We start from the raw sequence: 72,089 nt of genomic DNA, 5'->3' as shown, positions 1-72,089 counted from the left end.
ATGTATAGGCCTAAATTGCATAAACTACAGTATTGCAACTAAGCAGACAGCGCTGCTTTTCACACACACACACACACACACACACACACACACACACACACACACACACACACACACACACACACACACACACCTTGCGTTTTGAAGACTGATACATCAGATATGGATGAACAAACTTTGCAGCCCAGTGTCCCAGCTTTGCAGTCTATCCACGGGTATGTCTCTCGTTTCCTCCGCCACATCTCCTCCGTCCATACCTCTGGGAACGGTGAGCTTGAGCTAGCCAGGGGAACGTTGCTAGCGCAGCTAACGTGCACGTTAGCTAGCATTATCCACGTCTTTAGGCGGCTCTTGTGATGATGTACTGTAGTACTAGTAGCAGCTTCACTTGTAGCTTCGGTGCTGCTAGACTCTTTCTTCTTGTGAATTATATTCTTTTTAGAAAAGAAGTCAAGTAAAAAATGTTTGCCTGCCATTTTGAGCTTTTTCGTTAGCGTTCTTGAGGGAAAGAGCTGCCGCAAAATCGGCGGGCGGTAAGCTGGCCGTGGGTGTGTCACTGACACACCCCCAGCTCGCCGCGGGGTCACGAGCCTGATGACTAATCATAATTCTTTAAGGAAATCGTTTTTATTTTTTATTATAATTACTGTGAAATGTATTATGTTTTTGTCATTATTACAACAAATACACACTTGCAACTGATAAGACTGGCAATGATTTTATATTTATTAGACTATTACAAAAAAGATCATGCTCCAAATAAGTGGGGGTACGGCGTACCCCCGCGTCCAACGCCCACTACACCACTGGTGACACCAACAACCAACCACATGAATGTCCCGCCCCGGACATACAAAGCAAAGCATTCATGCTCCATCCATGCTGGCTAAATATACTGTCTGTCTGCTAGCTGTCCATTCAAACGAAGTACACTGGATATAAACTCCCCAAACAAGCGAAAACCTACCAGTTTCCCCCACTGTCTCTGCCACCTCCCCCCATGCCTGGCTCCTCCGGTTTGTATCCCTGTATGTTCCCTACCGCCACGATCATTTCCTCCTCCTGTTGTTGACATATGGGAAATAACTGCGGTCTGGCTCTCCCAACATACACCCGGTTTGATTGGCTACTGCTTGTACTGTCAGATTTACATACGAGGGATTTGATTGGCTGACGCCTCCGTCGAGAGAGAAGCTACGCTTTGCTCCCACAATGCAGTTCGGCGAATCGACGTCACCCCATTCAAAGTGAATGGGCAGAAGCGTTGAAGCGGCAACGCACGCCGCCGTGTGTAGGGGCCGTAACAACCAACCAATCACAATCTCCTTAACTTGCCGCTCCATGTAAGCTGCCAGGTCTGCCTGCCTCTGCCTCGCTATGCTGCGGCTCTGTCACATTGCTGGTGCGTTCACGTGCTGCTCGCCTGCCCCTCCACCACCCCAGCGCCCACCTGTAGACTCGGGGGATAGTTATTTTTATTATTATTATTATTTTGTTACCTTTCTTTAACCAGGATAGGCAGATAGAGTCCTGGCCCAAGAATGATAACAGCACAGTTTCAGACAGTTTTACAGTTACTGACAATTAAAAAACACACAATCACGATACAAGCGGTCGAGATGGGTTTTCTCCGCAGGGTGGCTGGCGTCTCCCTTAGGGATAAGGGGAGAAGTTCGGTCATCAGGGAGGGACTCGGAGTTGAGCCGCTCCTCCTTCGCGTCGAAAGGAGCCAGTTGAGGTGGTTCGGGCACCTAGTTAGGATGCCACCTGGGCGCCTCCCTAGGGAGGTGTTCCAGGCACGTTCAGCTGGGAAGAGACCGAGGGGTAGACCTAGGACCAGGTGGAGGGATTATATCTCTTCGCTGGCCTGGGAGCGCCTTGGGATCCCCCAGTCAGAGCTGGTTGATGAGGGAAAAGAAAGTTTGGGGCTCTCTGCTGGAACTGCTACCCCGAGACCCGACCACGGATAAGCGGGAGAAGATGGATGGATGGATTTCTGAGTGGTAGCAAACCTGACATATTTCTGACTCTAAGCTAAAACACAGGAACCATGCTTGTCAGTTTTGATTCCCCTCTGTCTAATGTGCGCTGAACAGGACACATCATCTCACGCTTTGATATTGCTAGCACCAGCTGTCCCTACATTGGTGACGATGTCCGCTATCTCCAACTCCTCGTCTTTAACAATGTTGATATGCCTGCAGTCAATGGTGATCCACATCGGTTCACTTAGCGGTTGTCAATTCGATGACACACTTGCCCTAGTTGTAGTTTAACGGTGATGTTTGACGAATACGTATGGATCCTGAGTGGCAGGGCTAGCATCTTTGCTAATATCAGCTAAGACGTGCTTTACATCGAAGATTGTACTTTGGACTTGTTGTGGAGGAAAGACATCAGATTCAGAATCAAGTTTCTTGCCACGTACGTTTACACACACAAGGAATTTGCTTTGGTATCTGGTGGTGCGAACATAAACAATCTAATAAACAAGTTGCACAGTAGGTAATACAAAATAAAAAAGACATATATAAGGATGATACAAAATAAGCATTTTTAATAAACAATTTAGCAATAAAGAAGGAAAAGAGAAGTATTTACACCAGATTTAAATATTACTATACAAATAACCTTAAAGGGGACCTATCATGCAAAATGCACTTTTTGATGTCTATGTGTCCCCGGTGTGTCGGGGAACTCACGCAGCGTCAGAAAATAAAACCCTCTCTCTTTTCCTCCGTACCCAAATCTTTTAAAAACAGGGGAACAACGGGCGGATACAGATTTGCTGCCGATATGACGTAATTTCGGATGGTGGACCCACAGAAAGTTGCTATCGGAAACAAAGCGTGTTTTGGACGTAATCTCGTTTTTGTTTACATTAGCTAGCGTCGCTAACACTCAGAGCTAACCTGCACTGGAGAGAGCATGTGTTTAAAAAGCAGGAAATAAAAAAGGAACTCAACTTGTGATAAACGTGAGAGAGAAAGCATTTGAGCTCCATACTGTTTCAGAAATAATCCTTGATGTGGTTTAGAACAGGATGGCGTTTTATCACAGCAGAATTTAACTTTATCTCCGGTAGAATTCTGATCAGGCATTAGCTCCGCCTCCTTTATTATTATTTTCAGGGCTGGAATAGAGGGATATGAGGGATTTCTAAAATGCATGATCTGTTTGTATTTTGAGCAAAACACATCATAGACACGTTTTATATATTTGTATATATCTGAGACCCGTAATATATGCCTAAAAATAGCACGATAGGTGACCTTTAAAAGCTAAAAAACACTTAGAACAATGAGTATATGGCAAACTACGGTGTGTTATATTTTAAAGTGAAGGGCTGTGCAGACATGTGTGCAAATATGTGCAAAAAGCAGACGGAGAGTTGAGCATGAACATGGCTCCCAGTGTTAAGAAAGGAATAAAAAAGGACAAGATGTTCTTCACATGATGTGATGCACAATTACAGTGGGTATTTCCTCAATCATGGTCTTTTCAAATCTGTGCGAGAATGACTGGAGAGAGCACGAGTCAAGCTTGGTAATGTCATTAACTTTGGTTGGTTTCTTTAATGCGTTTCCAGATGAGTCGTGAGCGGTGGTGGCGTGGCAACTGGAAGGAAGGTTCAAGTCCCGGAAAGACCGGGGCTGAAGTCGATTAGTCCATTTAGCTTTAGTGAAATGACCCGGACGTCCTGCAGTGGCAGCCATGATAAGAGCCGTTCGAATTCTCTGGAAGATAGGAAAGGAGGTTTCAAGCTTCCTTTATAACCTCCTTTAGCGTAGGAACCATACAAATAACCTTAAAGGGGACCTATCATGCAAAATGCACTTTTTATACATCAACATGTGTCCCCGGTGCGTCGGGGAACTCACGCAGCGTCAGAAAATAAAACCCTCTCTCTTTTCCTCCGTACCCAAATCTCTGAAAACGGGGAACAACGAGCGGATACAGATTTGCTGCCGATATGACGTCATTCCGGATGGTGGACCCACAGAGAGTTGCTATCGGCAACAATGCCTGACGTGTTTTCGTTAATCTCGTCTTTGATTACATTAGTCGATAGGGACTTGGCTTGGCAACTGGAAGGTCACCAGTTCAAGTCCCGGAAAGACCAAGTGCTACCGAGGTGTCCCTGAGCAAGGCACCGTTCCCCACACGGCTCCCCGGGCGCCGTTCAAAATGGCTCCTAACACTAGGATGGGTCGAATGCAGAGGTTTCGTTACATAGTACCTGTAATGACAATACGTTGAATCTTCTTCTTCTAATCTTCTTAACACCGAACAGCCCTAGTTGTATTACATCTATTACCTTTAAATGAGTACAGTAACATTCCCCTGAATCAAAAGCAAGGAAGAGAATATTCTGCCGATATAAAATCAAACGTCCCTTTTGTGAAAAGCCACAATTGTTTCATTTCGCTGCTGACACATCTGTCACCAACTCAATCCATGGCAGCAGGATTGCTATCACGGCATTTAATACACGATCCTCAAAGAGAAGTAAGCCGACAAAACATTTACCTTCAACAAAGACGCTTCTCGTTATTGCAGCGCTGAAGATGGAAAGCGCCGCAGGGAATTCCTTTAACTGCTGTTTGTTGTGACGTTTCTATTCCCATGTATTAATGATCCGCACAGACTATAGACGCTGGTCTGACAAAAAGTTCCCGGCTCTCTTTGAAGCCGACAGGTTGGATGTGAGCACATGATACACACTGAAGCACTGTTCAGAGATCAGCGGCTGCTCGCACGTTCAAACCTGACCTAGTTATGAAAGGAAATGTTTGTTAAATCAAGATGTATCTCAGCCAGAAATGCTTACATATTATTGTAATGTTTTGCAAGACAAAACTGTTCATAGCTATTTTTTGCAGCTTTGCAGGTTCTTGTTTCTGTCAATAGGTATTTCTGCTAATTAGAGCATTTATAACGTTGTTAGCAAATGGTATGCAGAAGCGAGCTGTTCTCTCATTGGTCAGAAATATTGCTAGGGAAGAAATCACTTCAAAAACAAAAATAATGTTTCGTTAAATAAATGTGTTTCGTTCTTCAGGGAAGTCACTTACCTTAACTTTAATGGTTAAAGGTGCACTCCAACATTTTCCTGTTTAATCAATTAATTCACAAGTCTCAGATATTACACTTAATAATGAGATATTGCTTTTAAATGTGAAATATTTTATCTACTGGAACTCAGGTATTGGGTTTTCCTCTAATCTCGTATCATAATCAGAAAAATGTATTCACCTCGGGGAAAATAGGGTTTCATGAGAGCTGCTGAAAAATAAAAATAGAACCTAATATGTATATCAATAAAAATAAGTACACAGTATAAACATAACAAATAGAATAAGCAAATACAAATGTCATTTTAGCTTATGTTTTATTATCGTATGTTATATTATTTAGAATTTACAATAAACCATATCACGCAATAAACACAACATGCTATCTATCTATCTATCTATCTATCTATCTATCTATCTATCTATCTATCTATCTATCTATCTATCTATCTATCCAAGAATCCTGTTACCTCCATACGTGACCATTCAACACCTCTCAAATATGACCCACCTGCAAAAAGGTTTTTTATTAGCAATAACCATATTCTTTCCCTGACCGTACCCACATGCATTTAAAGTAATGTGAGGTTTAGTAGAATCATCATAAAGTCCTTCAGATAATCTCACGGGGTGTTTCTCACTCGTGAGGATGCTGGCTTGGTAGTCGCGTACTTCCAAGTCACTTCCTTCAGAAACGAAGCAAGTATACTTCCAAGCCACGGCTTCGGAAAACGAAGAAGAATGGAACAGACTAACACGTGTGCCACTCTCCGTAACGGTTTCAACATAAACTGTACCGAAAATAAATACCTCACGATGTCTATCTAATTATGAACTTGCTTTACTTTCAGGAACACATTTTTGGTGATAACAAATGTAACCAAGTAACATATTTACTGACACATGTTGTACTCCAGTGGTTCCCAACCTGGGGGGGGGCGCCAAAGGACGCAGGGGGGGCGCCAGAGACAAAAAAAAAGTCTAAATATGATATTTGGCCTCAAATCATCTGAGGCCAAATATCATATTTAGACTTTTTTTTTTTTACATTTTTTTTTTTTTTTTACCTCAAGTTAGTAGCTATTATAGGCATAACAAGACAGACATGCATGATTATTTTTTTAATATAAATGTTTCTTCTGCGCGTAAAGTGTCCAAACCAGGCTTTTCTGGATAAGCGCAGTTTAAAACATAGTCATTGTCCATGCCGGTTTCAGTTGGATTATTTGTCACAGTTGCTCCGATCAGATCGGTCTCCTCCATTTTGTAGATTATTTATGACTTTTGAATCCACATGAACACATCGGCAAAATCCGGCTTACTTTGAGCGTGTTTTAAACAGTTTAATCCCTTTGCGAATTGTTTCCACTTCTGCGCCGTCCTTTAATTTCTTCATACAGCGGGAATCCAGATGAATTAATCCTGAGTCCAATAGCCATCAAAGTCACTCCGATAGTGCTCCTTAATTACGCTTTCATCCTCCTTTAACAACATACTTCACATTCATCCAGTTTGTGACAGTAGTTGTAGCATTTTGAGACTTTTAAACTTGAATTACCGCTGTTGCGCCCCCCCTTGTGTGTGGGGGGGCGCAACTTCCAACAGGAGTCATTTGGGGGGGCTCTTGGGAAAAACGGTTGGGAACCCCTGTCTACGCCACTACATACTTACATTTCAATGTGAGCTGCGTCGGTTCAGCCATTCTCCGCAAGCGTTTATGAAATTGGTCCGTGCGCAAAGCATTGTGGGGATTTTAAGGACGCGAAGTCTACCCATGTGCAGCCTCGAAATTTCCCCCAAACCAAGGACGCGGCCTCGGTGGAATTCCAAGTATGCTGGAGATTGGAACAGTCCTTCGGCGGCACTCGATGACGTAGCATCCTTGAAATATAGGCTTGGAAGCCAGAATCCTCGAGATTGAGAAACGGCCCCTGTGTTCACCTTTCCAGTTGCATTTGGAGAAGCTACACATCTTCTTTTTGCATACCCTAATATCCTAGAATTTTCCATGTCAATTGGTAACAATCGTATCCCTCTACTCACTCAGGTATGAATACTGGGCTTGTGATTTGCATTCTTTATTCACCCCTTTATTATGCACCACCTTCCTTCCTCACTCCGACAGCTACAGTAAAGCACAGTGTTGAAAATGTGAGGAATTAGCCGGCTCTCTAGGATCTTTGTGCAGAGGATTTTCTAGTATTTCTTGTTTTTATTGCGCCTGCCTCCCTCAGTCCCACGATGATCCCTCCCTCTTTTTCCATCTCCTCTCTTTAATTTCTTGCGATGCCTACAGAAAGGTTTTCTATATTCGACACACTCAAGGGTTTTCAAAAGGTCTTCATAAGAACGGTGAAATGCAGCTTCTGTTTTTCTATTTTAGTGGGAGTATAAATGATTCAAGGGTTGCAGCTGTTTGCTCTGAGATCTTTGCATAAGAAGTGCAACAGGAAGTGGCTCTTTAAAAAGACATACTCTGCCGTGCTGACTGTATGCAATGCAAGACAGGAGATGTATTTTTGATCAATTTAGTCTTTAAGGATATTTGAAACACCAGTCTTACGTTTTCTTCAACAGCTTTTTTGATTTAGCTTACACTGGATTTTACCAAGAGCGGTAAAAATTCAGATTCTGGACAGAAAAAAAAAAGTATTAATCGTTAAACTCTAAGTATATTTGAGTATATAGAGCAGGGGTGTCCAAACTACGGCCCGGGGGCCAAATGCGGCCTGCGGACCATTTTGTATCGGCCCTCAGCAAATTCAAAAAGTACAATGTAATACGGCCCACAAATGAAACCTGTGCTTGTCTTATATTCTACTTCTTAAATGTACAAATATATTACACGGTAGTATTCATGTGTTAAGGCTCGGACACACCAAGCTGACACCAAACAACTGACACAGACGGACCCCCGACTGTGGCGTCGCCTCGCGTCTCCTGCGTCTTGGCCATGTGTCGCACTGGAACACACCACAAAGACTTCAGCCGACGGCCAAGAAGCACGTACGAACTGCGCATGCGTGAGTGGCAATAACTCTCCTGACCAGCAGGCGGCGGTAGTGTGTATTCATCATTCAAAAGAGGCAACAACCGGAAGACAGACTGCGTGATAACCGAGAGAAGAAGAACAGACTGCGTGATATAAACAAACAACAAATAGCGTGTACGTTCCATGTTCACTCTACAGCGAGAAGCTCACGGGGCTTTCCCGAACCTGCGTCGAGAGCTGGAGTAAAATGAAATCTCAGATTTGCCTTCTTAATAGTTTTTCTTGGGTCCCTCACTTCCGTTTCGCTTCTCATGCACTGATTCGCTAAGCTGAACAGCCAATCAGAGTGATTTCTTTTGTCGACAGCCTTTGGCCGACTGCCCACCGATTCGACATGTTGAATCGGAGGGTTTTCGGCCGAAGAGGTGTCGGCACGGCTGAAAAGACACGACGGTGCGGGACACACCAATCTGAGTAGGGCGTGTCGACGCCCATCGACGGCCTGACGCCTATTGCTGGCCAAAATCGGCTTGGTGTGTCCGGGCCTTTAGTAAGACCACTTTTAAAATAAATGCAGTCAATTAAAGCTGGAAACATCATTTTGGAAACAAATCTTAGTTGATAAGAAAAAAATCCCAATGACTTAAAGTATTAACATAACAAGCTTGAAATAAACCCTTCATATTTGTCCTTATTATAATCAATCTGAGGCTTCTGTTTTAAGGGATGAGCTGCCAACACACAAGGATAAATTACCTACATTTGATTGATTTTTCAAACTTATAACTTAACTTATGAGGCAATTTACCGCTAGGGACTAGGGTTGCCAGAAACTGACCATGATCAAAATCGATTATTCGGAAGCCCTGGCGAATAATAATCGATTAATTAGTTAATTAAAAGATTCATAATTAATTAAAGATTCAAGTAAAAGAAGCAGCAAAAATAAAAGTCTTCAGCCTAGATTTAAAAGTAGTAAGAGTTGCAGCGGACCTGCAGGTTTCTGGGAGTTTGTTCCAGATATTTTGAAATTAAAAGAAACCTTCCTTCTAGCTCTTTTTCACATGTTGCTGTGACATTTCCCAGCTCTCTGAGAGATGTGAAAACAGAAGAGGAGGGTGGACTTCAGCAGGGCTCCGAACGTTAGGTTAGTTCAACGCTGTCTGGCCTCGCTGGGCTTCACTGAGCCTAACACTGCTGATCCTGGATCAAAAGTATCACAAAGCTGAGACTCCGCGGGCTCAGTTGAAGACGATGTGGCCGTGAGTTTGATCAGATAACATTGCACCTCCTGGTTTAGCCGTGGAGATCTGGGGGAACTAAAAATAGGTCAGATTGGGCTCTAAATCTGAATCAGAAATCCTATATTCGGCATTACAGCGGTAAAGGTACAACGCAGATTAAGGTAGAAAGAGTAGATATAAAGCCCCTGATCGACCTCTACAGAATACAGACTATTGAAATATTGAGCAATAAACCTGCAATGTTCAATACAAGCACCTGTTACAATCGTACGGTGCAATAATAATTATTATGTAAAAACATTTTTATAAAGTCTAATGTCATTTATGTCACTTATTTTTTCTTAAATTGCTGCTACTTTTCAGCCATACGTATTTTGTATTGCATGCCTTTTTTTACTTGATAGGCCACTCCTTGTTGTAACACTGTAAATTAAACGTTGCAATAATCATTTTAATGTCAAACATAAACCATTTTTAGAAGGTCTCTTACAATTTCTATCTTTCCTGAAATTGCTGCTACTTTTATGCCATGTTGTGTACGGTACTTATTTGTGTTTATTTTGATTGTATTACTAATGTGTGCTTTTCTTTCATATCATTGCATGCCTTTTTTACCTGCTAGGCCACTCCTTGCTGTAACGATGTACATTTCCTCGCTGTGGGACTAAAATAAATTCTGCATCTGATTCTGAAAAAGGCAAAAACATGTGAGAGGCCCTATTATGCTTTTGGGGGATTTGCAGGCTGCACTATCCCACCTGCATTGCTATTTTCAGTCTCCATATAGTCGAACCAAACACATTATATTGTCTGAATAAAAAAGAACACAAGTGTCAGTTGCACTTCACTCCTGAGCATTACACAGAGCCAATACATGCCTTCTGCAGAATAATCTGTTTACCCCTGACTGTTTGCAAACCCAGTATGTTCCTCTTATTTCTGCCGTCATACATTTACATTCTAAGCACAACTTTTTGTTACTGGAAATGTGTTTAGAAAACGTATTATCCTTGTGTTGCAGGTGGCTGCCAAACAAAAGCAACACTAGCCGGGCGCTTCTGAGCGATAGCGATGTCCATTACAGTAAACTCTGAGAGGAAAATGTTATATGCATTTTACAGGACCATCAATCTTGTCATGAATACGTTAGTGTGAAATCCCGTTTCAAGCCAATGAAATGTTTGTATGACAAGTTTGCATTTCCCAGTTGTCTGCCAAGAATTTTCTTTATAAAGTAAGTTAAAGATTTTAGGTTTTCAAACTTTTCTTTAAAGTGTCCTTGGGGCTCTGTATGCAAAGGCACAATCTCTCCCTCATATCTGATTCATGGCGTGAGAGTGGGTCGTATAATGCACTGCATGGCATGCCCGCAAACTCTTATTTTTATTCCACTGTGTACTGGTATAAAATCCAGCTGGGGGAGAAAATCAAAAGAAAATACAAAAAAACAAGGCTTCAAAGCTGTGAGAAGTGTGGAATTCAGCCAGACACAAATACCCATTGAGATATGGTATGAAAGACTGGTGCAGTGATGACATATTTGTGTACGCACTGAGGTTAACATCTGCCTGGTTCCCTCGAAAAAAGCCAAGGGGATTTTTTCATTTGATTCTTGATTATTGCAGAAAATTAGATTTGTGTGAAAGAAATGTTGATGCTTACATTTTGTTCAGCAGGGTCGTCTCCAGATATTAACACCAGTTTTATGATTTATTAAAAATCTAATGTTGGGCTATAAAGGAACTACAGCACGGTCACATGACTTCACGTCACCACCGCTAAGCTAAAGGCGGCTAATGTTGGGCTATAAAGGAACTACAGCACGGTCACATGACTTCACGTCACCACCGCTAAGCTAAAGGAGGCTAATGTTGGGCTATAAAGGAACTACAGCACGGTTACATGACTTCACGTCACCACCGCTAAGCTAAAGGCGGCTAATGTTGGGCTATAAAGGAACTACAGCACGGTCACATGACTTCACGTCACCACCGCTAAGCTAAAGGCGGCTAATGTTGGGCTATAAAGGAACTACAGCACGGTCACATGACTTCACGTCACCACCGCTAAGCTAAAGGAGGCTAATGTTGGGCTATAAAGGAACTACAGCACGGTCACATGACTTCACGTCACCACCGCTAAGCTAAAGGAGGCTAATGTTGGGCTATAAAGGAACTACAGCACGGTCACATGACTTCACGTCACCACCGCTAAGCTAAAGGAGGCTAATGTTGGGCTATAAAGGAACTACAGCACGGTCACATAACTTCACGTCACCACCGTTAAGCTAAAGGCGGCTAATGTTGGGCTATAAAGGAACTACAGCACGGTCACATGACTTCACGTCACCACCGCTAAGCTAAAGGAGGCTAATGTTGGGCAATAAAGGAACTACAGCACGGTCACATGACTTCACGTCACCACCGCTAAGCTTAAGGCGGCTAATGTTGGGCTATAAAGGAACTACAGCACGGTCACATGACTTCACGTCACCATCGCTAAGCTAAAGGTGGCTAATATTGGGAATGATGACGTTTAGTTTCAGACACTTTTTTGAGACAATTTTGACAATCACCACCATCGGGGTATTTACTGTAATTTTATGTCGTAGAACAAAACACTAACATCTCTTCAGCTTGTGCTATCCACAGACTTTATATCAAGCTAAAAACCAAAAACACGTTCGTAAAAGCATTTACTGAAGGGAACAGGAAGCGCTAAAATGCTGACTCATTTCAGGGGTTTAGGAAGTATTCCTTCAGCTCTTTGATTCATGTTTCATTAAATGACATAATTCAGCTATCTGATTATTTGCTTACTTTGCGATTGTGTAGGTCTTCACTTCTTAATGTAGCAAATAATGTGTGGGTTGTTAATCCAATATGACTGACTGTTTTCATGTGAATCTGTTTCCTGCGTAAAGGCTTTGTTTCTCGGCCCCACATTACTGCAGTGAACTCTTTCTTTGCAGTCTATGAGGTGTGCTGCTGTGCTACTCCATCAAAACCAGCGGGAGCACTTTCTAAACATTTAGAATAGAGAAATAAAAGATCCCTGGACACACCAGTGACAGCCATCTCTTATGGGATGAATTGAAGTCAATAACTAAAAGGAGGACTCATAAATATACAGGATGTGATGAATCGGATACTAACCAAATCCCTTGTTTGCAGCAATGAAAATATGGTTCAGAGCAGGTTATTTTAAATTATGCCCATGATGCCTCTGACTGTCAGATCATAATATAATTTTATGTCTTCAGCCGTGAAGACTTACTCTGCTGGGACTATAAATTACTCGCCTATGTCTACTCGCATTTGCTATTCCCTAGCATCCAATAACGGATCTTTCCTGTACCTGCTCACTAATAAATCTTTATGACTTGTTAACCATAGCAGAGGGAGCCGGCTTGATACACAGCGCTCCTCTCCTCTGCTGATCTGCTGCTAAGTGCATTGTACTTCACCAAAAGTCCCTTTGTCTGGATATGTGTGAGAAAAGCTTTTGTTAAAACTACCAGGAATGAGTCCTAAAATCCTTAAAGGGATAGTGGAAATCCGAGAATTTTGGGTTTAACTTGTATATTTTTATTAAAAATAAGCATAATAAACAATTTTCTTTTATTTCATGCGCCTAGTTTCATTTTATTTTCAATTGCACTGCTCCCGACCACGCCCTCTCAATGAAACGAAATACTTCGGGAATCTTCGGGTGATGACGAAAACAAAGGAAGACGGGCACAAACAATGGCGGACATTCAATAGAATTGTCATGTGAATAGCCGACCTTTATTATGGTGAATAGATGTGTTTTGTATGGCTGTAGTGCGACAGCAAATGCAGAGAATGGCGTTTCGACGCATGCGTTTCCAAGAAACCCAGCCATTCGTCGTCAGTGGGTGAAATGTGTTCAGATAACACGGGCAAACTTCACGGAGCCGAAGCTGACGAGTACTTCTGCAGTCGTGTGCTCCCGTCATTTTACTGACGATTGTTTCGAGATTCCTCCGTCTCTAGCTCAAATTGAAAGTGGAATACATGAGAAGTGAGTATTTTATTATGTTTTCTGGCTGATTTAATGCATCATTAGCCTGTGCCATTGTGTACAACGCCATTTATTGCCTGTCGATTAGGCGACCGGAGGCCTCGTCATCCGATAATCCGGTACACAGTGTCGAATGTGTACACTACAGTCATCATATAGACATGATAGACTAACAGTACTGTGAGTACAGCCTACACTTGACAGGCAGCCTGGCTAGCCTAGGATTAGGACCCTACTACGTCAAAAGACCGATTGGCTCTAGTTGTATATCATGCTAGTATACAATTCATTTCAATGTATTCATGTAATTAATGCCCATAAGGCTGTTACATATACAATAATAAATGTGACAAGATAATTTATGTGAACCTGACCCTGGTATGTTATGAAATGTACCCTACATGCAGTCATCCTCGGGCATAGCCATAGGCCTACAGTGCATGCATGCCAACTTTTGCAATATATAATATAGCGCCTAGCGTGAGCTATGCTTAGGGACCTACCAGTCAAGATTATTTGTGCGTAGGGGTGCATCATCTGGCGCCTGGTCCTGGTCATCCTCGCCATTGCCCATGCCGTGAACTAACTCCATCACCTCGGGCTCGAACAAATAAGGACGTAATGGTCCATCGTCTGGCTCAATATTCTCACCATCGTCGCTTACTGAACCGGATTCAGATTCAGTTCCTAAAACTACATTTTCGCAGGAAAGCCGAGAGGATGTTTCTGACTCGCTATCATCACTGGATACCTCGTACAATCCTTCTTCTTTGTCTGGTATATTTGCCCTTCCACGTTCATTCTGCATAGACCCCATTGTTTGTTATCGTTTCGTCTTCCTGAGTTTTCCTCACTTCCGGTTTGGCTGAATCGATAATTTCGTTTCTAAAAAAGTTCGGGGAAGCTGCAATAAAGTGCTTCTAATATGCGTAAGGCAATTATTATATTGTTTTAATCAGGTGTGATTGTTTTGGTACGTAATTATGCTTGTATATAAGTTAAAACGAAACTATTTGGGGTTCAATTTCCACTATCCCTTTAAATGAGCCAGAAAGTCTGGAAGCCAATGGTATAATGTGCTTTTGTTTGTTAGCCTGAATTAAGGTCTGTGGTAACACAAGCTGAATAGATATTAACGTTTTGTTCTAAGACATAAAATACGTCAGTAAATACCCCACTGGTGAATTTAAAACGGCCGTTGCTAACAAGTGCCTTAATGAGACGACTAAACGTCATTAAGCCCAACATTAGGCGCCTTGAGCTTAGCGTTGGTGACGTGAAGTCATGTGACCGTGCTGTAGTTCCTTTATAGCCCAACATTAGCCACCTTTAGCTTAGCGGTGGTGACGTGAAGTCATGTGACCGTGCTGTAGTTCCTTTATAGCCCAACATTAGCCACCTTTAGCTTAGCGGTGGTGACGTGAAGTCATGTGACCGTGGTGTAGTTCCTTTATAGCCCAACATTAGCCACCTTTAGCTCAGCGGTGGTGACGTGAAGTCATGTGACCGTGCTGTAGTTCCTTTATAGCCCAACATTAGCCACCTTTAGCTTAGCGGTGGTGACGTGAAGTCATGTGACCGTGCTGTAGTTCCTTTATAGCCCAACATTAGCCACCTTTAGCTTAGCGTTGGTGGCGTGAAGTCATGTGACCGTGCTGTAGTTCCTTTATAGACCAACATTAGCCGCCTTTAGGCTTAGCGGTGGTGACGTGAAGTCATGTGACCGTGCTGTAGTTCCTTTATAGCCCAACATTAGCCACCTTTAGCTTAGCGGTGGTGACGTGAAGTCATGTGACCGTGCTGTAGTTCCTTTATAGCCCAACATTAGCCACCTTTAGCTTAGCGTTGGTGGCGTGAAGTCATGTGACCGTGCTGTAGTTCCTTTATAGCCCAACATTAGCCACCTTTAGCTTAGCGGTGTTGACGTGAAGTCATGTGACCGTGCTGCAGTTCCTTTGTAGCCCAACATTAGCCACCTTTAGCTTAGCGGTGTTGACGTGAAGTCATGTGACCGTGCTGCAGTTCCTTTATAGCCCAACATTAGCCACCTTTAGCTTAGCGGTGGTGACGTGAAGTCATGTGACCGTGCTGTAGTTCCTTTATAGCCCAACATTAGCCTCCTTTAGCTTAGCGTTGGTGACGTGAAGTCATGTGACCGTGCTGTAGTTCCTTTATAGCCCAACATTAGCCTCCTTTAGCTTAGCGTTGGTGACGTGAAGTCATGTGACCGTGCTGTAGTTCCTTTATAGCCCAACATTAGCCACCTTTAGCTTAGCGGTGTTGACGTGAAGTCATGTGACCGTGCTGCAGTTCCTTTGTAGCCCAACATTAGCCACCTTTAGCTTAGCGGTGTTGACGTGAAGTCATGTGACCGTGCTGCAGTTCCTTTATAGCCCAACATTAGCCACCTTTAGCTTAGCGGTGGTGACGTGAAGTCATGTGACCGTGCTGTAGTTCCTCTATAGCCCAACATTAGCCACCTTTAGCTTAGCGGTGGTGACGTGAAGTCATGTGACCGTGCTGTAGTTCCTTTATAGCCCAACATTAGCCTCCTTTAGCTTAGCGTTGGTGACGTGAAGTCATGTGACCGTGCTGTAGTTCCTTTATAGCCCAACATTAGCCTCCTTTAGCTTAGCGTTGGTGACGTGAAGTCATGTGACCGTGCTGTAGTTCCTTTAGTCTCAAGTTAGCTTCTTACTTCTGGAGTTTGCATTTATGCTTCAACTCTTATAAAATGTGTGTTATTATATGGAGATTATCCTGATGAACCAAATGTGTAGGTATCATAACCGTTTGTTTGCCAGAGATTATTTTCAGCAATATTCCAAAATCCAATGGAAAAATCCCATTGTCTTTTTGTTGAGGGAACCAGGGAGATGCTAACCTTTTCGTCGTTCTACAGAAATACTTCATCCCTGCACCACTCTATTGAAGAAGTTGTACTTGTTGACAAAAGGCCTTTGTTTGTGAGGCTGTCTTTTCTCCTTTTGTTGGCTTAAGGCCAAGGTTAGATTTATTTTAAATACATTTCTACCTCCCAACCTGTTTGTAGTTCAGTGTTCCCAGTCCTTCCCTTCACTAGCCTAAAGCCATGTCAGTCAGGGTTTCTGGATCATCAGTACCTTCACCCTGCAGACCCTGTTTGTCAGAGTTACTTTCTTTATACTCAGCAACAGGATATTCTAACAGCGGTGGTTTGCTCACTCCTTGCTGGGCTTCACTCAAATGACCTCACTGACCTCTTGGGAAGTATTGATCAGTTCTCAGTCTTTGCTTCCCTGAATCAGATATCTCTTCCTAACCGGCTGTGTTTTTGAGGAGGCGATGCAACCAGAGGCAATGTCAAGTGCTGGTCTGAAGGCGGAGAGGGGTGAGGGTATGCCTGAATTATTAACATGGTGGACCCCTCTGAATTTCAAATATCTCATTTATAGTTGTAGAATTGCTCGGGTGGACATTTAGGGGTGAGTGGTGGCAGTAACAGCATAATTAACAGAATTATCCATGTGTAGTATTCATTGATAATGCTTGCGTAACCTTGGAACATATTTAGGTTAAAAAATGATTTTATTTATAGGAAGACCTGCCTTTCATGAAGCATTTTCAGGCAGTAGCCTCACAATGAAACACATGAGCACATACCACAGTTTAAAAAAAAGCAGGAATAAAATCTGATCTGACAGAAAATGCTCCGTTTTAGTTTAATACACACAGTTAAGCTCACACCAGGCTTGGATTTTTGTCCTTTTAGGGCAGGGGTGGGGAACCTTTTTCCTCTCAAGGGCCATTTCAATTTTTACAACATCCTTCGAGGGCCGTACAAATTATTGAACTCAACGTCTGCTTAAAAAACTAAAATCACAGCCCATTCATTTCGCCTTTCTTTCATGCTGTGCAAAGAAAAAGCAACCTCTTAATCCAGATATTTGACCATGACCCGCGCCTGCATGCACCGTGACCACCAAAACAGAACTATATGGACACAAGATGTGTGCAAATGTATTTAGTTTCATATCCATGTGGACATGATTTAAGTGTGGGGGGGGGGGGGGGGGATCTAACCTCACCTAGCGGGGTTTGGGGGCATGCACCACCAGGAAGATTTGTTTTGAATGTTGAAGTTAAAAGCATCAATCTGGTGCACGTTGAGAGTAAAATTAATAGATCTATGGATACATCTCTCAACACTCACATGAAACAGAACTGTAAGCAGATTTTTTTCTTTATGGATATTTTACAAATCACTCCCCTTTTAAACTGTATTCTTGTTTAATAATAACTTTTTTTTACTGTCATATAGTATTTTATACCTGTTTACTTTATTCTCTTGTTTTTTGATAACTATAATGATCATATAAAGATGTGCCTTTACCTCACTGGTGGGAGAAAAAGCTTCTTGTATTCGTTAGCATAGCTAGCTAACCAGATGCTAATGATAACAACACAGTTATTGACTGTATGATCAGTGTGACGGATGAGCAGATCGCCACTGGGCTCTCAACTAAAGACACAGCCACGCAGAAACTGCGGCATGTGTATGGACTTATCGGTACTGCCATTTCTGAAGTCCCGGCCCGGAGCCGCGTTCTGGTGCTCTCCGTTAGAACTACACTCCTGTCAGACGAGACACATACCACGTGATGACACGTTAGGCTCGTGTTGTGTTCAAGGACCCTGACCTTGGCCAGGAAAAACAGGCACTCGCTTGTTTAATTATTCTGCGGTCTAGATTTCTTTTCTTTTTTGCGTGTGTTTATAAATTACCTCGAGGGCCGTACCAAATGGTCTCGCGGGCCGTATACGTCCCGGAGGCCGGAGGTTCCCCACCCCTGTTTTAGGGGCAAGGCCATAATTTGGTGTCACACATTTTTTCAGGGCACAAAGGCCATTGAGGGAAAAATTAGGATTTGGAATTTACAAATAAATAACTTCACTTTCTAATGAAAAAAAACAAATCACTTTTTTAATATCAATAATCGTATCATCATAGGCCTATGCCTCCTTAGTATTACCGTATCTAAAATGAAATACTTTACTTTGAATAATTAGTGTTTGGTATGTTTTCCAACTACTACTTCTCCCATTCACAAATCCGAAATGAAATCTAAAAATAAAAAATTCTATTAATATGTAACAAATATATTCCATTTCAGAGCCGAAGAAACCGCCTTCAAGGGTCAAACTCTGCACATACATCATTCAGCAGTGCACTGTGAAGCTGTGAAACTGTATGAACAAGCAATACTTTGAAATGCAAAAGTGTGTGTGTGTGTGTGTGTGTGTGTGTGTGTGTGTGTGTGTGTGTGTGTGTGTGTGTGTGTGTGTGTGTGTGTGTGTGTGTGTGTGTGTGTGTGTGTGTGTGTGTGTGTGTGTGTGTGTGTGTGTGTGTGTGTGTGTGTGTGTGTGTGTGTGTGTGTGTGTGTGTGTGTGTGTGTGTGTGTGTGCGTGTGTGTGTGTGTCTCTTTAATCAACTCCTCACAGCTCGTCATATCTGTTCAGAAATTAGACAAAAGTTAAAGATGCACAAACCACAGACTGTCTGTGTCATGACGAATACAGTCGCTGCTTTAATTCTGTCTTGAGGACGTTGTTGTGAGTGTGGACGGAGCAGCCATTCACAAAACACGCATTTTAAAAGGTTTTTCGCATGCCGTCTTGTCTGCACACTTGTCAAAGCATTAAAGCATGGTTTTTACTAACCGTTATCAGTATGTAGTTACTTCGGCATCATTATGAAATCACGATAAAATAGGTTAATTTGGTCGTAGTTGGTTTCCACCACAGTATTTACATGGAGATACGCCCCGCCCCCTCTCCAGCGCGTCCCGTTTGAATGACAGGAGTAAACACAGCTGACAGCCGTGGTGAAACTCCAGCGGTTAGAGCAATGCGAGTATAGAGAGGCGAAGTCCCTCCCTTTCCGGGAGCCTCCATGGGACCCCGGAAGCGTAAAATTATACATTGAAGTCAATGGAGAGAGAAAGGTTATCTTTTGATCCCGTTTGAATTGTGCCACGAATGACACATATGATGTTTGTCAATTTAAAAGAATATTTTGCAAGTCAAAAAAATTTAAATGTGTCGTAAAACTGTGAAGTTACACATTTTTTTGTGTGAAACCGCTGAGTGAACTACAGGTCTCTCGTCTCGCACAATACGCGTCACCATCACAAAGACGGCCGTCACGTTAGCACGTTTCACCTGTTTCTTTCAGAATGAGAATAAAAGTATAAAACGAGGTGACTACAAGTCTGGGCACGTTGAGAGCTGTACATACACGAAAGGGGAGTTAGTCGGTTCTGTAAGAGCAGCGGGACCGGCTTTACAAGATGTTGGTGAGTAATATGAGTGCAATGTGTAACGTTAATGTCAGCTAGCTAACATTAGCTAACAAGGTACACTAACGTGTTTTGTTTCAGTAACTAGTGTTCTCCTTTAGAACTTCGTGGTCTCTGTGTATGCTGTGGATAACATTAGTGTTCACAAGAACAAGGTACACTCCCGTGTTTTGTTTTAGTTGCTCTTCAGATTGAAGCGGCCAGTTTTATATCGACTATACTGTATGTGTGATCTCCTTTTACATCTCGTTGTGTCATTTGAGTTTATTTGCTGTGTGTAGATTCAAGGATTTTGGTGACATGAACATGACCATCGCGGAGGCAGTCCAGTTACCATCCTTCTGTCTCCGTGAGGAGGGTGGGTCATATATCACCCATACTGGCACCAGTCCAAGGGCAGCTGCACATCACAGACCGGAGTCTCTGCTACTTTGTTGTGTGGACCACGAAGGAGGCGATCATCATCCCCATCCCCAAAGACCCTGCATGGCATGGAAATCTCCTCTACACCCAGCATATGCTCCCTGTGTTGGCCAGTAGAGAGGAGGACATTTAAATAAACATACTCTTAACACCCTGGGACTCTGCGTTGTGTTCCGTATGTGCGATGGGTGTTATGCAGAGGGGAGGAAAACAGGACACAGCAGATTGGGATTGTGGTGGAGACGCTGAGCAGTTATTTCATTGTTGCATGTAATTATTATTATACTGCGTGCTTCTTAGTTATTCCATCTTTTGCTGGAACATGGATCTGTATGTAACTCTATATTTACTTGTTATCTACCACACTTCCTTCTACATCATACACCATCATTATACATGATGGTGTATATAGGATATATATATTTGTATACATTACATATCTGTAAATTGTATAATTTAATTTTTCATATTTGGGATTGTTGGAAACATCTTTTTGATCTCTGTCTATAAACACAATGTAGGAGCCGCATTTAAGTTTATTTGGTTTGATTTATTTGGAACCTTGATTAATGCATTTTTCTGTTTCAGTGAGAGGGCAGCAGGGCTCAGGTGAAGGGGCGGGGCTAAGGCTTTAAGTTGGAGGTGCGGTGTGTGACGGCAGAGCAGCAGGCAGCAGCAATACCGTCATTGACACGCAGACGCAACCTTATGCTGAGTAGAAGACAGATTATTAGGATCTGATGTTTAAGTTTATGTTCAACATTGTTTTCGTATTTTGTTTTATGTTTTACCTGGAAATAAACCTTCAAAAGCAACAGAAACGTCCGGTGGGTTTTGTACTGCGAGTCTGACACGGCTTCCGAGGCCCCAGCTCTACATGTGGCCAAACATTAACTGTTGAGGTGAAGGTTACAAGAAAAACCTTTCGGGATTTTGGCCACTACAATTAGTCAATGACCAGCTGTGATTGGAAACACGAGGACTATTGGAGGATCAAAGGGATCGTAGGAATCTAAGACAAAGGAAACGCTGACCCGTGGCGGACCAAACGCGTGTCGGAGCAAACAAAGAAACACTTCAGAGGAGGTATGCGCTTTCAGATCAAACATCACTGAAGGATTATTAGTTTGGAAGAAATACCTGAAATGTTTAGAAACAGATTTCACCGCTGATATTTGTGTTTATGGACAGTGAATCTTTATTTGTCAACTTTTCTGTGACGAAGAAAAAGAGAGCAGCGGTGAAATACAGCCTCTTATAAATGAACGTATGAAGTAACCTGAGTTAAGTGTTGAAAATACAAGGATAGCGGAGCCACAAGAACTGTTTCTAAACATTTTGAAGACTTTTTGGAAGTTTATATTGGATTAAAATGGCGAGTTCTGATGAGGTGGATTTGCCACCTGTTAAAGACATGGATGAGGCTGCGGCGCAGCTGCGCTCATCAAGATCAGGAAAAGCTTCGCATTTAACACGGAGAATGAACATTGTGAGCAACCTAATGACCGATAAGGAATATCTGGATGAAGTCAAAGGGAACATGTTGAAGTTTAGCGAACTTTCGGTTGATTTTAAAGCCTTGCATGTCTCATATGCGCAAATGTTGGATGAGAGCGCAAGAAAAGAAGACGATGAGAAATGGTATCAGCCGAGTACGCACATAAACTCATTCCTTGCCAAAGTTACGAAATGGATAACTGACATACTCTGCTGATTCACTCGACTTGACTCAAGTGGAAGGTCTGCCAGCTGAAGAAGTTGCATATGCAAATGAAGGCGGCGGTCTGAGCGAGGTGGATACACTCTCGGTGAGGTCCATAACATCCAGCCACTCTTCCTCCTCCTCACTACGCATCAATGCTGAGGCAGAGAGAGCAGCCTTATTGGCCAAAGCTTCTATGTTAGAATTAAAACATGCCATTGAAAAACAGGAACAAATATTACAAAAAAGAAGAGAAACACTTGAATTACACACAGAAATAGCAGCCAACGCAGCCACAATTAATTATCTTAAAGACAATGAATTAGCCAGGCTTGGCCCTGTACAGGCTGAAGCAGCAGCTGCCACACTGATGGATACAAAGCCAGACATTTCAGCTCATCCTTATGACAGAGGTGCTCCAGTTGTTAGGAGCAAGACAGGCGCCCCACTTCACTTTCCCTTTTTGAATGTCCGTGAAGATAACGCACACAGTTTGCCTGATGTTCATCATGAAGACCGCATTAATGATCAGCATCAGCCACAACCAACCTCAGTGCACCATATCCCACCTGTCATACCCCAAAGCACAGCCAGCTCTGCCACAAGGGCAAAGCCCCCCTATGCCCAGCACAGCAAAGGATGACCACATGTTTCAAATACTGGAGAATCAAAGCAGCTTGACGAGGATTCTTGTGAAACAACAACTTCTCTCGACGCTGCCACAAGGAAATATTCCACCCTTTGATGGACACATCATGGAGTACAAGTCCTTTATTCACTCCTTTGAACATTGTATTGAAAACAAAACAGACAACAACAGAGACAGGTTGCAGTTCCTTATACAGTTCACCAGAGGCCAAGCTCAACGGCTAGTCAAAAGCTGTGAATACATGTCTCCAGACAGAGGCTATCAGAAAGCAAAAGGTTTACTGAAGGAAAACGTTGGGAACGAATACAAACTCTCTTGTGCCTACCTGGAAAGAGCTCTATCCTGGCCCCTAGTTCAATCTGAGGATTCAAGGTCGCTGCAGGAGTACGCCATGTTTCTAAGGAGTTGCTGCAACGCTACGGAGGACATGGAGTACTTGGAGGAACTAGACACAGTGTCCAACATGAGAAGCAGTGTGCTTAAGCTACCATACAAGCTCAGGGAGAGATGGCGCAGCAAAGCTCACACACTGCAAGAGGAGCGCAGTCGTAGAGTAAGGATTTTAGACCTTGTCTATTTCATTGAAGCAAGCTCGCATAGCAGCAGACCCAGTTTTTGGTGACCTTCAAGACCACTCAGCTGCCAAAGGAAAGGTGGCTGTAAAGACTAGATGTCCTGTTAAGTCGCAGATCTCAAAGGCGTATGACAGCAGTTTTGCCACAGGTGTCACTATCTCCCCAAAAGAGCCTGAACCCTCCTGTCCCTTCTGTAGGTGCAAGCACGCATTGGAACTGTGTAAAGAATTCTTAGAAGAAACACATAGGAACAAGCTGCACTTTGTAAAGATCAAGGGCATATGCTTTGGCTGTCTCTCTATAGGCCACATTAGTAGAGACTGTAAACAACGCCTCATCTGTAGAGTTTGCAAGCAAGCCCACCCAAGTGCCCTGCACATCTATGTTAAAGATAGTCCGACTAAACAGACTGAAAGGCCCTCTGATGCAGCAGGCAGAACATCAGCAGAGTTATGTGGCCACATAGGGGCCGGAGAACAACAGAATGTGCTGTCCATTGTCCCAGTGCAAGTTAAGGCAGCAAAAGGCAGTCAAGTCTTTCAAGTCTATGCCCTCCTGGACCCTGGTTCCACCGCTACCTTCTGCTCCGAAGCGCTGATGTCTAAACTGAATCTGAAAGGCAGAAAAACACATATTCTGTTAAGCACAATGAATCAGAAAAAACTGGTGCCATCTCACGTCATACCTGGAATTGAAGTTTCAGCGTTGGACAGCGATAACTTCTTACCTCTTCCTGACGTTTTCACCCAGAGAGAAATGCCAGTCACCTCCAGTAGCATTCCCAACCAGAATGACTTAACGCAGTGGGCGTACCTGAACAAAGTCAAACTTCCCAGTATCTGTGCTAAAGTGGAATTATTAGTTGGCACGAATGCTCCAAAGCTGTTAGAGCCATGGGAGGTTATTAATAGCCAAGGTGAGGGCCCCTACGCAATAAAAACTCTATTGGGGTGGGTTGTAAATGGGCCACTCAGAAATGGCGGTGAGGGCAGTACGGCGAGAGCGACTGTGAATAGGATATCTGCCACAAGTTTGGAAGAGCTTCTAATCACAGTACAACCAGGACTTCAACGAAGTGTCATCTGAGGAAAAGCCAGAGATGTCAGTTGAGGACAAAATGTTTTTGAAAGTAGCCAGTGAGGCTACCCTGCAAAACGGACACTACAGTCTAAAGTTGCCTTTCAGGAAAGCCAATGCCAGCATGCCTAACAACCGCCAAATTGCAGAACAGCGCCTGCAGGGCTTAAAAAGGAAGATGAAGAGTGACCGGCACTACAAGCAGGAATACGTTGCATTCCTCAACGACATCTTGGAGAACAACTATGCAGAGGAGGTCCCACAGGAAGAACTACACATGGACTTAAACCCCTCAGTCTTCTGGACGGATAGCCAAACAGTGCTCAAGTACATTGGTAATGACTACACTAGGTTTAAGACCTATGTTGCCAACAGAGTGTCACTGATTCGTGACAATAGCGAACGGTCTCAATGGAGATATGTAAGCAGCAAGGAAAATCCTGCTGATGACGCCTCGAGAGGATTGAGTGCAGTCAAATTCATGCAGCAACAAAGGTGGATACATGCCCCAGAGTTCCTATGGAAGCCAGAGGAAAGTTGGCCTGTGGAAAAATCATTGACCTCCGAGCCATTGTTGCAAAATGACCCAAAGGTCCGGAAAAACGCTGCTGTATTCACAACAGTGGCAATCATTGAAACTCCCACAGACCGTCTTATTTCATACTTCTCTGACTGGAAGAGGCTGCTTAAAGCAGTGGCATGGTACCTCAAGGTGAAGAATGCTCTGATGTTGACCGTCAAAAAGCGTAAAGAGCTTTCCTCAGGTCCCATCACCACCCGCTCGAGCAGCCAAAAGGTGAGCACTGAGCTAAGCGCTTTCAGGTCCACACTTGGTGGACAGCTCCTCACAGTGGAAGACCTCTCACAGGCAGAGAGGTCAGTCATCACCTATGTTCAAAAGCAATCCTTCCCAGTGGAAATGGCAGCGCTGGAAACCGCTCCATTTAGAGTGCAGAAGAGCAGTAAGATCTGTAGGCTCTACCCTACACTGGATGAAGGCATCATGAGAGTAGGCGGCGGCCTACACAGATCTGCAATGCCTGATGAGACCAAGCACCCTTATATTCTGCCCAAAGATGCTCACACTTCAGATCTCCTACTACGACACATCCACGAACGCTCTGGACACAGCGGGAGAAACGACATGCTTTCAGAGCTCCGTAAAAAGTACTGGGTTTTAAAGGGAAACTCAGCAGCAAGGAAAATAGTCTCAAAGTGTGTTGTGTGTAGGCGTGTGAGAGGCAAGACAGGTGAGCAGAAAATGGCCGATTTGCCACAAGAAAGAATCCTACCTGACCTCCCTCCTTTCACCAACGTCGGATTGGACTATTTTGGACCGCTTAAAGTGAAGCGAGGAAGGAGTATGGTTAAACGGTATGGAGCCCTGTTTACCTGCATGAGTAGCAGAGCTGTACATCTGGAGGTGGCTTACTCGTTAGACACAGACTCATGTATTCATGCTCTGAGAAGATTTGTTTGCAGGAGAGGTCAGGTTAAGCATATCAGATCGGACAACGGTACAAACCTGGTGGGTGCCCACACTGAGCTCAGAAAGGCCATGAGTTCACTAAACGAAGGGAAAATCCAAGGCGCTTTGCGCCCAGAAGGAATCCAGTGGAGTTTCAATCCACCGGCGGCCTCACATTACGGTGGAGTCTGGGAAAGACTCATAAGATCTGTCCGTTAGGTGCTGACCTCCACTCTCCATCAGCAAACCCTCGACGATGAAGGCCTACAAACCATCTTCTGCGAGTTAGAGTCCATCCTCAATAACCGTCCTCTCTCCACCGTGTCCTCCGATCCGCACGACCTGGAACCACTGACTCCCAATCCCATCCTCCTGCTAAAAACGCAACCTATCCTACCTCCGGGAACGTTTCAGAGATCTGACCTCTATGCCAGGCGCCGCTGGAAGCAGGTCCAGTACATGGCGGATCTGTTCTGGCATAGATGGACACAGGAATACCTTCTGCTGCTCCAAGAGAGACAGAAATGGAACACAGTGAGGAAAAACTTTAGCGTTGGAGATGTCGTCCTGGTAGTTGACCCAAACTGCTCCACGGGGGCCATTAGGCAGAGTACTGGAGACCAAGCCTGATGCAAGAGGTCTGACCCGTACAGTGACGCTCCAGACGAAAACCTCCATTATCGATAGGCCCATAGCTAAGCTGTGCCGCCTCCTGGAGACGGAAGAACAATAGGTCTTCCTTAAACATCAATAATGTAATAATGTAATAATGTAATGTATATACTTTATTTTTCTAAAGTCATTATTTGTTGGTCGTTTTACGGCTCCCTTTTTGCTAATTTGAGTAATTGATTCTGAGAGAACAATTAGGGGCCGGTGTGTAGGAGCCGCATTTAAGTTTATTTTGTTTGATTTATTTGGAACCTTGATTAATGCATTTTTCTGTTTCAGTGAGAGGGCAGCAGGGCTCAGGTGAAGGGGGCGGGGCTAAGGCTTTAAGTTGGAGGTGCGGTGTGTGACGGCAGAGCAGCAGGCAGCAGCAATACCGTCATTGACACGCAGACGCAACCTTATGCTGAGTAGAAGACAGATTATTAGGATCTGATGTTTAAGTTTATGTTCAACATTGTTTTCGTATTTTGTTTTATGTTTTACCTGGAAATAAACCTTCAAAAGCAACAGAAACGTCCGGTGGGTTTTGTACTGCGAGTCTGACACGGCTTCCGAGGCCCAAGCTCTACATGTGGCCAAACATTAACTGTTGAGGTGAAGGTTACAAGAAAAACCTTTCGGGATTTTGGCCACTACACACAAACTGAGTAAGATTGACAATAAAGTTGACTTTGAAAAATATATATATTCTTTATGAAAATAGTTGCCTGTTGGCGAAATGAATCCAAATTAAATATTGGACTGAACTACAACTACGCCTTTAAATCTCTACGGACTGTTTTTCAGTGGGATGGTAAGTTCCTATCTTTAAACATGTATTTTTTTCTCAGAACAGATTTGATTGAAGTTAATTTAACTTTGCCGACCATGTAAGGTCATTATTAAAAAGGTACAATCAATTTGTTTAGGGTTGACTAAAATAATGAAAAACATTCATTTGGATAATTTACTGACAGAATAAGAAACTCAATAATGCTCTACTCACCTGTTCCTTTTTATAAAGTGAAACCGTTGAAACGATAGATTTTTAGTAAACTTAAAAACAAAAGCTATCAAGGAATATACCGAATACTTGTTTTAGAACTTTATTACATATTTTTATATAAATAGTTTGAGTGATCCATAATTGACAGAAGCTTGTGTTTACACTGACCTGTCACTCATATATTAATGTCTTTGTAACTTCAGTAAACCACTACCTCACTCATTTCTTTCATTCATCACGGTTCAGTAAACTAAGTGATACATGCACCAGTTGAATCATTATAATAACGTAGGATTGCAACTCTTTGAAACTGTAGGTGGCTCTTAAAAAAGCCCTTGTGTTTGGGTGTGCTGGTCTCAGGTCAGTTTAAGCCCTCTCTCGCGGATGCAGCGGACCAGCTGGATGTCCTTAGGCATGATGTTGACCCTCTTTGCTTGGTTCATCTTACTGGGGGCAGCTACATGGATGTCGGTGCAGTCCACAATCATTGTGCAGTTGAAGGCAGAATGGATGAAGGCAGAATGAATGTATTATTGACTCCGAATGAAGCACAACTTCATGTCATACAATACATACAAAAAATATGAGCATTGATTAGCAAGCAGGACCTGCAGGAACAGAGCACGGTGATGGATGGAGCTGGGAAGAGAGAAGAATAAAGAAAACAGATCAACTTCATTATCGGATATTAAAAATTCAATTTCAAAACAAGTTGCCGCTCCTACAGTTTTCTAGTGTGTAAAGATGATTTCACTTGACCTATGCACAATATCACACTCAATACATGTGTGTCTCTGGGGGGTGCATTGTGCCTTTGATGTATATAAATAATATACCATAACCAAATACTATTACGTACAGTGGAAATCAGGTTGCCAGAGCAGGTCAGGGTGCATGTTCCTCAGGGTCTCAGCAGTTACAGGTGAGGGAAAGGAAACAAAAGAGAAAAAGGTCAGTAACAACACTTTAAAGAATTATCTCTTTTAATAATGTTCTCTCAGTAATCACTCAACTACTGTCTTTCCAACAAACAGATTGACTCACTATCATCACGATGAAACACGTCCAGAAGAATGGACCACAGATGGAAATTAGCTATTAGCTATAATCTGGCATATTGCATCTCTTCTCTTTGCTGAGATTAATGTTTTTGTATGCATGGTCCTTCTATAAATAAATACATGTCATGCAAAGCTGCCTGCCTGCCTTCGACTCTCCCTGAACTGCCTGATCTTTTAATGTCCAATGTTAACCATTTGAGCAGATAGCATTAAGTAGAAAAGATCGCAGATGCTAATGTGCCGTTAGCCTACCTCCCGCCCCCTTAGCACCTGGCGATAGGCTCCTCTTCAAATGTTTCACAAAATACTTAACATCATGACTACTCTTACTGTTTAACATTTGGGTTCACTTCATGTTAAGGCTAATACAAATGACAAGGCTAAGTAATGTGATGCTAACTAACGTGCTCGCTACTAGCTATGTAGCTAGCTTGACTGTGTTCCATGCACAACATGTGTATTACCTGAGATCTCTGATCCAGCGACTCCTGGTCCTTTCATCAGACGGGAAGCGATAGAACGAGCTATGATCTATAAGTATGATCACTTATGTGATTACAACCTGGTACAAAGCACACAGGCATCTTGTAAAAGTGAATTTATTTTTAGCAATCTCTTGTTTATTGGAGGGAATAAATCAGTTATGATATCTTCTTCTTCTTCTTCTTCTTCTTCTTCTTCTTCTTCTTCTTCTTCTTCTTCGCTTTAATTACGAGTCGCAACCACTTGGAGCATTATCGCCTGTGACATCACTTACGCGAGCCAGAATGGGATTTGGGATTTGTAGTCGCGTATTTTTCATAGTCTTATATTTCAACAGTTTTACGACAAAATGTGACTTTTTTGACATGGAACTTATTGTTTAAGATTGACAAACATCATATGTGTAGTTCGTAGCACAATTCAAACGGGATCAAAAGATACGTTTTCTCTCTCCATTGAATTCAATGTAAATTTTTCGCTTCCGGGGTCCCATGGGCCGGAAGTAGATGGGCGTGACTTCGCCTCTCTATTCGCATCGCGTCCGTTGTGAACGCAGCATAATGCAGTTCAGAAACCTGTTCTGACGCTTTCAAAGCAACTTTTAACAGCGCGAGGGGCCCAAAGGCCATGGTGGCCGTGAAAATCCCACCCTGGCTCACACACACTATTTTATGAACATATAGTTTCATCTCTTGAATTAAAAACAGAACAATCCAACTCATATTTGTACCATCTACTCCTGTCTCTGTGCTAACTGCAGACCATGCGGCAGATATCTTGTTTATTCCACAATAGAGCAGGGAGAGCTTATGTCTTCAATTTTGGTCTCTCTGGTTGTTGGTTCCCTCGGAGGTCAGCAGTGTCAAGACAGGTGGTCAACGGTCAAATCCACAAGTCAAAGCTCACTAAAGTACCAGAATAATGAGGAAGCTGCAAGCAGATTTACTTTGAGAAATAACCCTGGCAGTTCACTGTACATAGAGAGCTGCAGGAATGAGTCAGCTTTTTGGCCATTGCTGTCCCTTGTCTGTAAGTAATCGGTTTTCTGATTGTGTTTTTGGTTAAAAGCCTGAAATAAGGTCTGTGGTTAACACAAGCTGACAAACTGATTATGTCTACGACATTAAATACGTCAGTAAATACCCCACTGATGGATTTTTAAATGGCGGTTGCTAACAATTGTCTAAATGAGACGACTAAACAGCATCACGCTCAACATTAGCCGCCTTTAGCTTAGCGGTGGTGGAGTCATGTGACCGTGCTGTAGTTCCTTTATAGCCCAACTTTAGCCGCCTTTAGCTTAGCGGTGGTGAAGTCATGTGACCGTGCTGTAGTTCCTTTATAGCCCAACTTTAGCCGCCTTTAGCTTAGCGGTGGTGAAGTCATGTGACCGTGCTGTAGTTCCTTTATAGCCCAACATTAGCCGCCTTTAGCTTAGCGGTGGTGACGTGAAGTCATGTGACCGTGCTGTAGTTCCTTTATAGCCCAACATTAGCCACCTTTAGCTTAGCGGTGGTGACGTGAAGTCATGTGACCGTGCTGTAGTTCCTTTATATCCCAACATTAGCCTCCTTTAGCTTAGCGGTGGTGACGTGAAGTCATGTGACCGTGCTGTAGTTCCTTTATAGCCCAACATTAGCCACCTTTAGCTTAGCGGTGGTGACGTGAAGTCATGTGACCGTGCTGTAGTTCCTTTATAGCCCAACATTAGCCGCCTTTAGCTTAGCGGTGGTGATGTGAAGTCATGTGACCGTGCTGTAGTTCCTTTATAGCCTAACATTAGCCACCTTTAGCTTAGCGGTGGTGACGTGAAGTCATGTGACCGTGCTGTAGTTCCTTTATAGCCCAACATTAGCCACCTTTAGCTCAGCGGTGGAGACGTGAAGTCATGTGACTGTGCTGTAGTTCCTTTATAGACCAACATTAGCCGCCTTTAGGCTTAGCGGTGGTGACGTGAAGTCATGTGACCGTGCTGTAGTTCCTTTATAGCCCAACATTAGCCACCTTTAGCTTAGCGGTGGTGACGTGAAGTCATGTGACCGTGCTGTAGTTCCTTTATAGCCCAACATTAGCCACCTTTAGCTCAGCGGTGGAGACGTGAAGTCATGTGACTGTGCTGTAGTTCCTTTATAGCCCAACATTAGCCACCTTTAGCTTAGCGGTGGTGACGTGAAGTCATGTGACCGTGCTGTAGTTCCTTTATAGCCCAACATTAGCCGCCTTTAGCTTAGCGGTGGTGATGTGAAGTCATGTGACCGTGCTGTAGTTCCTTTATAGCCTAACATTAGCCACCTTTAGCTTAGCGGTGGTGACGTGAAGTCATGTGACCGTGCTGTAGTTCCTTTATAGCCCAACATTAGCCACCTTTAGCTCAGCGGTGGAGACGTGAAGTCATGTGACTGTGCTGTAGTTCCTTTATAGCCCAACATTAGCCGCCTTTAGCTTAGCGGTGGTGACGTGAAGTCATGTGACCGTCCTGTAGTTCCTTTATAGCCTAATGTTAGATTTTTACTTCAAAAATCATAAAGTGCTGTTTATCTATACTGTATGCAGAGATGACCCAGCTGAGCCAAACGTGCAGGTATCATAAACTTTCTTTGTAAAATATCTTGTTTTTTGCAATATTCTGAAATCCAATGGAAAAACCCGAATGGCTTTTTCTCGCGGGAACCAATGGAAATGCTAACTTCTGGATCCGCCTACAAAAAACACGTCAACACTGCACTGTTTCAACAAAGAAAGTGTCCGTGTGCTTTCCTGTGTATGAGGCATTGTTGCTTACTTTGGTTTTTCACCTTCAAATAAAGTGTCTTGCATTCTGTATTCTGGCCGAGCTGTTTGTTCGTTTACGACACGTTTGATTGTCTCGCTTCCCCATCTGCCGCCATGTTCCCAGATTTCAGAAATTGAAGGAGAAAATGAGTTTGGCTTAAGTCAAAATTAAATAACTAATTGTACGATTAGTCTAAACTGAGATCAGGGTAAGAAACCGGTGTTTGAATCTCATTGGTTTCAGCCTCTGTGTGTTGATATTTTCTGCATCCAGTGGTTTCAATAATGTCGACAGCGGACCTATTTTTTTCTCAGCCAGAGCACCACAGTCCACAGTTGTGTTATTTAATTTCACGCTTTGAGAGGCTCCTTCATTCCCGCTGTGTTGCACTGTGAACAATCGCAACCGTCAACAACACATTCAATCCATCCAGGGGTTTGTATTATCTGTTATAAGTGTACTTTTATTATAACATGTTGGAGTGCTAACTCACCGGCGTCTACTCAATATTGTACCCGGCACAACAATTGGAAACAGGATGGAGGAAGTGCCAGGTTTATCAGAACAAATGTACAACGTGTTTATTATACAACATTTCTATAAATTGCTGATTTGATTGGGGATATTGTTTGCTTTCCTTATGAAGCTTCTACTTGTTGTGAAAAGGGCCGTATAAGAAGGTGCTTTATTGATCCCAAATTGGGAAATGTTATGCTTTTGTGGTTTTACCTTTCGTGTATTTTGTTATACGTGTGTGCGCATGTAAATGGTCTGCAAGTTCTACAATCCCAAAGCGAAAACCTCACGATAGTAGACCCTTCCAGATCTACTAAATCATTACTGCTCTTAGGATATTATGCCATGTGTTAAATATGAGGAGGCAAGAATTTTAAAAGTGCACTCTAATCCACTTTAAATCCTCATCATGTGTGTTTTGAGTGTAATCAAAAGTCAAATTGATCCCCGTTAAGCCGTCCTGCTCTTAAGAGAATAAACGGCACGGCTGCTCCGTACCCAAGTTAGCATTACGGGGCTAATCACAGTTTAGGTATTAATTCCACTCGCTAAGTTTATCCTGTATAAATAGTTTGTCATGTTGCTAAAATAAACTGTTACACAGAACATATTTATTTATTTGTTCTAGTGTATTCCTTAAGAAAAGACCCTTTCTTCTCCATGAGGCCTTGTGTGTGAGTTTGTGTCTTTAAGGACCATTTTCATATTAAAAAGAAAGTAATTTGAGCTATTATACATCTTAAAACATTGATTAGTGCAGCTTTAAAAGAACTGCATATGCAAAACAGAGCCCAATCTGCTCTGATTGGTCAGCAGACCGGCTCTGTTTTGATTGGTTGATCACTTAGGGATGTACCGCCCCTTAGCCAATCACCTACAAACAAGTAATTCATCAAAAGTATTAAACCTTTCAATTTGTAACATTTTTGCATCGTTACAAATGATGTGTTTCTATTACTTTACTAGTTTTCTCCTTAGGGTATATATTTGAAAGCGATGCTTGAAGCAAACTGAAAGTACGTCAAGCAGTGAAATTAAGTAATTTCTGAGTGGGTAAAGATTACGAGGTTGAAAAAAGAGGGATTTATTTCAAAGAAGAAACTCTTGGTCTTCTGTTGTGATGCAACATTCCCTGTGCATGTACTGTGAGATCAATGTGGAATAACATGTTACTCCTCCACAAACTGGCCATGAGGGAAAAGCGGATTCTGACAGAAAAAACTAAAGAAAACATGGAAACCCATTTATTAATAGACATAGGCTGGAGACAGGCAGTCAGTATGCATGTTCAAATGCTGTCAGACACTCAAGCTACACCCAGAGAGACAACATGCAACCTGAGAGTGTCGGATTCCGTTTGAACAGGAACGTCCTCACAGAGTACCTGCCTCTGCACAGTCAGTCATTTTAATTAGCCGTCCGTGGCTGCTAGCATCACGCGAACCAGGCTTCCAGAGGCTAGTTGTTAGCGCTCACAGCAGCCTTGGTGGGGCTTGTAGTGTGGGAGCTTTCCAGGCAGATAGCAAGAGAGTCACGGCTGGTAAAGTGAACATAATTAACCTCCAGGGAGCCCCTGATCTTAGACCTGCCAGTGGGAGGAGGTATGTAAGGAAGACGTGTATGTATGTGTGTGTGCGTGCGCGCGTGTGCGTGCGTGTGTGGGGGGAGGGGGATTTCTGCGATTAAATCTGTGTAAAACCCCTGCTACCGTGCACGGTTTGAATATTGGGATACAGAACACCAGGATCGGATGAATAAACCAGCAGTTAGCTTGAAAGTTGGTAGAAAAGCTGACAGGAAAATACAAGGACAGGTCATTCTTTACTTTTGTTATTCTTGAAATGCCCAGGTGTCTTTACTGTCAGCAGTGCAGCAGAGGCTAATGGTGAACGTCCCCAGTTGGACATCTTTGACCCAGAACACACGTGCATGATGGCAATTGCAATTGCACAACCGAGTACTTTCTCTTATATTTGCTTTATTTAACATACTTTTGTATTACTTTTTGTAAATACTACTATTTTACTAATGCATGCTCGCCTCTTGAATGAATGAATACATAAAAATATATAATAATTAATAAATAGATCTTATATACTCTACTACGTATTACAATTAAAATAATCATAATAAGAATAATGATACAAATAATAATTAGATAATAATTCGAATTAATAATCAAAAAATTATACTTTTGATATACTGTATTAAAACCCATTTGCAGCATTACGTACATGATATATAAGATTCCAAAGAACAAAAGGAGATAAAATAATCAAGAGAATAAATACGACAAAATGATCCCGAAGTTCAGAACAGACAAAGTGAATGAGAGAAAATGAGCAAAATGCACTTCTTGCAAGGTGCCCTGGATAAAAGCATCCGTTTAAATTAAAGTGATGTAATCTCTCCGACTCCGACTCCTCGGGATCTTGTGAGCACCCTCAGACGTGTTGATGAGCACAAACAGCGAGGGGCTGCTGGAGCAGAGCCAGACCTTGGACGGCATCCAACTACCGTGAGGAGGAGCAGATCCTCCCAACACGTCTGCATGGATCCTGTCCCCGTCACATCACGCCTCCTCCCCCCCCCGGACGTACCACAGCGAGAGGGTTTCAGACAGCAGGATGTTCTGGTTCTCTGACAGAACCTGAGCAGCTGCTGGGAGACAATGTGGGGATCCTGAAGAAGAACAAACAGGAAGCAGTTCGACTCAGTTAGGCTTCATTTACAGCGCCAGGAAACAGAACATGTCAGTGTGTGTGCATGAAGAAAAGCAGGTCCTGTTTCCACTATTTCTTCAGGTGTCTATCAGTGTGTAGTGTCTCTACTTTAAAGAGTCCTCTCCTGCTGATGTTCAGGTGTATATCAGTATGGAGTGTCTCTACTTTAAAGAGTCCTCTCCTGCTGATGTGCAGGTGTATATCAGTATGTAGTGTATCTACTTTAAAGAGTCCTCTCCTGCTGATGTTCAGGTGTATATCAGTATGGAGTGTCTCTACTTTAAAGAGTCCTCTCCTGCTGATGTTCAGGTGTATATCAGTATGTAGTGTCTCTACTTTAAAGAGTCCTCTCCTGCTGATGTTCAGGTGTTTATCAGTATGTAGTGTCTCTACTTTAAAGAGTCCTCTCCTGCTGATGTTCAGGTGTTTATCAGTATGTAGTGTCTCTACTTTAAAGAGTCCTCTCCTGCTGATGTTCAGGTGTATATCAGTATGTAGTGTGTCTACTTTAAAGAGTCCTCTCCTGCTGATGTTCAGGTGTATATCAGTATGTAGTGTCTCTACTTTAAAGAGTCCTCTCCTGCTGATGTTCAGGTGTATATCAGTGTGTAGTGTCTCTACTTTAAAGAGTCCTCTCCTGCTGGTGTTCAGGTGTATATCAGTATGTAGTGTCTCTACTTTAAAGAGTCCTCTCCTGCTGATGTGCAGGTGTATATCAGTATGTAGTGTCTCTACTTTAAAGAGTCCTCTCCTGCTGATGTTCAGGTGTATATCAGTATGTAGTGTCTCTACTTTAAAGAGTCCTCTCCTGCTGATGTTCAAGTGTATATCAGTGTGTAGTGTCTCTACTTTAAAGAGTCCTCTCCTGCTGATGTTCAGGTGTATATCAGTATGTAGTGTCTCTACTTTAAAGAGTCCTCTCCTGCTGATGTTCAAGTGTATATCAGTGTGTAGTGTCTCTACTTTAAAGAGTCCTCTCCTGCTGATGTTCAGGTGTATATCAGTATGTAGTGTCTCTACTTTAAAGAGTCCTCTCCTGCTGATGTTCAGGTGTATATCAGTATGTAGTGTCTCTACTTTAAAGAGTCCTCTCCTGCTGATGTTCAGGTGTATATCAGTATGTAGTGTCTCTACTTTAAAGAGTCCTCTCCTGCTGATGTTCAAGTGTATATCAGTGTGTAGTGTCTCTACTTTAAAGAGTCCTCTCCTGCTGATGTTCAGGTGTATATCAGTATGTAGTGTCTCTACTTTAAAGAGTCCTCTCCTGCTGATGTTCAGGTGTATATCAGTATGTAGTGTCTCTACTTTAAAGAGTCCTCTCCTGCTGATGTTCAGGTGTATATCAGTATGTAGTGTCTCTACTTTAAAGAGTCCTCTCCTGCTGATGTTCAGGTGTATATCAGTATGTAGTGTCTCTACTTTAAAGAGTCCTCTCCTGCTGATGTTCAGGTGTATATCAGTATGTAGTGTCTCTACTTGAAAGAGTCCTCTCCTGCTGATGTTCAGGTGTATATCAGTATGTAGTGTCTCTACTTTAAAGAGTCCTCTCCTGCTGATGTTCAGGTGTATATCAGTATGTAGTGTCTCTACTTTAAAGAGTCCTCTCCTGCTGATGTTCAGGTGTATATCAGTATTTATTACATGGCTTAGTTGAATACTCGATTCTGATTGGTCAATTCAGAACACGTGACACGTTGTTAATACCGAACAGACAGACCGCTGTCAAGGACTTATTGACCGTTGTTAAGGACGCTCACATCTTCAGAAAGAAGTCCGGTCGATTTAACTGTATACAGTTGGGCCGAAAAGCAAACTGCATGCAGTTTGCTTTTCGAACTGGGACAAGAAAAACAGCGGAGAAGTAACGGGGCAGAAACCCTCCTTTTTACGCAGCGGTCCAGACATAGACATCAAACGGCGACACATATTCACTTGCCAGTTACTTTGTCATTAGGGCAGGGATATCTAGATACTTTCCAAGGTTTGACATCATGAATTGTGCTACTTTTAAAGCAAGGAGCGATGTTTTCAAATCTGTAATCAAAAAGCTCCTCAAAAACGCAAGCAGGTCCTACCGTTGGCTTTTCAAACTGACAAGAGACGCTCTCACTGTTTTTCAAATGTAACAGTTTGAAAAGCAAGCAAACGGGCTGATTGTCTTTAGTTTTCCGCTGGCGTGTGATAGCAACATGGAGGATTTTAACATTCATTTTAATATATTTGGAGAGCACAGTAATTTGGAGTAATAGTTAGTGGCTGATGAGTCCCCAGTGAAGAAAAGAAAAAGACAAGAGGGACAAGAAAACAGCGGAGAAGTAACGGGCAGAAACCCTCCTTTTTACGCAGCGGTCCAGACATAGACATCAAATGGCAAAACATACAGTGTGCAGTTACTTTGGCATCAGGGCAGGGATATCGAGATACTTTCCAAGGTTTGACATAATGAATTGTGCTACTTTTAAAGCAAGCAACGATGTTTTCAAATCTGTAATCAGAAAGCTCCTCAAAAACGCTATCGAAGCAGTTCCTGCCGTTGCTACGTTAGTTCAAACAGTAACATCGGACTATTTTTCTTCGCGGATGCATGTCAATTTAAATCAATACATACAACTATTTTTTAAATCAATAAAATCATTTTCTTAATCCATAAAAGCATTTCAATTAATATTGGGAGTCATAACGTTACTTTGTTGAGAATGTGGCCATGTAATAAGCGGGATAATGTGCAGCGACTTGGTCATTATGGGGAAAAGAACACCTTCATGCCGATCTAGATCCCTCCGCTTCGCCTCGGGCTCCTGATCAGCCTGTCGGTGTTCTTTTCCCCATAATGACCGCGTCGCAGCACATTATCCCTTACGTAGTGTCTCTACTTTAAAGAGTCCTCTCCTGCTGATGTTCAGGTGTATATCAGTATGCAGTGTCTCTACTTTAAAGAGTCCTCTCCTGCTGATGTTCAGGTGTATATCAGTATGTAGTGTCTCTACTTTAAAGAGTCCTCTCCTCCTGATGTTCAGGTGTATATCAGTATGCAGTGTCTCTACTTTAAAGAGTCCTCTCCTGCTGATGTTCAGGTGTATATCAGTGTGTAGTGTCTCTACTTTAAAGAGTCCTCTCCTCCTGATGTTCAGGTGTATATCAGTATGTAGGGTCTCTACTTTAAAGAGTCCTCTCCTGCTGATGTTCAGGTGTTTATCAGTATGTAGTGTCTCTACTTTAAAGAGTCCTCCCCTGCTGATGTTCAGGTGTATATCAGTATGTAGTGTGTCTACTTTAAAGAGTCCTCTCCTGCTGATGTTCAGGTGTATATCAGTATGTAGTGTCTCTACTTTAAAGAGTCCTCTCCTGCTGATGTTCAGGTGTTTATCAGTATGTAGTGTCTCTACTTTAAAGAGTCCTCTCCTGCTGATGTTCAGGTGTATATCAGTATGTAGTGTGTCTACTTTAAAGAGTCCTCTCCTGCTGATGTCCAGGTGTATATCAGTATGTAGTGTCTCTACAGTATGTAGTGCTGCAGCACCTCTGTTCACCCTCTGTCTGAAACCAGAGCCCAGTCTGCTCTGATTGGTTAGCTGGCCAGCTCTGTTGTGATTGGTCAACCACTTAGAGATATCCCGCTCCTTAGCCTATCACGTACAATGTGGTGGAGCGCTAGCCAATATAAGCGCGAGTGTTCCATAGTGATGTCACTATGTTCCAGTTAACAAAGGAGTCCAATGGAGACGTTTCAGTGTGAGGGAGAGAAACTCCTTCTGGAGGGAACACAGGTATCGTAGCCTTTGCAGACCATTGACATGCAATACAACCCATATAAAACACTGCAGGAAAGGGATACACACCTCTCCTCTCAACAATGGTGACTTTCCATTGTTTCTATATTTTAAGCAGCTGTGATGGCCGAGTGGTTAAGGCGTTGGACTCGAAATCCAATGGGGTTTCCCCGCGCAGGTTCAAACCCTGCTCACAGCGATTGAACAATCCTAACATTTCTTAAGTTGTACGTCACAAATGTATAACGGAGAAATAAGTTCCATTGCAAAAGAATGTATGACTTAAACAGCTCAGGAGCACTGAAGAGCATCAGTGTTTCTTAAAGGGCCCATGTCATGCTTTTCCGGTTATCACCCGTCCCCTTGTGTTCTGTAGCTTCTGCATGTGACCGGTCTGCAGTCACAGACCCTCAGAGTACACCCTGTAGCGAGTAAAGCTCGAAGACCTGTCTGCTGCCCCAGAACGCCTCGTTGGAGGTTTCTCTTTTCCATTGTTTGCTTCCTGGGTTCTGTGACGTGTGCACACCCAGATCCACAACAAATCACCGGATTGGCCCAAATGGACCAATCCGCGGAGCCCCTCACTCACCAGGACCCCTTGGCTAACTCACAGGGAGTCCCATTGACTTGCATAGAGCTCCCTGGGTGGTAATAGCTGCGTTGGGATCGTGGAGAAACGCTCTCCTCAGACCCGTTCTCACAGCGCTATAAACCTTTTTCTTTCTCAGTATCAAGCCACACTTATTGTTTTTACTTTGGCTGTGAGTGTGTGTGTGCTCAGGATGAGTTTCGCTTGTTCTCGCTGTATCGCCGAAACCTATCCGCTCTTCGCAGCAGCTCGAAGCAGCGGCGAGCAGCAACGAGCCTCGCAACGAGCCTCGCAACGAGCCTCGCAACGAGCCTCGCAACGTCCCGACCAATCAGAGCACACGAGGCTCACAGGGGGTGGGAGAGTGAATACACAGACTACACAGAGATGCTGTATGAGATGTGAGTTTGGAACATTGAACAATTTAAATCTATTCTAGTCGACCTCAACAATGGAAGTATGATCATAGAGATGGCCATGACATGGGACCTTTAAGTCGCTATATGTGTTGTACCACTTGGTCAAGTCAAAAGGAAGGACTTGGCCAGTGAAGATCATGAGTTTTGGTCCTACCTGATGTCCATATCTAGATCATACTTCCAGGTCATTTCACCATCCAAAGAGAACCTATTATTTGGACCACAACCAAAGCCTTTCCCCTTTAAGAGCCTCTGCTTTGTTTACGAGGTGTTATCCACAAATGATGGCCAGAAATCACAAAATGTGCTAAAAGACATCCATCAAAGTGACTTTAAAGCTAATTTCCTAAGACATTTATTATAATTCCAGTTATTTTAGGTATTAAAGTTGCACTCGTTCTCCTCTTAATGTCATGTATCCAACAGTTGATGAGTGTTTGAGGATGACATGTGACACTGAGGAAGACTCAAAGCAGATTATGTTGGTGATGAATAATGACAGGAAAGAGAAATAGAAGGACGTGATAATTCTCTTTCAAGGACCTGTCAACATTGTCAGGTATGCTAATTTACTAACTTTAATTAGCAGTAAGGAGGATACAACTCCGAAGTACTTCCTTTAACTTTTGCCTCGTATGTGTTTTGAATTTGAACATGTTTTTCTGCTTTCAGATCGACAGAGACGTTTGTGGATCGCAGAAAACAATAGCCAACAAGAGTCAGACCAAAACAAGGGTATTTATTTGTATTTGTGAGGAAAGTGAAACGCATTTCATTCCTGCATCCTCATCATGAACACAGCTTGGCTTCAATTCGGCACTTCCAGAGAAGACGCTGTGTGTCTCGAGTGCTTCACATCCTGTTTGCTGAGCTGTTTGAGTCTGACATTTTGTTTCAGAAGCTTCTTCTCTGCGTTCTCCACTTGTGACAACCACCAGGAAACTTAAGAAACCGTTTCTTCAGACGCTGTGAGCAGGGTTCGAACCTGCGCGGGGAAACCCCATTGGATTTCGAGTCCAACGCCTTAACCACTCGGCCATCACAGCTGCTTTCCTGTGTGGGAAGTGGCTATAATCGCCTCACTGAAACAGACAATATACATTTATTGAAGACTCGAGGGATGTAGGTTTTATCCATCATAACTAAGGAGTGGTGCAAAGATAAAACAACATGAAGTTTGTCCCTGAAGTTAGCATCTCCCTCGTTAGTGTCTGTCTCAAACGAACTTTTATGATTTATACTGACGTGTTTTGTTCAGCCGGAGAATCTCCACATTTTAACACAACTCTATGATTCTTGAAGTAAAAAGGTAACGTTAGGGCAGGGGTCACCAACCTTTTTTAGGGTGAGGGCTACTTTCAAAAAGTAAAACAAGTCGAGGGCTACTTTTACTCCTCTTTTTTTTGTTTTTTGCAGTGTATATATTTAGCACATTTTAACATTATTATATGCTGACCTTTAACCTTTGTGTGCTGTTTGGGTCTGTGGGACCCGTTTGCAGTGCTTACTAAAAGAACATGTTTGCAATTTAATTAATTTAACCTGCTTTATTTGGGGGTGGATCTCACCTCCTCTAGGGGGGTCCTCACCGCCTCATGAGCATGCATGGAAGATTTTTTTTTAAATGTTGAAGTGAAATGCATCAATCTGGTGCACTTTGAGCACAACATGAATTTATGGATACAGCTCTCAACACTCAGATGAAAGGGAGCTGTATTTTAAATAATCCAAACATCTTTAGAATATGATCACAACCAATAACAAATCATTTAAACTTGTTTATTCTTATCGTATGTTACCTATTAGCATTCTTTCTTTTTCTTTATGCATATTTTACTAACCACTCCCCTTTTAAACTGTTTTTTTTACTGTCCTATAGTACACATTGGAATTATTTCTTACTTTATCTATATTAAATAGATAAAGGTGTGCTCTCCCTAGCTCTCTTTCTCTCCATCTCTCTCTCCGTCTCTCTGTCTCTCTCTCTCTCCCTCCCTCCCTAGCTCGCTCACTCTCTCTCTCTGTCTCGCTCGCTCACAAAGGCTGTGTGCTCCTCCGTGGCGATGAGGGCTTGCGTTAAAAAATAATAATAAACATATTTGTAAAGTGGGGACACAAAGGTGATTTCGAAAAGTGCGGGGGACATGTCCCCAGTGGAAAATACGCCATGCGTGTGTGTGTGTGCGTCAAGTGCAATACATATATAAGTTACAACACACAGAGTAAAACTCTGCCCCTCATGTGTTGTATATGCTGGCATGATAGGCTGTTCAATGGGGCTGATGTGTAGTGCAGATTCTGCCAGAAGGAAAATCAGCGGGGAGGTGACAAATTGGTTTTCTTCCCGACTGCAACGCTGGTCCGCAAATCAAGCAAGAACGTGATTGGTCGATATTCATTGTGGGGGTGGGGGAGGGGTGTTATAGAGTTGTAGTAAGTAGATAGAGTTCGCTATGATTTAGGTTTCGTTTATGCATAGGGTAGATTCTTTTAATTACATTTCCTTTTTTGTTTTGTGTATTTTATACATTTTGGATTTGCTTGGCGAGCTATTTTTAGAACATGCCCGGCGGGCGACTCACGTTGCCCCTGCGGGCGACTAAATGCCCGCGGGCACCGTGTTGGCTACCCCTGCGTTAGACTATAACAGTACGTCCACACAGCAGCTTCAGAAGAAACTCCCACCGCTTCCATTGACTTTGAATGGGGATGACGTCACTTTGCCTCGCTTTTCGCCGAACTGCATTGTGGGGGAGCGAAGCGAAGATTTCCAGGATTCCAAAGTTGAGCAATGTTCAACTTTTGAAGCTGAGCTGGAAGCGCCAGCCAATCAAACACGTTTATGCAAATCTGACAGTAGAAGAGCTAGCCAATCAAACCGCGTGCAAGCAGGGAGAACCAGACCGCAGTTAATTTCCTCATATTCCAAACGAGAAGTTACGGGAGCAAATCACCCGGTTCTTTACGACCAGAACTATTACCGGGATACAAACCGGAGGAACCAGCATGGAGGGAGGTGGCAGAGACAGGGGGTGAAACTGGTAGGTTTTCGCCTGTTTGGGGAGTTTATATATATATATATTGCTCGCATAAAATCCCCGGGTTTTTTGCTTTGTATGTCGGGGGCGGGAGATTCATGTGATTGGTTGTTGGTCACGTTGCTCGCAAAAAATCCCCAAGCTGTCAGACACGCCCAGCTCCAAGATGTTCAAGATTTTTGAAAAGCTGCTGTGTGGACGTACCATAAAGGAACGACAGCACGGTCACATGACTTCAACGCTAAGCTAAAGGCCGCTAATGTTGGGCGTGATGACGTTTAGTCGTGTCATTTAGACACTCGTTAGCAGTGTTAAAAGGAATTTTGTCAAAAAGGCGTTTGTTAGAAAAATCTCTCTCGTCCCCGGCTTGAGCTTCAGCCTCAGGATCCATGTATCTGTGATCCTCTCCAGAATGGAAGCAGTCATCACATACAGAGCATCAGCTAGTTCCTGAACAGTGTCCTTCACATGCTGATATCCAAGAGAGGGAGTCACACAGTCACAAGATGGAGGAATAGAAAGCAGTACATCCTGTCATGTACAACATTCTGAGTTTTTTACTCAAAATCCTCATTTTTTTTCTCAAAATCTTAAAAATCTGACTTTTTCGAAAAAATCCAAAAAAATCTGATTTTTTTCTCAAAATCTCAAAATCCGGAGTTTTTCTGAATACTTCAAAATGTTAATAATCCCTCGTCACCGGCTTGAGCTTCAACCTCAGGATCCATGTATGTGTGATCCTCTCCAGAATGGAAGCAGTCATCACATACAGAGGCCGTGTCTCAATTCAGGGGTTGCATACTTCGAAGGGTGCATTCGTAGACCGCTTACAGGTGTGTGCCGTGCTGTCAAAGGGATGCAGGTGTGACTGCCATTTCATCTCTTTAGTTTTTAAAAAACCAGAACCTTTAGAATCCTTTAGGGATTGTTTGTCTGAAATGCTGAGAGTTACATTTTGCAATAATACTTCTGCAACCCTGTGTCTAATATGATTAATTCACTTTTTTATTTTTCTCTTGTTTTTCTCTGTAATTAGGAAAATTCTGGAGAAATGGATCTGCTGGAGAAGGACCCCTAACCCCAGCGGATCATCAGGACAGAGCTGCATCCACCTGGACCCCCCGTGGTGCTGGAGAAGGACTCCTAACCCCAGCGGGTCATCAGGACAGAGCTGCATCCACCTGGACCCCCCGTGGTGCTGGAGAAGGACTCCTAACCCCAGCGGGTCATCAGGACAGAGCTGCATCCACCTGGACCCCCCGTGGTGCTGGAGAAGGACCCCAAATCTGAAAAGGGCCCAGCGGATCATCAGGACAGAGCTGCATCCACCTGGACCCCCCGTGGTGCTGGAGAAGGACCCCTAACCCCAGCGGGTCATCAGGACAGAGCTGCATCCACCTGGACCCCCCGTGGTGCTGGAGAAAGCAAAGCGGCGATCAGGAGCATCCTCCCCAGACCTCTGCTCACTGCCGTCCTACAGACTTGTGTCTTACTTTCAGAATTTGATTATATGAGTCCTTTCTTTTAATAGATATTTAACGATTGTAGCTCGAGTCTGTCTGATTCCCCAAACAGCTGCTTCTGTACTTGCTGCACAAACAATACAAATAAACAACTCCATAAACACACTTCTGCTGGTATGTGTGTTACCGACGGTGATGTTAAATAACATGATCGATCTCCTCCGTCTCAATGATGAAAGTTATAATGAGAGAAGACGTGAAGCTGCAGAGAGGATGGATATATTCTTACCTCTACTTTGTGAGAAGATGAAAATACAATATGACATTGTAATTGTTAAACACGTTGTTTATTTCATTTACTGAGGTTTTAACCATGATTTCCAACATGTGATAGGCAGTGGAATAATAGGGTGTGTCCAGGTCATTAAACTGTCTTCACTTTCATTTTATTAATACAAAAAATAGGTCATAGAAAATGTTTAATTGTGTATTTCAGCAGAGGGGGGGGGGGGGGGGGGGGGCTGCTGGACCTGGAGGTGCTGACCTGGGGTCAGTGGGACATCATCAGGGTTAGGGGAAGACGGAGAATATAAACTGTTATAATCACAGCTATTAAGATTAGAACACTAATATTGTTGACAATCAATCTATACAACATGCTTTTGTTCATTTAAAAAAACATTGTTTTATTAGTACAGAAAAAATAAGACTTATTTTAAATATGAAATAATATTAAATTACATCAGCTATATATAACTACTTGTTAACTTACTAATGTAACATTACTGGGGGCTAAAGGAACAGCTTCATCGTATGCCATGGTCCTCTTTAATTCATCTCCGACGGTGATCTCCAAAAAAAATTTAAATGTAAAAATAAAGTTTCTGGATCCTTCTCAGCTGAGCTAGAATGTGCTAGCAGGCTGCTGGAGTTGCGCAACCGAACAGCGCGGATCACGTGACGTAAATACGAAGCCCTCCGTAGGCTTACTAGACCGTCTCATTTCCTAGGCCGCTCGGTCCAGCCTACGCGGTCTCCGTGGGCTGGGTCCTCCGTGGGCCGTGCAGGCTGCGTACCCCGAAGGATACAACCCCTGAATTGAGACACGGCCAGAGCATCAAGTAGTTCCTGCGCAGTGTCCTTCACATGCTGATATCCAAGAGAGGGAGTCACACAGTCTCAAGATGGAGGAATAGAATTCAATGTTTACTTCAGATTAGCTCCACGTCAGAAATGAGCATGCTTGATGTCTCTCTCCACAGAGGCTGAATCATCATCACATAGCTATATGCCTAAAACAGAGTGTCAAGCTTATTTCCTAGGAGGCCAAACATCCTCTGTCATCACACACACTTGTATCCTTAAAAGACCAGATTTAGCATATTCCAAACAACGGTTTGTGTTGCCGTAGAACAAAACAAGCTTGTTATTAAGTCATGAACACAAATAACTTGTTTGTTTGGTTCCTTGTTTCCCCAACATGTTGGCACGAAACCAGCTCGCAGAGGTCCAGGAGGCCAACGGTTACTAATAGACATATTTCGGTAATACATGTACCATTTCTCTCCATTGTTTTTCTTTCTGTCTGACTATCAGAGATAATTAGTTTTCTAATACTTCTGTAATAAAAGTCCGTGAAACTGAAGTCCAGGTGCATTGCATTAAAGACCTCTCAGTATAATTGGAAACATAATTGTGCTAAACGGTCTCTTCCACCGTTGCCACGTGCGTCTCTCTCACTGCTTCACGTTCTGCATAATCCTGATGATGCAACATTTATCTATTGCAAACATTATTAACTCCTTAACTGGAAAATGAAGTCCTCAGGATCAAGAACACACAGCTCCCTCCCCCTCCTCCGGATCCAACTCTCACACAGCCGATGTTTAGTTTAGCACAGAGTCTATACGGCAGCGCCCCCTGGTGGCGCATCACAGCTACCGCAGGAACACACTGCCCTAATGAGGGATGACACAGCATTTACACCAGGCTGCATTACATGGTTCATTTAGACAGATCTCTATCATACACATGTATCTTTCATGTATTGATATTTAAGCCTCCTTGTTTTGTAATCCATTACAAGTTACCTGTAAATACATGTAATCAATAACCTAATATAAAAGTAACCTGAATACTTTGTGTTACTGTTGGTTTAACTCGATACTTAATGCAATGCAAATAAATCCAACAGTAAATAAATATCAATCAGCTGCTTTCGGCGATTCCAACTAACTGGAAACGTAAATTAAAACAAGATGGAAACCGAAACAGGTCTGTACACCTCACACAAGAAGTCAGAAATGGCTACCAAAAATGAAAATAAATAAAATAATGTATAGTCACTGTTTACAGAGCGAGGGCCTTACTGCTTTTCCTCACGCGGTCGGTTCTTTCTGGGAAGAAGAATTTAACATTCATACAGATTTTTTTAGAACCAAAATTATTATTCCTATTCAAGAATCCTCCAACTGAAGATCTTTTACAAGATTATCGCTACAAAAAAACAACTCAACACTTTTAATCTCGAACCGTCACCACTTAGTAGATTCTGTGAGGAGGAAGAGGAACACCGGATGCATTTATTTTGTTATTGACCATACGTTGCAAGACTGAGGACTGAGATTCAAAACTGGCTTAAGACACTTTATATTGATTTAGCATTTACTCCCTTTGGGCTTTTGGATGAGGACAATACACAGTTGATGAATACAATTATTCTTCTGGCGAAAATACTTATTTTTAAAGCTCAATCAAGGGGAAATCTGAACTGAAGGTGTGTGAAAAGTAGATTAAAAACACAATGTATTTTGGAAAGGATGATTGCCACGAAGAATCAAAGGCTCAACACGCCATGACATGGGAAACAATCAGCTCGAGCGAAGTGTGAAAAGGAATCAAACATGCTTTTGATGATATTGGACTAGTGTCAACCTATTTTTTTTGTTTTGTTTATGAAATGTTGAAGTGACCAACTGACTGAATTTTTTTAGGAGATTGTAATGTCCATGTTTTGTGTCTGTAGCCTGTACAATAAATACAAAAATACAAAATAAGTGTATTGTGTAATGAACTGAACAATGTGACCTTAGGAAAGGAGAAACCAATATATTTAGGATAAAAAAATTTCAGCCAGTTAACGGACTTCTTTGTGGAGATGTGAGCGTCCTTAACAACGGCCAATAAATGCTTGACAACGGTCTGTTCTGGATTAACAACGTGTCACGTGTTCTGAATTGACCAATCAGAATAGAGTATTCAACTAAACCATGTAATAAGTAAGGAATCCAATCCATTTTATTTCTATTGCACATTTGAAAAACAATAGAGTTGAAGAAAGGTGCTGTACATCGACAACTGCATAAAAACATAGCATAAAAAACAGACAGGACATGAAACAAATGTAAAACACCAGATCAGAAGCCACAGACTGAGAAACTCTGAGGTAAAAACAATACAAAACAAGATAAGAACCCCACATTTAAAAGCACAAGAGTCACCTGGTCTGTACATGCCAGGGAAAAGAAAAGAACATTTTTAAACGAGATTTAAAAACAGGCAGTTGGAGGAAGTCTAGTCAGGATAATGCGAGGCCTTCAAGCTGATCAAGATCCCTCCGCGACGAGTCGGGTGTTACAGGGTGGTTTAGGCTAGGTTGCAGCTCCACCCTGTGGACGTATTGTGCCTGTGTTATATATATATCTGCCTCACGTGAATATACCTCAGTTGTATGATTGCCTGCTTAATGTGAATACACGGCGTTGAGACACAGCCTGAGTTGCCTTATTCATTAATGCACATACATCTACAAACATGGTGTCAGAAGCTCAAATAGGACCCAGCTGTGGATTGCATGCTACTGTCCGTCGCTGAGACAGAGTGCGTTTATTTGTTTTGGTGAGGTTTAGCAGTTTCAGTTAGCCTGTTAGCATTAGCGTCACGTTGGAACAATGGCATCCAGCATCCCACCTCCGGAGCCTATGAAGATGGCGGGGGACATCCACGGCAACTGGGTGAGCTTTTGAGCAGAATTTGAGGATTATCTGCTTGCGACCGGGCTCAACGAGAAAGTAAATCCGGTACAAGCAGCTGCGCTCAGGAGGCTAATGGGGAACGACTGCCGACATGTTTACAAACACAACCTGGGACTCACCGCGGACCAACAAAAAGATGCGGGTGCTATACTGGTGGCACTGGAGCAATACTTCACACCCGCAAAGAACGTAATCTTTGAGAGGTACGTTTTTGGCAACCTTAAACAAGAGGATGGAGAGCTCTTGGATGCGTTTGCTACCAGGCTGAGGGAAAAGGCTGCCTCTTGTGAATATGGAGCTATAAAAGATGAACTCATAAGGGACAGGCTTGTTCTCGGGATAACTGACGAGGGTGCTAGACGTCGCTTACTAAGGGAAAATGACCTTAAATTGGACGAGGCCATTAAAATTTGCCGTGCAGCCGAGGTCATGGACAGCAAGTTAAAAACCATGTCACTGGGCAGCTCTGGACCTGGGGACAGTATTAATGCCACACAAGGACAGCGATATGGACGGAGGTCTGGCAGCAGGCCATCCGAGTCCACCAACACATCTGCACAACCACAGAGCATGAGAGACGCTGGCGAATGCAAGTACTGTGGCACACGGCACAAGCGTGGGCGGGACCTGTGCCCTGCTTTTGGTCAATCGTGCCGCTCGTGTGGCACTGCTAACCATTTTGCAAAAGTATGCATGAAAAGAGGCCAGCAGGCACGCCAGTTGAATGCTGTGGATGACCCGTTGCCAGGGGAACTGGAGGACAGCGATGAGAGAGACGTGTACACAGCGGAGAGCGTGGGGGCTGTGAACACTCGAGGTAAAAAGTGGTTTGTCAACCTGCCACTGCAAAGTGGGGTTCAGAGGTGCCAGCTCGACTCTGGAGCCACTTGCAATGTGATGAGCATCAAGGACAAGACAACACTGGCGCCTAGAACCCCTCTTCTGAAGAGTCTCACCAGATTAAAACTATACAACAGTGAGTGGATGAGCTCACTAGGGGTGTACAGCACACAATGCGTCATTAGGGGTAAGACGCACAGACTGGACTTTGAGATTGTGCATACTGGCCAGAGGCCCTTGCTTTCGGGTGAGACATGTGAGAGACTTGGTCTGATACGCTTCACCATTCCTGAGGAGCTGAATAAGGTGGAGCACTGCAGGAAGGGAGACCTGACCAAGGAGTGTCTGGTCAGCACCTACCACGACGTGTTCACCAGCCCTGTTGAGTCTCTGCCCGGTGATATTCACTTTGAGCTGGACAGCACTGTGGCACCGGTGCAGTGTGCTCCCAGGAATGTTCCAGTGGCCCTCAAGGCAGCTGTTAAGGCTCAGCTTGATCGATATGAAGAGGAGGGACACTTGACCACAGTCACTCAACCTACGGACTGGATTAGCAATCTAGTCATAGTGAAAAAGCCAGACAAATTGAGACTATGCATTGACCCGAAGGCTCTCAACCGTGCTCTGAAACGGTCCCACTACCTTATGCCCACTTTAGATGACGTGTTGTATAAGCTGCCAAAGGCACGTATATTCACCCTGGTGGATGCACGTGATGCATTCCTGCAGTGCCGCTTGGATGAAGAAAGCAGCCTGATGACAACATTCTGGACACCGTGGGGTAGGAAACGCTGGCTGAAACTCCCTTTCGGTGTGTCAGTTGCCCCAGAGCTGTATCAAAGGAAGCAGCATGAGCTGCTGGCCGGCTTGACAGGGATTGAGCCCATGGCCGATGACATCCTTATAGTCGGCTGTGGGGACACAGAGGATGAGGCCAATCGCGACCATGACACAAACCTCATCGCTCTGATGGACAGATGCAGGGAAGTAAAACTGAGACTGGGCCTGAAAAAGCTGCAGTTCCGAGTGAAGGAGGTCCGCTTCCACGGCCACATACTGTCCGCGGAGGGCCTCAAGGCTGACCCTGAAAAAGTCAGGGCGGTTCTGGACCTGCCAAACCCCACAGATGCAAAAGGGGTCCAGCGGTGTGTCGGATTTGTGAACTATCTGTCCAGATTCATGCCACGCTTGTCAGCGGTATGTGAGCCGCTGAGGAGACTGCTGGACAAGGATGTGATGTGGCACTGGCTGCCCAAACATGATGCCGCCATGAAGGAAATCAAGGCACTGGTCACGTCGGTGCCAGTCCTAAGGTACTATGACGTCCGCAAGCCAGTCACCGTACAGAGCGACTCCAGTCAGGCGGGTCTGGGCTGCTGCTTGCTTCAAGGGGGACAGCCTGTCGCATTCGCCTCCCGGGCATTGACCCAAACAGAGCAAAATTACGCACAGATTGAAAAGGAGTGCCTGAGCATCGTATTCGCCTGCCAACGCTTCCACTACTACCTATATGGGAGGAGTGATGTGACTGCAGAGACCGACCACCGCCCGCTGGTGTCCATCTTCACCAAGCCCCTCCTCAGTGCGCCAAAGCGCCTTCAGAGCATGCTCCTCACACTTCAGAACTACTGCCTTGCGGTGGTATACAAGCCAGGCCCTGAGATGTACATAAGTGACACGCTCAGCAGAGCCACAGAGAACAGACACACTGTACCAACGTGAGATGGTCTGCAGCATGCAGCAGGAGCAGGGTGACACGGCGGCCATTCAGCAGGCAGACTATTTAAATGTCAGCAGCCAACGCCTGGCACAGATTCGGACACACACTGAGGAGGATGTGTGTCTTCAAACACTTAAGTCTGTCGTGCTGGAGGGATGGCCAGGACACAAAGAGGAGACCCCTGTAGCCGTCAGGGACTACTGGGCCATCAGAGATGAGATAAGTGCCCAGGATGGCGTGCTCTTCAGGAGTCAGCGCGTCATCATTCCAAAAGCTATGCGCCCGGAAATGCTGAGACGGATCCACTACAACCACGTGGGGGGCGAGGCGTGCTACAGGCAGGCCCGTGATACACTTTACTGGCCCGGTATGCAAGGGGAAGTCAAGGATTATGTGCAAAAGTGCTCTGTGTGCAATGAGTATGCACACGAACAACAGAAAGAGACTATGATGTCACACCCGCTCCCCACACGCCCCTGGCAGCTAGTAAGCATGGATCTGTACAGCTACGCAGCACAGAACTTCTTACTCGTGGTGGACCATTATTCTGACTTTTGGGAGATCGACCTCCTCCCTGACCTATCAGCGGACACCACGATCCGTAGATGCAAGGCACAGTTTGCACGCTACGGTGTCCCAGACAGGGCCATTTCGGATGGTGGAGGCCAGTTTGCCGGTGGAGAGTTCCGGGCGTTTGCGAGAGAGTGGGGTTTTGAGCATGTCATGTCCTCACCGAGGCACCCAAAAGCTAACGGCAAAGCGGAGTCAGCAGTGAAAATTGTAAAGAGCCTGTGCAGAAGGGCAGACCGTGCCAAAGAGGACCCCTGGAGGGCCATATTGCATTGGAGAAATACGCCCACTGAGGGTATGCATTGCAGCCCAGCACAGCGGCTTATGTCGCGGAGACTGAGAACCCTTCTCCCTGTGGCCGACCAGCTACTGGTGCCTCAGGTCGTCATGGGTGTTTCTGACAAGCTGAAAATGAAACATCAAGCAGCAAAGCTGACATATGACAGATCAGCCAAGGATCTGCCGGAGCTGAACGTCGGCCAGCCCATACGGATGAAGCCACTCCCAGGAGACAGGACGGGCAGATGGAGGAGAGGTGTGTGCCTTCAGCAGTTGGGACTCCGGTCCTATCTGGTCGGTGTGGAGGGGACCACGTATCGGCGCAACAGGGTTGATCTTCGACCAGCAGAGGCGGCCCTTCTCCAGCCGTCAGTTCTCCCAGAATCGGCCCCGGAGCAGCCTGCGAGTGGGGGGAGCGCCAGAGAGGTCGTTGGCGTCCCCGAGGAGTCTCCAAGGCCATCACCCCCGGGGTCGTCGCGCTCTTCCCCGCAGACTGGGGATACACCATGCCGTGAGTTACAGGGCCGGGCCATCTCCCGGAGCGGACGGCTGATTAGACCTCCTGACAGACTTGACCTCTAGGTCACGCACACATACACACACACACACACACACACACACACACACACACACACACACACTTGGACTGTGCGCACTCCAACACACATGGAAGATAAAAATTGAAAAAAAGTAGAGAGATTGTAAAAGAGATTGTAAAACAAATGTGATTGATTGTTCTGAGTTTATTGCTGATGTGTTCGGATCCGGCTATTATTGAAGTGTCTCTGCTATGTGCACTATTTGTTGTTGAAATCATTTGATTAATGTTCTGATTGAAGGTCAACAGTTTAATGGCAGTATTGATCCTGTGTTGTTACTTAACAAAAGGAAGGGAGATGTTACAGGGTGGTTTAGGCTAGGTTGCAGCTCCACCCTGTGGACGTATTGTGCCTGTGTTATATATATATCTGCCTCACGTGAATATACCTCAGTTGTATGATTGCCTGCTTAATGTGAATACACGGCGTTGAGACACAGCCTGAGTTGCCTTATTCATTAATGCACATACATCTACAAACATCGGGCTCCTGATCTGCCTGTCGGGTGTTTTTCCCCATAATGACCAAGTCACATAACAGCTGATCCACCAACATTTTTATAAAGTCAGATTGTTTTCAAGACAATTTTAAAAAGTAGTAGGAAATTTGATAAAATATTGAAATCAGGAAAAATAGTTTTAAAAAAAAGTGAGAATTATGTAAAACGTCAGGAATTTAAAAAGAAAAAAGTCAGAATACAAAAACAGTGACATTTTTGAAAAAATAGTCTGGAAAGTAAAAAAACAAAGGAACATTTTGAAAACAGTCTGAATTTTTACAAACAAATTAGAGTTTTGTAAAAAAAAATGGGAACTTAGAAAAATAAATTAGAATTTTGATAAATGTCAGGAATTTGAAAAAAAAGTCAGAATTTTTACAACAAATATAAAAAAAGTCAGAATTTTTAAAAGAAGATTAGCGCCACAAAAAATAATGTTAATCTCAATATTAAGATCCCATAAAGCAGACTCAGGCAGGAGGCGTATATATTCACACTTAAAGTATTATCCTACAGAACAATACAGCTTACAGAGAAGAGAGAACATCTGATCCTTTTCAACACTAGATGCTCCTTTTAGGTTTTTACTAACATTGGAATCCTTGCCATCCCCTATTTTTAGAAAGGTGACAATAATCAGATGTATTACAGTTAATACAAATTAATCCTGGTTATCCCTACATGCAATCTGTTACTCACAAACCTGGTTATTTTCAGAGAGGGAAATAACTGCTTATCCTGCAGCTCCACCTACAGGAAGTCTTGCGTAACAGCACGCATCACATACATGCATTTTATTGTGAGGCTGCTGCGTCACCAAAGATTCAATGATTACAAAATGACCCCAGTGTTCAAAACAGGAAGTGGTTTGAACAGTAGAGGATGAGGTTTTAATGCAGGAACACATAATGTATGACTTTCTATCCCCCTTCCACTGCTCCACTGTGTTATCCTTATTTCTATTTAAGTTGCACTCATCCTCTTCCCTTTTTCTTCCATTTGCAGAATCCGGGAAATGATTTCTGTCTGAGTGTCAATTTGCACCTAATGCACCTAAACCTTCTGATATTTCTGCTTCATGGTGTTGAAAAGGATATTTGATCAGGACCTTTTAAGTTAGTTTGAGGTGGAAAACCATTTCCTGTGCATTACTGCAGAGTGTCGACTCATCAGTAGCATAAAAAAAATACAATTTAAACAAAGAGGTAATTGTATGGTGGTTTATTGATCCAGCTGCAAGGTATATTATTATATAAAATATTTTTATCTGCACACAAATATATAAAAAAACCTATTATTAAAAAACAAGAATTGTACCAGGAGAGAAGCAACGGTCTTGTACAATGGACCATTCTCTAACTTAAAGGGGACCTATCATGCAAAATGCACTTGGTGATGTCTTGTATACATAAATATGTAACTCACGCAGCGTCAGAAAATAAAACCCTTTCTCTTTTCCTCCGTACCCAAATCTTTTAAAAACGGGGGTACAACGTGCGGATACAGATTTGCTGCCGATCTGACGTGAAATCGGCAGCGTACTCACAGAAAGTTGCTATCAGAAACAATGCCTGACGTGTTTTGGACGTAATCTCGTCTTTGTTTACATTAGCATCGCTAACACTCAGAGCTAACCTGTACTGGAGAGCACATGTGTTTGAAAAGCAGGAAATAAAAAAGGAACTCACCTTGTGATAAACCCGCAAGAGAAAAAGCCTTTGAGCTCCATACTGTTTCAGAAATAATCCTTGATGTGGTTTAAACAGGATGGCGTTTTATCACTTTATCTCCGGTATAATTCTGATCAGGCATTGGCTCTGCCACCTCTTTTTTTTTTTTTTTTTTTAAAGCTAAGGACCCAACATCCATGTTTCTCTAACAGGGCTGCACAAGAGGGGTTTGAGCCGTATGAGGCATGGCTACAACGGGTGAACAAAAAGCTTCACAGACATGTTTTGTAGAGGTATGGCCCTACAATATAGCATAATAGGTCCACTTCAATGGGAAATAAATAATAAAAATGTTTAATACAAAACTAAAAGCTAAGCAAAGATCATTTAGAAAAATACAACACAAATAAACGACACAAACAAGCAACGGGCTTGTTCTAAGGACAATTCCTTCCTTAACGAGAAACATCAAAGATAAAAAAGATTAGAACAAAACTAAGCAAAGATAATTTTGAAAAATAAACAACACAAATAAGCGCAGAACAAACCAAAAATGAATTAAAGAAAAATAAAGAAATGCATCAAAAAAGATGACGAACAGGAGAGAAATGACACTAAGCTCTCCACTCAGTCGTTGGGAATGCATTGAGGATCTTTAAGGAAATGCATTTATTCCCAAAAAGCAAATAAAGAACAGACGAGGGTTTGTGTTTGAAATGTCTGTTCTCTTTATCATACTTGAATTATGCCGACGGCGGCTCCTTCCATCTGTTCTGGAGACTTCTTCATGGTAGGGTTTTGCAGGAGAGGAAACAAGTTAATGAATTTACAAAAAGAGTGAAAACAAAGAACAGATTTAGACAACACAGCTAAATAAAGACAGCAGGAGGTTTTCAGTGTTTCAACAGCATGATTGCCAATTACATGCAAACACAGTAATTACGCACATTGCGAAAAACAATGAACTTCTGACTGCCAAATAGTTGTTTTAATTTAGCTCCATTTATTTTCCTTTGAGCTTTAACTGTAACATCAGAACCCTCTGCAGCTCATCCAGAATGCAGCGGCTCATCTGGTCTTCAACCTTCCTGAATGTTCCCACACCACTCCGCTCCTCCGCTCCCTCCACTGGCTTCCGGTAACTGCTAGAATCCACTTCAAGACCCTGGTGCTTGCGTACCATGCTGCGAATGGATCTGGCCCTTCCTACATCCAGGACATGGTTAAACCGTGCACCCCAGCACGTGCACTCCGCTCTGCATCAGCCAAACGACTCGCTGCACCCTCGCTGCGAGGGGGACCCAAGTTCCCATCAGCAGGAACACGTGGGTTTGCTATCCTGGCTCCAAAATGGTGGAATGAGCTCCCATTGACATCAGGACAGCAGAAAGCTCACACACCTTCCAGACTGAAAACTCATCTCTTTCGACTCCACTTCGATCGATAGAACTATTAACAAAGCACTTATATACTAATAAAGGACTGGCTCCTCTAAAGCCAGTTGAGTAGCACTTGAAATGTTTTGGCTCTATGAAGCCTGATGTACTTTATGATTCTGTTTTCTTCAAGTTTGTATCTTGTTGGTCGAACGCACTTATTGTAAGTCGCTGTGGATAAAAGCGTCAGCTAAATGTAATGTAATTGTTACGATTGGGTGAAGCAGGTAGGACTCAAATGCAGAATTTAACGAAAAGCGAGCTTTATTAAATAATATAAAGCTGTGGCAAAAAAGGCAGTATCCAAAATATCCAAAGCAGCACAAGGAACACAGACCGTGGAATCACATGGAGGGGAAACAATGAACCGCCATGGAGCACAGGGGAAGACTAGACTAAATACACAGAAGGGTAATCACAGAACAAGACACAGCTGGGCAGGGGAGGAGAAACACAAGGACAACAGGTGAACACAATCGGGTAATCAGGGAGGGAAACAGACAGAAAGCAGACAGGCAGGAAACGGGGGTGAACACTTTACACAATAAGACAGGAAACCCAAAGACAAGAAAAATACCAACACAGACTAAACTACAAACGTGACACAACATGAGAATCGTGACAGCAATGTAAAGTAATGTAATGTGCAGTTAGACATATCTTATAACTCTAATACACCACTGTTTATATTATACATGATATATATTGTAGTACAATTTGCAAATGTTTACCTTTACATAATATGATATTTAATTTAATTTGATCTCTTAGTGGAAATATATTTCAATATCTTTCATTGTATATATTATTTTTATTTTAATGTATTAATTATTTTATTAGACATTTTACTTTAACTTCCTATCTTTGTATGTCTTTTTTATTTATTTGATCTTTTGTCGGACATTTAATTTGACTTATTAACTGTATATGTTAAATGTATATTTATTTTTATCAAACATCTTTCTACTCTGACATCTTATCTTTCGAGATATCCATCCATCCATCTTCTCCCGCTTATCCGTGGTCGGGTCGCGGGGGTAGCAGTTCCAGCAGAGAGCCCCAAACTTTCTTTTCCCTGGCGACATCAACCAGCTCTGACTGGGGGGTCCCAAGGCGCTCCCAGGCCAGAGAAGAGATATAGTCCCTCCACCTGGTCCTAGGTCTACCCCTCGGTCTCCTCCCAGCTGGACGTGCCTGGAACACCTCCCTAGGGAGGCGCCCAGGTGGCATCCTAACTAGGTGCCCGAACCACCTCAACTGGCTTCTTTCGACGCGAAGGAGGAGCGGCTCAACTCCGAGTCCCTCCCTGATGACCGAACTTCTCACCTTATCTCTAAGGGAGACACCAGCCACCCGGCGGAGGAAACCCATCTCGGCCGCTTGTATCCGCGATCTCGTTCTTTCGGTCATGACTAGTGCTGCGTACCTGGACTCACATTCAGGTTCAGGTCCGGACTCAAGTCCAGAGGTTCAGGTTCAGGTCCGGACTTATAAGTCCGGACCTGAACCCATGGCTTGTGTCAAGTTGTGTGAGTAACTAAAGTGAACTTATTGTGAGCTAATTATCAATTGAAAATTAACTCATAATCAACTCAAATTCAAACTCGTCAGGTTTATTGTGCTCCCATCTAACTTGTGTCTACATTTCTCTACAAAGTACAAATGTAAAAATAACACTTTTTGCCACTTAGTCTACAAATGACTTATGACAGCAACTACAGTGAACTACTACAAAGTTCAAACATTTATTTCATTTACCAAACTAAAGTAACCGAACAGTCCCTGAGCTGACTGAGCCTAAATCCCTAAAGCTTTGCTGAAAGGTAGAGTGTAGAGTAGACTATACGCATTACACTGTTACACACCTACTATACAGTATAGGCTACACTGTAGTGACTGTACAGTCAGTGTACTGTACTGTCTGTACACCATGTATTTTCTACAACTCTACATGTGTACATTATACAGTACATACTACATACATAGTGATGTACATACATACTGTTAGAAATTAAAATCAATGTTGATATGGCCTAATTTTGAATTAAATACACTATTTAATTTAAATCAGTTGTATTCTGAAAAAACCGGAAGTTCACACTATTTACTTAATACTTTTATTCTGAAAATTATTCACTTCCGGTTAGCATTAGCATGTGGCGAAATGCTCCGTTTTAAAACCATGAGTCGAAGGTGAAATGACATGTGATGTTGCACACTGAGCACACTGGGATTAGCACTCATTTATTGACGCTGAATAACGTTCATCAGGGAATGTTTAAATAACCACAGACACCAGAATATACGTAAGTGCTAGTTTTTTTGCGAGTCCAAGTACCGGTTCCTGACGTTCCGGTTTTAACCGGACTTGAACCGAAACTTTTTACAAGTCCAGTACCGGTTCGGCGTACCGGTACGCAGCACTAGTCATGACCACACAGAGATCTTTCGAGATATAAATATCTATATATATTTATATATATATAGATATTTTACTCCAACTTCTTAAGTTTATACTCCATTACAACTACAAGTCCTGCATGAATAGTCCAACTTAAGTACATAAATATATGCAGCAAAATGTAGTTTAAGTATTAAAGGGGACCTATCATGCAAAAGTCACTTTTTGATGTCTTTTATACATCACCATGTGTCCCCGGTGTGTCGGGGAACTCACGCAGCGTCAGAAAATAAACCCTCTCTCTTTTCCTCCGTACCCAAATCTCTAAAAACGGGGAACAACGGAGCTGATCCAGATTGGCGTCCGATATGACGTAACATCTGAAATGTGGACCCACGGGCCAATCAGAAACGTTGCTATCAGAAACAACGCCCGACTGTTTTGGACGTAATATGGTCTGTGTTTACATTAGCATGCTAACACTCAGAGCTAACCTGTGCTGGAGAGCATGTGTGTGAAGAAGCAGGAAGTAGAAAGGAACTCCCCTTGTGGTGTAACCGGCAAGAGAGAAAGCCTTTGAGCTCCAGACTGTTTCAGAGCCTTGATAATCCATGATATGGCGTTTCATCACGGCAGCATTTAGTTTAGACGGTAGCTGCCGGGTCCCGCATGAGCTCAGACCCCTCCTCTTTTAAGCTTTATCCCCAAATCAGAACTTTAGAAACAGGAAGTGAAATAGAGGGATATGAGGCGTGGCTAGAATGATCTGTTTGGTGTTTGGAGCAAAACACAAAACAGTTTTTTATATATTTGTATATATCTGAGACCTGTGCTATTGCCTGAAAATAGCATGATTAAAAAAAAGTACTGATTGTTATTAAATATGACATCAGTCGGTCGAAGACTTCATTCCTTCTCCTTTAACCTTCATAAAGAAATTAGTTCATCATTGTAATTAAATCATCTGACTTTTTTTACACTATTCATTGTGTACAATATTTATCTCACTAAATCTGCCAAATAATTGTAGTGAAGTAAAAGGTACAATATTTCCCTAAAGTAAAGTACAAGTACCTCTAACTTTCTGCAGCTTTCCAAACATTTCAGAAGTTGCACCCCATGAAAAACGTCCCTCTGTGGACTGAGCTGACCTGCTGGGAATGAGCCAGATACAATTCAAAGAAGAGAAACTTATCTAAATGAAATTCATGCAGCCGTCAAGTTATGGAACATGTGTCAGTCGGGAGACAGAGATAAGCATCCATTGGTTATCATTTCACAGGTATTTCATCACAGTACAGACACATGTCGGGTTCAGTTGTCATCTCGTTCATTAAATCCAACTTTTTCTATTTTCCATTCAGAGAAACGAGCTGCTGTCTCAAATATCAAAATCAAAAGTGCCAGAAACGGTTTATAATGAAAAATGAAACCGTTGTACGTGTGTGATACTTATGGACCCACTGTATGTGGTTCTGGAAGTAACTATAAGTTCATGGATAGTTTACATACAATTCATTATTGTAGGTATGTCATTACATTACCTGTCACTACAGCGACTTACATTTGATTTATTGTGCATTCCTAGTTAATAAAACATAATTATGAATATTCTTTTTTGACTCAAATGTCAATATGTTATAGGTATTTTTGTAGAGCTGCTGCGATTTGTTTGAACTGTTATACTTTACATTTGGAATTGCTTTATTTTGCATATGTTTATGTCACTGAGACACTTTTATCCAAAGCAACTTATATTCAATACTGTGTGCCAGTGGTTCCCAAACCTTTTCAGTCGGGCCCCCCTTGGGTAATTGGAAATATTTTCGGGACCCCCCCAAAGCCGGTTCCCATCTATATTGGTAGGATTTATTGTATGTTGTTGTAAAAACATTACATTTTCTCTGCTGATAATAAGAAGATATAAAAGATCCAACTATCATTGTATATTTCATTATGGATTACACATGAACAAAAGTGCTTGTAATACTGTGCATTAATTTGGCCTAATTAAAACTGGTTGGCCTTCTTCCCTGACTAGTAGATTTTTAAATTCAAATTTCTTTAAGGAAAATATATTAATGAACTATTTCTACTGCAGGTTGCAAACGATCACATCACTTTACCATTCCACACCTATCAGTGACTTGTGTGTGCTTGCTTTCCCTCGCAGATCTTCTCAAAGCGGGGCTGTTGTTTTGAGACTGCCTCTCAGTTCATTCTCAATGTTCAGCTTTGATCTGTATTTCGTTTTGATGGCAGCAAGAAAAGCCGATCTCACACAAGTAATGTTGCACAAGGCAGCATTATGCCCACAGCTCTCGGACCAATGAGATATGTTCGAGCAGTGTTTGTTTACAATTGAATAATAATAACAATACATTTGATTTATATAGGTGCACTTTAAAAACAACGTCATCTCAAGGTGCTTCACAAAGCTAAAAGGAGAAAATAATAAAATTAAAATATCTTCCCGCGCCCCGCTGCAGTACCTCCACGACCCACCAGGGGTCGCGCCCCACAGTTTGAAAACCACTGCTGTATGCAATCCCCACAGGAGCAATTTGGGGAGAAGTGTCTTGCCCAGGGACACAAAGAGATGCTGGGACTCAAACTTGCTCTCTCTGATCTGAAGAGAGCACACTACCCCACTGAGCCACAGCCTCCCCTTGTATATGTTAATAAATCACTGTGGTCATTACCTCCATTATGTGAAGATAATGAATATAGCTCATGTTCTCATATAAGCCTGAGGGTGCAGCAATCAGTGATATAACCCAGAAGTGAGTCAGCATTGTAGCCCTTCGTGCTGCCTCGTCTGGAAGTCAATGGTTTTTTGAATGTGTTTTTGTTTGTTAGTTATAAGGTCTGTGGTTAACAAAAGCTGAAGATATTTATAAAAAAAATTCTAGGACATCAAATACGACAGTAAATACCCCACTGTTGAATTTAAAAACAGTGGTTGCAAACAGGGGTCTGAATGAGACGACTAAACGTCATCACGCCCAACATTAGCCGCCTTTAGCTTAGCGGTGGGGACGTGAAGTCATGTGACCGTGCTGTAGTTCCTTTATAGCCCAACATTAGCCACCTTTAGCTTAGCGGTGGTGACGTGAAGTCATGTGACCGTGCTGTAGTTCCTTTATAGCCCAACATTAGCCACCTTTAGCTTAGCGGAGGTGACGTGAAGTCATGTGACCGTGCTGTAGTTCCTTTATAGCCCAACATTAGCCGCCTTTAGCTTAGCGGTGGTGACGTGAAGTCATGTGACCCGTGCTGTAGTTCCTTTATAGCCCAACATTAGCCACCTTTAGCTTAGCGGAGGTGACGTGAAGTCATGTGACCGTGCTGTAGTTCCTTTATAGCCCAACATTAGCCGCCTTTAGCTTAGCGGTGGTGACGTGAAGTCATGTGACCGTGCTGTAGTTCCTTTATAGCCCAACATTAGCCACCTTTAGCTTAGCGGAGGTGACGTGAAGTCATGTGACCGTGCTGTAGTTCCTTTATACCCCAACATTAGCTGCCTTTAGCTTAGCGGTGGGGACGTGAAGTCATGTGACCGTGCTGTAGTTCCTTTATAGCCCAACATTAGCCGCCTTTAACTTAGCGGTGGTGACGTGAAGTCATGTGACCGTGCTCTAGTTCCTTTATAGCCCAACATTAGCCGCCTTTAGCTTAGCAGTGGTGACGTGAAGTCCTGTGACCAAGCTGTAGTTCCTTTATAGTCCAACATTAGCCGCCTTTAGCTTAGCAGTGGTGACGTGAAGTCATGTGACCAAGCTGTAGTTCCTTTATAGCCCAACATTAGCCGCCTTTAGCTTAGAGGTGGTGACGTGAAGTCATGTGACCGTGCTGTAGTTCCTTTATAGCCCAACATTAGCCGCCTTTAGCTTAGCGGTGGTGACGTGAAGTCATGTACCGTGCTGTAGTTCCTTTATAGCCCAACATTAGCCGCCTTTAGCTTAGCGGTGGTGACGTGAAGTCATGTGACCGTGCTGTAGTTCCTTTATAGCCCAACATTAGCCGCCTTTAGCTTAGCGGTGGTGACGTGAAGTCATGTGACCGTGCTGTAGTTCCTTTATAGCCCAACATTAGCCGCGTTTAGCTTAGCGGTGGTGACGTGAAGTCATGTGACCAAGCTGTAGTTCCTTTAATAGCCCAACATTAGCCGCCTTTAGCTTAGCGGTGGTGACGTGAAGTCATGTGACCGTGCTGTAGTTCCTTTATAGCCCAACATTAGCCGCCTTTAGCTTAGCGGTGGTGACGTGAAGTCATGTGACCGTGCTGTAGTTCCTTTATAGCCCAACATTAGCCGCCTTTAGCTTAGCGGTGGTGACGTGAAGTCATGTGACCAAGCTGTAGTTCCTTTATAGCCCAACATTAGCCGCCTTTAGCTTAGCGGTGGTGACGTGAAGTCATGTGACCGTGCTGTAGTTCCTTTATAGCCCAACATTAGCCGCCTTTAGCTTAGCGGTGGTGACGTGAAGTCATGTGACCGTGCTGTAGTTCCTTTATAGCCCAACATTAGCCGCCTTTAGCTTAGCGGTGGTGACGTGAAGTCATGTGACCAAGCTGTAGTTCCTTTATAGCCCAACATTAGCCTCCTTTAGCTTAGCGGTGGTGACGTGAAGTCATGTGACCGTGCTGTAGTTCCTTTATAGCCCAACATTAGCCGCCTTTAGCTTAGCGGTGGTGACGTGAAGTCATGTGACCGTGCTGTAGTTCCTTTATAGCCCAGCATTAGCCTCCTTTAGCTTAGCGGTGGTGACGTGAAGTCATGTGACCGTGCTGTAGTTCCTTTATAGCCGAACATTAGCCACCTTTAGCTTAGCGGTGGTGACGTGAAGTCATGTGACCGTGCTGTAGTTCCTTTATAGCCCAACATTAGCCGCCTTTAGCTTAGCGGTGGTGACGTGAAGTCATGTGACCGTGATGTAATACGTTATCCCAATGTTTAGTTGTGATGGATTAAAACCTATGATGAAATATACCTTGATTCTTCAATAATTGATGTTTTCTGTCTCAGGGTATCGGACTTTGTCATGAATTATTTAAGTAGTGAACAGCTGTGATGGCCGAGTGGTTAAGGCGTTGGACTCGAAATCCAATGGGGTTCCCTGCGCAGGTTCAAACCCTGCTCACAGCGTCTGAAAATGTTTGCATATTTAAAACCTTGCTTCAAATGAAAAAGGAGTGAAGATTGCAAAAACATGAGAGCATTTGAAAAATTTATTAACTATGCCTCATAGCACAGGAAAACGACACACTTTAGATTGTTGACGTATTTCTACAAAATAAAATGGGACTTTTCCATTGGATTTTTGGAACATAAGGTGAGTTTTGGATTTGTGATTTGAACATTGTGAGTTTGGGGCAATCACGTATGTGTTTGGGGAGTGACATGACACTACCACCGCTAAGCTAAAGGTGGCTAATGTTTTGGCGGTGATGACGTTTAGTCGTCCCGTTAAAACACTTGTTAGAAATCGCCATTTTGATCTACTAGTGGGGTATTTACGAACGTATCTTGTGTGCTAGAATGCTTTCTAATTTATGGGTTAAAGGATTAATTCCTGCACCACTATAGCATTCTCCTAAATTGTTAACCTGTTAAACCTGACAGACTCCGGTACCCGGGGGCCTCCCGCAATATCTTGCAGGAAAACCGTGTCTGAGGGCATGTTCATTTAATAAACTATGAATGTTTTATATCCATGTAACGGGAAGAAACTCATCTAACTGATCATTTTCATTTTTTTTCAAAAAAAACCCCACAATGCTAACGCTGAGCCTCTGAATTAGCAATGAGCGAAAAATGCTAACAGATTACTGCAACCGAAATTCACTCACAAAACCTTATTATTTATCTTTGCTGCACATCCAACCGATCGTTTCACATCGTGAGGGGACACAGAATCGATGGGTATCCTGATTATCACTCAATTATACGAACTCCCAGAGATAATAACAAGAACACACATCAAAACATGTGGCGCTAGGTAGCTAAAAACGCTAACATGGCTCACCTGTGTCGTAGTCTGGTCAAAAGTGGTCTTCAATGGCATTAAAACGATAAAAATGCTGCTGAAGTTAATCCATAGGTTAATCCAATGTGTCTGTGTCCCTTTGAATGATTTCTGATAATCCATAAGCAATAAACCTGCTTTTCCGTTTCTAGATGTCAGAGCTAGAATTAGCTTCACTCTGGTGCAAAACTGTGTGCGCGAAGACCCCACCTTTTTGTTTTAGCATACGTGTGAGTGGGGCGATTCCCCTTCGATTCTATTGGCTCTAACGGTCAGAAAGAGATGTCAATCACCAAAATCGACCAATGGGTTCCAGAGAAACGGTAAAACCCCCATTTCCACCCAAATCACCTCAGAGGTGGAGTTTGTTTTTGCTAAATCTCTCTAAAAAGGTCAAATGTCACTTGTTTTGCATCAATCTTGATACAGGGTACTTATTATATGTTGTACTTTGGATTCCTAAAGCTTTTAGTCTACCTTACCATCATCCAAGGGTAGTTTTCACTATAAGTAAAAAATAATGGACGGACACTACAATCTACAGTTTTTTACTGTGTTCAATCTGAATTGTCTTTAGAATAAAAAACATCTATATTGATTCTGACTTTTCTACATCCAACTCACAGGTTTATTATTACTTTGAGAACACAGATTATTAATTTAACCCTTTTCGAAGGGAAGATATGGTCATTTGTTCTGGGAATGTCATTTTCGAGCCTGAGACCTGAAAAACAGGCTCAGGGCCGGGCCCGGCGCCACGAGGGGGCAAAAGGGGGCATTGTCCCCTCAGTTGTATTCTTTGCCCCCTCACTTTGAGCATCATTCATCCATCAAAAAGTACAATTATTAAATTATTATTTTCCCCAATACACGTTACTATGTTTAGATCAGATATGTGGGCAGGCAGTCAAGTAATGTGTAAAAAAGCCTCAACCCCAAGTGAGCTTGTAGTCTTAATGTTAGCGTGTGTGCTAGCTGTAAACACAGTCGGATGGGTGACCAAAACATCCCTGTTTTCCGGGCAGGGTCCCTGTTTTCCGTGGCTGGTACCCGGTTGAAACTCCCGAAAATGTTCTCGTTTTTGAACGTGCGTTAAAAAAAATAGAGCAAGGTGAAATCAAATGTTATATGTCAGTAAAACAGAGTAAAAGTGTTGTGCCTGTTTGTAGCATTAGCGTATTTCTTCTTCTGCTACTTCTTCTGCTTCTTTTTTCTTTAATGGCGAATCGCTTCCACTTGGAGCATATATCGACACCGACTGTTGATTTATTAAAGACCAGTGTTTTTGAGGAACTTGAAGATCAGCTTGTTTACTTCATTTCTTGATTTACTTTCGTGTATTGACTTGAAATCCATGTCCTTGATGTCATGTTGTTCCAGTGCAGTTTTCAGAATGAGTCTTTGTCTGTTATAATCCAGACAGTTAAAAAATACATTATGTAATTTTCCTCCCCAATTTTCGGCACCCCGATGGGTTGATGCCCTTAGCCCTTAGCATTCGCCTGTACTGCCTATGCCAAGGGCCGGCCAAGGTGAAAACAATATGACATCAACAAAAAATAAGACAGACAACTACAGATAGCACCACACATGATGGTTACTTGTTATTATTTAGGGCTGCCTGTATGGATCAGGTTTTTGCCAAAGCGAGCCCTTTCACTATAGTAATAATATGTTATGTATTATATCAACCGTATTGGTACAATGAGCGACATCTAGTGACGGATTTTGGAACATTAATTTGATATTTCTCATGGAAGTTAGACTCCAGAGACAAAACAAGGCAAGTGTATTTATATAGCACTTTTCAGCATGTGGCGATTCAAAGTGTTTTACAGATTAAAAGCAAACAACATTTAAGAACAAATACAGCATGAATACATTATTAAAAAGGCATTTAAAAACAGGCATAATAAGCAAAGGTAATGAAATAAATTAAATAAATAAACACAGCAGGTACAGAATATATGACTAAAAAGGCATACTGTAGTGTGAGTATGGACAGCTCAATTGAAAGCAGCGGCAAATAGGTGCGTTTTTAGTCGGGATTTTAAAATAGGAATTGTTTCAGCGGACGTGCACGATTTGGGCAGTTTGTTCCAAATTGTTGGGGCCTAATAACTCAAAGTTGCTTTTCCATGTTTAGTGGTTATTCTCGGAACAGAGAGCAGACCCGACCAGGGGACTTTATTTTAATTTTGAATCTGTGTCTGTCCATTTGGTGCAGTATTTGATCCAATATTACATTTGGTTTATATATTAATCACTTTCTTATGAAATGCCAGGTTTTAGGTCTTAATTTGAACGTTCAATCCTGAAAATAAAAAATCAACCAGATTAATGTTTCTTTAATCCTGACTAGAGGTAAGCAAATCTGTATCGGAAGACGAGTTAAGGGATAGAGGAGAAAAGGTTATGGTATAATTACAGAGCCTGTCCATTTATGAATTGAGGAAATCAATGTTAGTCTGTTAACCAAAGTGCAGCCATCTAATAATGTACTATCTATTATTAAAGATCAGAGGAATGAGAGGGGTAAATCCGGAATAAAAATAAAGAAGCAAAGAGATTGTAGAGCAGTGAGAAGGAAAAAAGCTTGGTATGTCAATTCATTACATTGCCAGTATTTTTCGTTGTTGTGAAAAAAAATCGCCCCCCTCGGATTTTTTAACAGCCCCCTCAGTCATTTCATCCTGGAGCCGGGCCTGCTCAGGGCTAAACAGGTTAAGAAATGAACACTCTATTTTATTTCAGTTTCTCCTCGGTGTTTGTAAAGGCTCATTTGATCTCTCATCAGGCCGGCCCCGCTCCTCCTTTGAGGTTTGAGGTGTCAGCTCCCTGCACCATTACAGACCTCTGTGGTGATGAGAAGGGAGAGATTATCTTTAAATGAATTGCTCCCAAAATGATAATAGTTTCCAGAGGACTGTCGTGAAATACTTTGATGATGGATTTGACCATTGCTTTCCACAGGGCACTGCACCTGGGCGAACGCTGTCATTATGGCTTCGTCTGAGAAATGCCTTTTAAAAATGAACGCTGTGGTCACACGTACGTTAACATGTCAAGTGACTCTGAGCTTTGTGCACGGGGAGATTTTAAGATCAAGAAGGAAACACTTTTATTTTCATTAACATAGATGTAGTTTCCTCAAACTTCAAGGACAGTTTAAGTAGAAATTGTTTTCATGTCTTTGTCAATTTTTTAAAACCATTTATTTATAAAGCGAGGCTTCGTCTGTCATCAATGACGTCACTGGCTTAAAACGATGGCCGTTTCTCAATCGCGAGGATGCTTGCTTGGTAGCACATGTCTTCCGAGTCACTTGCTTCAGAAGCGAGGCAAGAATCCTTCCTGGCATTCGGAAAACAAAGAGTGGAATAGGCGAGCAAGTGTGCAGGTGTGCGTCACATGAGAGTCCCCGCCTTACATTTTCCGCCACAGATTTGGGGAAATTGGTCCGTGCGCAAAGCATTGTGGGGATTTGAAGGACGCGAAGTCTACCCATGTGCAGCCTCGAAATTACCCCCAAACCAAGGACGCGGCCTCAGTGGAATTCCAAGTATGCTGGAGATTGGAACAGTCCTTCGGCGGCACTCGATGACGTAGCATCCTTGAAATATTGGCTTGAAAGCCAGTTTCCTCGAGATTGAGAAACGGCCGATACCTGCTCAATACAAGCTTCACCAAAAACTTCACCAAAAACGCTCCGAAGCCTCGGCGGGGTAACATCACTACTCCTGTGTTTTCTACATCTTCCCGGTTTGTTTCTAGTTTGTGTTTTGCTACTTTCCTTTTTATTTAACCTTGCCTGCTCCTACAGTTTATTTAGAACCAGCTTTTATTTGAACAAAGCTTGCTTTTTGTTCCACTCTTACACCTGCCTCCCCTGTTTAATACTGCATTTGGGTCACGCCCTCCTTACCCCCTGCGACATATATACATAGTAACATAAATAATAATGATTCAAAATATACATTATTCTAAAGCTGTACAGAAATAGGGAAGTACAATAGAGCAGTAAAAGAAATAGTGCAAAGGCGAAATGCAGGAAAAGGTAAATTATGTACATTTTAGATGGAGTACACAGACAGCTTTTTGGGAGCATGACACTTTCCATGAAAGGTGACAGAGAGAAATATAACAGTGAATAAAATCCACAACCTTCAGACTGAGAGGGCACAAGTTAACCACTTTAGATACAGGGACATGCAGACAGAAACAAATACTTCACCCTCCTCCTGAAGAGAGAGGGTACACACAGACGATGAAATCTATGAAAGCCAAGAGGACACGGACACCGGGGAACAGAAGGGCAGAATATATACGGAATAGCATTATCTTCTGTAGTACATAACCTGCACGCCCTTGTCAGGCTGACTCCCATCAGCACCTTCGGGGTGGTAGAAAAATATCACTGTTCACCGGCTTGAGCTTCCACATCTTGAGCTTCCATGTATTTATTATGCTCTCCAGAATGGAAGTAGTCATCACATACAGAGCATCAACTAGTGTCCTTCACATGCTGATATCCAAGAGAGGGAGTCACACAGTCACAAGATGGAGGGATACCGGTTCTTCTAGGTAATCATGCATCCTGCTGTCGTGAACAAAATGTTGACTTTTTTCAAACAAATTGACTTTTTTCTAACACTTCTGACTTTTACTCAAAATTCAGACTTTTTCTCGGTATTTTTCTCAAAAATAAAAAAATGATGACTTTTTCTCAAAATGTTAATATCTCTCGTCCCCGGCTTGAGCTTCAATCTCTGATCCATGTATTTATGATCCTCTCTGAATGGAAGCAGTCATCACATACAGAGCATCAAGTAGTTCCTGAGCAGTGTCCTTCACATGCTGATATCCAAGAGAGGGAGTCACACAGTCACAAGATGGAGGAATAGAAAGCAGTATTCAATGTTTACTTCAGATTAGCTCCACGTCAGAAATGAGCATGCTTGATGTCTCTCTCCATAGAGGCTGAATCATCATGTTCATCACATAGCTATCACCTGCCTCAAACAGTCCTGATGCTCTTCTAGGTCATCACACATCCTGTCATGTTCACAGCTGCAGTCGATACCTTTGTTATCATGTTACTCTCATGCTGGAAGAGGACCTTCAGTGTTTTAGTCTTAAGGTCTCACGGTGTGTCGGCATCTTTTGGCACGACGCCTACATAATAGAGGGTAGATCCACCCGGTGAAGTGGAACTGAAAGAGAGGAGGAGGGCAGGGGGTGTTTTGAAGAGTGGGCAGAGTGAGTTACGACTGACTCCATGACAGCCTGTCGACAGGCTTCAGCTGCCGGCACAGATTCCCCCCCCCCCCCCCTTTCATCACTTCCCTTCCTGACTTAATGCACAGTTTGTTTGATGCTATACTTCAATCGATCGATGCATGTCTGGGTCAAGGCTGTGGTGGAAGAAGAACTCCGATTTTAAAGAGGCCATATTCTGCTCTCTGGGGTGCATGTCAATGGTCTGTAGAAGCTGAAATCCCCTCCATTAGAATCCTGTGTTTACATCCTGGACATAGTGACATCACTTTGTAACACTCTTCTATTGGCTAGCAGTCCAACACATTGTACGTGAGGCTAAGGGGCGGGACATCTCTAAGCGGTTGACCAATCACAACACAGCCGGCCAGCTAACCAATCAGAGCAGACTGGGCTCTGGTTTCAGACAGAGGGTGATATACACCTGAACATCAGCAGGAGAGGACTCTTTAAAGTAGAGACACTACATACTGATATACACCTGAACATCAGCAGGAGAGGACTCTTTAAAGTAGAGACACTACATACTGATATACACCTGAACATCAGCAGGAGAGGACTCTTTAAAGTAGAGACACTACATACTGATATACACCTGAACATCAGCAGGAGAGGACTCTTTAAAGTAGAGACACTACATACTGATATACACCTGAACATCAGCAGGAGAGGACTCTTTAAAGTGGAGACACTACATACTGATATACACCTGAACATCAGCAGGAGAGGACTCTTTAAAGTAGAGACACTACACACTGATATACACCTGAACATCAGCAGGAGAGGACTCTTTAAAGTAGAGACACTACATACTGATATACACCTGAACATCAGCAGGAGAGGACTCTTTAAAGTAGAGACACTACATACTGATATACACCTGAACATCAGCAGGAGAGGACTCTTTAAAGTAGAGACACTACACACTGATATACACCTGAACATCAGCAGGAGAGGACTCTTTAAAGTAGACACACTACATACTGATATACACCTGAACATCAGCAGGAGAGGACTCTTTAAAGTAGAGACAGGTGTTGGGAAGGCCTGCAGGATGCACCTCATTAAAACTCAAGGGAAATGCCCCTCCCCGTTTGCAAAGCCTATCGATGGTTTAACCCAGAAAACATTATCAGGGATAATCTTTACACTCCAAACAGAAATCACCATTAATTCTGGATCTTCCTTCTTCACAAATAGCTTAAAACACTCTTTTGATAAACAGGTAAAAAGTCAAAGAAAAAACTATTGTGCTCATCTATTTTTAAGAAAAAGGGAACATTGTTTCAGAAATCTATAAAAAACCTCTATATTTGAGAGGAAAAATGTACCTTTTGTTCCTTCAACTATTAACACACAGGAATGTATAAACCCACACATATACCATTAAAGATATGTAGATTTCCTTAAAACCTGGCCTGCCAGAGATCTAAAACAGAATATACTCTCCCCACCATGTACCCTGTCCTGCATATCTTCACCTCCCCCACATAGCAATAAAACCCTTAACAGCCCTTTGTCTACTGCCATTTTAGTCGTCACATTTATGAAAGGATAAAACAGAGAAATCACTATAAAACACAAACACAGGTATTGCCTGAACAGTATTCACTTAACTGCTACTATTGAAACTCAAAGGACCTCTTTTAGTGTCTGGAAATTGCAACAAGACTTTCTGCCATTTCAAATGTAACACACTTCTTTGGTACAATATCTCACATCAATTTCCACAATACTGATATACACCTGAACATCAGCAGGAGAGGACTCTTTAAAGTAGAGACACGACATACTGATATACACCTGAACATCAGCAGGAGAGGACTCTTTAAAGTAGAGACACTACATACTGGTATACACCTGAACATCAGCAGGAGAGGACTCTTTAAAGTAGAGACACGACATACTGATATACACCTGAACATCAGCAGGAGAGGACTCTTTAAAGTAGAGACACTACATACTGGTATACACCTGAACATCAGCAGGAGAGGACTCTTTAAAGTAGAGACACTACATACTGATATACACCTGAACATCAGCAGGAGAGGACTCTTTAAAGTAGAGACACTACATACTGGTATACACCTGAACATCAGCAGGAGAGGACTCTTTAAAGTAGAGACACTACATACTGATATACACCTGAACATCAGCAGGAGAGGACTCTTTAAAGTAGAGACACTACATACTGGTATACACCTGAACATCAGCAGGAGAGGACTCTTTAAAGTAGGGACACTACATACTGATATACACCTGAACATCAGCAGGAGAGGACTCTTTAAATAGGGACACTACATACTGGTATACACCTGAACATCAGCAGGAGAGGACTCTTTAAATAGGGACACTACATACTGGTATACACCTGAACATCAGCAGGAGAGGACTCTTTAAAGTAGAGACACTACATACTGATATACACCTGAACATCAGCAGGAGAGGACTCTTTAAAGTAGAGACACTACATACTGGTATACACCTGAACATCAGCAGGAGAGGACTCTTTAAAGTAGATACACTACATACTGGTATACACCTGAACATCAGCAGGAGAGGACTCTTTAAAGTAGAGACACTACATACTGGTATACACCTGAACATCAGCAGGAGAGGACTCTTTAAAGTAGAGACACTACATACTGATATACACCTG

At 42.9% G+C, this 72,089-nt stretch overlaps 3 non-coding genes across 3 annotated transcripts; 2 read left to right on the top strand and 1 right to left on the bottom strand.

The window, feature by feature from the left end:
- The first annotated feature begins 38,687 nt into the window (after positions 1-38,687).
- Positions 38,688-38,769, top strand: trnas-cga (transfer RNA serine (anticodon CGA)). Its single transcript has one exon. It is a non-coding gene; the product is annotated as a tRNA-Ser (tRNA).
- Positions 38,770-40,542: 1,773 nt separating this feature from the next.
- On the bottom strand, positions 40,543-40,624 carry trnas-cga (transfer RNA serine (anticodon CGA)). Its single transcript has one exon. It is a non-coding gene; the product is annotated as a tRNA-Ser (tRNA).
- Positions 40,625-63,192: 22,568 nt separating this feature from the next.
- On the top strand, positions 63,193-63,273 carry trnas-cga (transfer RNA serine (anticodon CGA)). Its single transcript has one exon. It is a non-coding gene; the product is annotated as a tRNA-Ser (tRNA).
- The last annotated feature ends 8,816 nt before the right edge of the window (positions 63,274-72,089 follow it).

The sequence above is a fragment of the Pseudochaenichthys georgianus genome, chromosome 14, assembly GCF_902827115.2.
Source record: "Pseudochaenichthys georgianus chromosome 14, fPseGeo1.2, whole genome shotgun sequence".
NCBI lineage: Eukaryota > Metazoa > Chordata > Actinopteri > Perciformes > Channichthyidae > Pseudochaenichthys > Pseudochaenichthys georgianus.
This window is presented reverse-complemented; position numbering and strand designations above follow the sequence as displayed.